Raw genomic sequence first — 72089 nt, forward strand, 5'->3', positions numbered from 1 at the left:
AGGAGCTGGAGAGGAGAGGGGACGTCTGGGGGGTTCGGGGGAGAGAGAGGGGTCGATCCACGGCATTAGCCGGGCGAGTGGAGTGGTGAGGCGGCGAGCAGGTGCGTGGCACCCATGCGGTGCTCGCCGTCGAGCACCTGCCTGCCTGCCTGGCCGGCAAGCAGCTCGCTGGCGCGGTGCTGGGCTAGGCCGGCAGGTGGGCCGGTTAGCGGGCGCCAGGTAAGTCTTTCTGTTATTTTCCTTTTTCTATTTTTCTGCAACTTTGTTGAATTTTTAAAAATACCTAGAAAGTTCCAAAATTCACCAAACTGCTCCTGGTTCAAAGTTGGAATAATTCCAACATGAAACATTTCAGTTTAGGAATATTTGAGCATTTGAAATATTTTATATAATTTTAAATGCCCAAGATCAAATACTTATCATTTAATCCAAAGACCCTAAGATGACCTAGAAAATTGTGCAACACTTTTGGCAGAGGTTCTGAACCAGGACAAAAATGATGGACATTTTAGAAGGGCATTTCAGGTTCATTGAAATTATTTTTAGTAAACCCTAGTTGTTTTCAGAGGGGGCTGGGGTTTCTGGCATCCCCATTTCAAGTTTCTGATGAAAGAGTAGACATGATGCAACACTCTAATGCATGAACTAGCTAGGGTGTGACAACTCACCCCCACTCAAAAGAATCTCGTCCCGAGATTTGGGTTCCTCCGGGAAAAAGGCGGGATACTCGAGTCGAAGACGATCCTCCCTTTCCCAAGTTGCTTCATTCTTAGAATGGTGCGACCATTGAACCTTGAGAAACTTGATATTATGACGTCGAGTGGTACGCTCAGCTTGATCGAGGATACGAACGGGGTACTCTTGATACGTGAGATTATCTTGGAGATCAAGCATTTCGTGGTCCACTCCACGGATAGGATCCGAGAAGCAACGCCTGAGTTGGGAAACGTGGAAGACATCATGGACTCTGGAGAGATGCGGAGGTAGTTCCAATTGGTAGGCAACTTCTCCTCGTTTTGCGAGAATGCGAAAGGGTCCAATGTAACGAGGAGCCAATTTGCCCTTGATACTGAAGCGATGGGTTCTCTTCAGAGGAGTAACCCGAAGGTAAGCCTTCTCGTCAACCTCAAAAGTCATAGCCTTATGTTTTCGGTCATATTGACTCTTTTGACGAGATTGGGCTGTTTTCAACTTTTCACGAACGATGCGAACTTGCTCTTCTGCTTCCTGAATCATATCCGGGCCAAAGAATTGTCTTTCCCCGGTTTCTGACCAGTTAAGAGGCGTTCGACACCTTCGTCCATAGAGAACTTCAAAAGGGGCTTTGCCCAAGCTGGATTGATAGCTGTTGTTATAAGCAAATTCGGCAAATGGAAGGCATTTCTCCCACTCCATTCCGAATGAGATAACAGAAGCTCGAAGCATGTCTTCTAGAATCTGGTTGACGCGTTCCACTTGACCACTTGATTGAGGGTGGAAAGCGGTACTAAAAGAAAGGCGGGTTCCCATAGCATTTTGGAAACTTTCCCAAAATCGAGAGGTGAAAAGACTTCCTCGATCCGAGTTAATTTCCAAAGGAACACCATGGAGAGACACTATTCGGGAGATGTATAAGTCTGCCAATTGACTAGCGGTTATACTCTCGCGAACAGGTAAGAAATGGGCCACTTTGGAAAGACGATCGACAACGACGAAGATAGCATTATTCCCTCTCTTGGTCCTGGGAAAACAGGTGATCAATTCCATAACGATTTTATCCCATTTCCATTCAGGAATAGCTAGGGGTTGAAGGGTGCCAGCAGGCTGTTGATGCTCTGCTTTTACACGACGGCAGACGTCGCAATTAGCAATATACTGAGCAATTTCTCTCTTCATCCTAGTCCACCAGAACCTCTGGCGTAGGTCCCGATACATCTTAGTACTACCGGGATGAATGGTGAGAGGAGATTCGTGAGCCTTCTTAAGGATCAATCACCTCAGGTTTCGCACCTTGGGGACCACTAGCCGATTCCCGAAGTATACAACTCCTTGATCATCGATAGAGAAACAATTCTCAACTCCTTTCTTGATGTTTCTATTGATGCGGGAAATTCCCGGATCTACTTTCTGTGCTTTGATGATCTGATCCGTAAGGGTAGGTTTCGCCACCAAGGTGGAAAGAAATCCTTGAGAAACAACGTGAAGGTTAAGCTTCCGAAATTCCTCATGGAGAAGCGGTTGACTTTGTTGTAACATCAGGTTGTTACAATAAGATTTACGACTTAGCGCATCAGCCATGACGTTGGCTTTCCCTGGGGTGTAAGTTATTCCTAAGTCAAAATCTGTGAACAACTCGACCCAACGTCTTTGCCTGAGATTTAAATCCGGTTGGGTGAATATATACTTCAGACTTTGGTGATCAGTGTAGATTTCGCAACGATTACCGAGAAGATAATGTCGCCATGTTTTGAGTGCATGGACTACAGCTGCAAGCTCTAGATCATGAGTGGGGTAGTTTTCCTCATGTGGGTGCAATTGCCGTGAAGCGTAAGCAATTACATGTCGATCTTGCATGAGAATGCAACCTAGTCCTTGTCGCGAGGCGTCGCAGTAGATAACAAAGTCCTTAGAGAAATCTGGTGGTACTAGTACGGGAGCAGAGGTTAAACGTCTTTTCAGTTCCTGGAAACTGTGCTCACATTGTGGAGTCCACTCAAACTTTTTATCTTTCTTCAGGAGTTCAGTTAAAGGTTTGGCAACTTTGGAGAAATTCTCAACAAAGCGACGGCAATAGCTCGCTAGGCCAAGGAAACTCCGAACTTGCTTGACCGATTCAGGTGGAGTCCAATTAAGGACGGCTTGAACTCGCTCGGGGTTAACAGAAATGCCTTTACCAGAAATTACATGTCCAAGATAGGTCACTTCTGACAACCAGAATTCACATTTAGAAAATTTGGCATAAAGGCGATGCTCTCGAAGTTTCTTCAACACTAGCCTTAGGTGTTCGGCATGTTCTTCCTCGTTCTTGGAGTAGATGAGTATATCATCGAGGTAAACCACGACGAATTTATCCAAATACTCCATGAAGATTGAGTTCAGCAACCGAGAGAAGGTGGCTGGAGCGTTGGTTAAACCGAAGGACATGACGGTGTACTCGTATTGGCCATAACGAGTAACAAAGGCCGTTTTTGGAATGTCCCCGTTCCTGATTTTGATTTGATGGTAGACCAACCTCAAATCCATTTTAGAGAAGACTGAGGATCCAGCGAGCTGATCATACAGGTCGTTGATCCTGAGGAGCGGATACTTGTTCTTAATTGTGACCAAGTTGACAGGTCGATAATCTACAACCATCCGGTCCGTACCATCCTTCTTCTTGACGAAGAGGACGGGGCAAGCCCAAGGAGATGAACTAGGTCGGATGAAACCCTTTTTCAAGGACTCATCGAGTTGTTTCTTAAGCTCGGCTAGTTCAAAAGGTGCCATCTTGTAGGGTCTTCTGGAAATCGGGACAGTTCCTGGAATGAGATCTATCACGAATTCGACATCTCTGTCAGGTGGAACACCTGGCAATTCCTCTGGGAAGACATCCGGAAAGTCACGGACTACCGGAACGTCCTCAAGGTCTGGCAAAGGGCTGGCGTTAAGAGAATATAACTGTCGCTTAGTTATTCGGGTCAAGATATTGACTATCTTCCCCGAAGGATGGGTGAGTTGAACAGTCCTAGGGAAGCAATCAATTTTGGCATGATGGGTTGACATCCAGTCCATACCCAAGATGATATTAATATCCGAAGATTTGAGGGCTATCAAAGATGCGAGAAAGACAAGTTTGTCGACTTGAATTTCATTTCCATGGCTTACTCTAGAAGTTTGCCATTTGGATCCCGGAGTTTGAATTACCATAGAGGTGGGCATCTCACAGAATGTGGTGTTATGCAGACGAGCATAGCTCTCGGATATAAATGAATGAGATGCTCCTGTATTGAAAAGAACAGATGCCGGGTGGCAATTAACAAGGAGCGTACCGAGAACGACGTTGGGATCCTCTTGAGCTTCCTCAGCAGAGATACAATTGACATGGCCACGTGTAGCGATGGCCGGCTTGGCGTGGAACACTTTCCCTGTCGGCTTGCCGCGGCCAATAGTTTTTGCTGTCTGGTTGGTGTTGGTTTGGGGACACTCGCGCATATAGTGGCCTGATTCCCCACACTTGAAACAAGTCACGGAACTGGTACGTGGAGGGGCATTGTTGGTTGGACCACCATAGGGCTTGGCTGGTGCATATGGCTGAGCTGGGTGAGGCGCCTGGAAGGATGGCCTCGGTGTGAACCTGGGTGGCAGGGCAGTGTTAGGCACCCACACGCGGCGCTTCTGAGGACCAGCACCGGATGAGGAACCCAAGTCACGGCCATGCTTGCGTGTTGCTTCATAATCAGTCTGACCAGTCTCAGCACTGATGGCTTTGTTAACAAGCTTCTGAAAAGATGTGCACTCATGCAGACGGGGGTCGCGGCGAAGCTCAGGACTAAGCCCCTTACGGAACCTTGCTTGCTTCTTGGCATCAGTAGAAACTTCCTAAGTTGCATATCGTGCGAGGTTACCGAACTCCCTGCTGTAAGCATCCATAGAGAGTCGACCTTGAGTGAAACTATAGAACTCCTCGCGTTTACGGTCCATGAGACCCTCCGGAATGTGATGTTCACGGAAAGCCTCGCTGAATTCAGCCCAAGTAGTGACATGGTCCGCTGGGCGCATAGCTCCATAATTTTCCCACCATAGACTGGCGGGGCCTTCAAGATGATATGTAGCAAAGGTGACCTTGTCAGCCTCAGCTACTAGCGCAGAATGCAGTTTGTGAGAAATACTGTGAAGCCAGTCATCAGCGTCGAGAGGCTCGACGGAGTGGTGGAACGTGGGTGGATGTAACTTGATGAAATCACTAAGTGACACCAAGTTAGTCCTCTGATGGTGTGCTGTGTTCTGTTCAATACGCTCCAACAAACGGTTGGTCTCCCGCTTGTTTCTCTCAGCCTCTAGCATAACTTCTGCCAGAGAGGGAGGGTGAGGCAGATTTGTTTCCCCAACTCTGCTGCCTTCGGCTGGGGGAGCAGGGTTGTTGCGGGTGTTGACCATCCTAGGAAAAACAAGACAATGGTTTAGTCCAAAATGGCAAGATTCCGACATAGAATGTAGAATGTAATGGACAACTCAGAATGCAAGATGATCATCCGTATGACATGGTAGATACAGAAACTACTTCTTTATTCCATCGTCATACACACCATACGAGGTTTAGTACAAGACCAACAAGTACTACTACGGTGAGAGGAGGATTACATCTCATCAGAGGCATCCCAAGCTCCTATACATTATTTTTTTTACACCCCCGGAATTACTACATGCTAAGTCATATTCCACAAGTCACGCAGGACGGTGGAAATACAACTATTACAATACCTAGTGGAACTACTACTATCTCAGTCATCTTCGTAGTAGTTCTCATAGAAGTCTCCTCCATAGCCTGGAAGTTCAACGTGAGCATCCGGAAACAAACGGTCCTGAGGAGTCTGTGGACCCAAAGGGCTAGGGTGAGGTCTTGGACCAACAAACGGTGGCCTGCGAGGACCACGAGGTGGGGTGATGCCTCCCACATCACGCCAATCCATCATGTCCGGCAGAGCAGACCTAACAGGATACAGATCTCTCATATCCATACATCCAGCTTGCACAGCCGGTGCAAACCGAATCAAGGTGGCCCAATGATCAGCGCGGGTGTTGCAAAGCTCCCTTCTCAAGGCCCGATTCTCTCGGTCCTTATCCTCGAGCAACTCAGCAGTGGTGTGAGTTAGTGAGTCCTCCTGACTGGGGTCAGCATAGATAGCCCGGAGATAACCGTGCGCTCCAGGAAGTGAAGCTGGCATATACCGAAAGTTGGTGTTGCGAAGCAGGCCACACCTGACTCGCATGATGGTCATCATAGAATAAGCCGCATCTTGCACAACCATCTCAATAGTAACACCGAGCCCATAGGAACAGTGAAGAGCCTCGGTAGAACCAGGATAAGAGGGAAATATCCGGACGGTGCAAAGATACTGGCTTTGGTTAAAATCTTGAAACTGCTCTTCGACCGTGTATTCGGGATACCAACAGTAACCCGTCTCGATCATCACTCGGACTAACATAGACGTATGACCGGTCACACCAATGCATCGGTTCAGGCGAACCACTTGATTTTGGTCGCGAGTGGCCATCTGAAAGCACAACCATAATGCAAAGGCATTAGAATTTCTAGCAAAATTTCGACAGCATAACGGCTGTAAATGCTCAAGAAGGGTTTGAGACATTTATCAAAAAATTGCATAGACACTCAACAATATCATATCAAGGTTCTGGGTTCAACTTATCAGCATAACAAGGTAGTAGAACTGAATTAGGCTTGTAGTCATCAAACCTATAAGGTACTACTGATTCGTAACACATGAACCTGATAGAGAGAGAAGATCCTAATCCTTAATCCCCGGTAGAAGAATGGACTGACTCAGATCAGAATGCCATGAGGTAAAGAAGTAAAAAGAGCCTTACGTACCATCCCACAATCAATTCCCCTACATATAACTAAAGCATTTCTAGACTCAACATCGACCAGTTTGGCTTGGAGAACCTACAGGCAGTCCGGCTCTGATGCCAACGCTGTCAGGACCCCGACTCAATGTCACATCGATCTAGCCTGTAACATCTCATATCACTTTGCGTCCTCACGCACGGTATTCCCACGGGTGTCGCCTTACCTTTGCCCGGGACCATTTGCGCCTTTTGGCTCACGTATATGATGATGTCGCTAGCATCCATATGATAAGGAGCCCGGGCTGACATGACTAGTCGTGAACCCAAAGTGGCACAGACTTATAGGGACAGGCATTCATGACCCAGCATCGAACGTGTCGGTCATCAGCAAGTGGGTCCGGGCTGTAGCACTGGGCTAGCAGGACTCCGGTAAACCGGGCTGTAGCGGGCTAACAGGGCTCCGGTACTCAATGCATGACATTTCCCCGAAGGGACAGACACAGGAACGAAGAAGGACACATGCCAGCCAGCCTAAGTGTTCCGGAGCAGTAGCAAGCTACCATGGCTCAATGGAAACACTAGGAGACATATCCCGGTAAGAGAGGCTACTAAAGATAAACAACTAGATAGTCAGATCCCACACATACCAAGCATTTCAATCATACACACAATATGCTCGATATGTGCAAATACAACAAGGCATCACAACATGACTCTACGACACAAGTACTTATTTAAAGGCTCAGAGAGCCATACATAACATACATACAAGTACGGGTCACACGACCCACATTCAAGTCATACAGTCATACAAACCAGCAGCGGAAGTAACTTGTCTGAGTACAGACTACTAGTAAAATAAAAGAGGCTTGGAAAGCCTAGCTATACTACGTGGACCTTCACAAACTCAGGATTACCACCCGGGCCTTAGTCTACTCGTCGATGTCAACGTCTACGAAGAACCCATCAGAAGGGGTTGCAGCGCCCTTTGTAAAATGTAAATTATAGCAACATGAGTACAAAGGTACCTAGCAAGACTTGCATCAGATCCTACATACATGCACATTATCAAGAAGGGTTGGTGGAGTTATTGCAGCAAGCCAGCTTTGACTCTTGGCTAAGCTATCCTACGAGACTCCAACTTGAAATGGTTTTGCGCACACGAGTCCACTACTCACCACTTCAATACACTACCGAGAATCCACCTCCATCTTCCTACGGAGGGGCCATCCTCGGCACTCACGCTTATCTTGAAGCTTTTAGTAGTATCCAGTTTACTTGTCTATGAACTATATAGGCAACCAAGTAGTCCTTCACCACGGACGCGGCTATTCGAATAGATGAGGTTAACCCTGCAGGGGTGTACTTCTTCATACACGCTCTCACCACTTACCGCCGTTTACACGACATGTACTCGGCAACCTTCAAGCGGAAGCCCAACGTGGGTGTCGGCCACGACCTACCCAACCACCTAAGTCTCCAATCCAGGTTTATCGCCTATCCAGGTTCCATCCGCAGGGAGTTCGGCCGAGGTTTCCCATACGGCCCCGAACGATGTGTACAGGGTTCCCGAGATACCTAATGAGTATCCGGTACACCATGCCACGTACCTACCACATCACAGCCCACCCCTACGGTCAGCGCTGTCCACGGCCTCCAGTAGGCTACAAACACCAGAAACTACTTGCAACTCCTGGACAGAGAACTAGGGTGAATAAGAAGCCGAGAGGGTCCATTGGTTTCGGGCCCAATGCATGGTAGTAGCTGATTCTTAAATCACACATACAGATCTCAGTGCTTAAGGTCGGCTTCAATGAGACAACCCACCATGTACTCCTACATGGCCTCTCATCGATACCTTTACCAAATCATGTTCACCACATCACTCTCAATACCGGCATGATCATTTCACTCTAGCCCATCACCCAGATGAACCAGACCTGACACGACTCTAAGCATAGCAGGCATAGCAAGGTAGGAACAACACATACATATGGCTCAATCAACTCCTACACATGCTAGTGGGTTTCATCTAGTTACTGTGGCAATGACAGGTCATGCAGAGGAAATGGGTTCAACTACCGTAGCACACAGCAGTTTGAAACGCGTTGTCTTAATGCAGTAAAAGAGAGCAAGAGCGAGAACATGGGATTGTATCGATATGATCAACTGGTTGGTTGCTTGCCTGATGGATCGATGCACTGATATAGCTCTTCGTTAGGGTAATCACGGTACTCCTCGGAGGCAGAACCTGCCGCAAAGAACACCGATACACAACCATCACCAAACAATGTGTGACAATATGATGCATGCATGAAACATGGCAATATGAGTGTGTTGGGCTAATGCAACTAAAACCAGATGGGTTTGAATCAATTTGAACCAAAGATTCAAATTTCGAACTCATAAATGGCCCTTTAAAGTGTTTTATCTTGTTCCGCACTAAACCTCAAGTTAGCTTGTTTAAACATGCATGAAACTAGTACAGATGGATAGATTGGATTTTTCTGATCATTTTTCATATATAATTTGTTTGATTTGGAGCTACGGTTGAATTTATATGAATTTTTGAAGTTTGAGTTATTTTCTGGAATTTATAAATCATTTTAGATTTATTTTTAATTCCAGAAAAGGTTTACTGCGTCAGCATGAGGTCATGCTGACCTCAGCAAGTCAATAGACCCAGTCCAGGTCAAACCTGACGCGTGGGTCCAGGGTGTCAGTGGCTAATTAACTAATTTAATTTAGTTTAAACTAATCTGGATAATTAGCAGAAGGGGGCCCCACCTGTCATTGACTCAACAGAGTCAACCGGTGCCCACCCGTGGTCAAAGTCAACACGGCTGCACCGGCGTTTAGCCGGCGGTGGAAGTGGTTTTGGCCGTTCCGGCCACCAAATGGGGCGCGGAAGGCATCTACGTGGAGCTGAGGACAAGCCGCGGCTCTTGGTGGAGTCAGTTGGGGTCGGGGTGGCCGGAGTTGGCGCCGGCGACGACCTAGGCGGCCACCGGAGTTCGGTTGGGGACGAACTCGAGGCTAGGGTGTGCGGTGAGGTGCGGGAAGTGCACGGTTGGACTCAACGCAACGTGGTGAGTGCGATGGACATCGAGAGGTGGCCGGAGGATGGCCGGGAGCACGTGGCGACGAGATCCACAGCGGTGCGTGCGGTTGATCTTCGTGCGGTGGCTACACGGCTCGGGGGCGAGAGAGGAAGGGTAGGAGGGGTAGCTAGGCTCACAGAGCACCCGTAGAGGCCACCGGCGAGGTCGGGGACGAGCTGATGCAGCGGCGACGGCGAAGGGGATCTCCGGCGATGGCGGTTCGGTCGAGGTCCGTGCGGTGGCTTCGGGGCATGCGAGCGCTCGGGGCTCGGCTTGCTCGAAGGAGAGGAGGGTGGCGGAGCTCCTGGACACGGTGGCGCGGCGTGGGGTTGACGGAGAGCGTGGCTACGGCGAGGGGGTGGCGGCGATGGCGTCGGCCATGGCTGGGGAGCGCGAGGGGGAGGAGCTGGAGAGGACAGGGGACGTCTGGGGGGTTCGGGGGAGAGAGAGGGGTCGATCCACGGCGTTAGCCGGGCGAGTGGAGCGGCGAGGCGGCGAGCAGGTGCGTGGCACCCATGCGGTGCTCGCCGTCGAGCACCTGCCAGTCTGCCTGGCCGGCAAGCAGCTCGCTGGCGCGGTGCTGGGCTGGGCCGGCAGGTGGGCCGGTTAGCGGGCGCCAGGTAAGTCTTTCTGTTATTTTCCTTTTTCTATTTTTCTGCAACTTTGTTGAATTTTTAAAAATACCTAGAAAGTTCCAAAATTCACCAAACTGCTCCTGGTTCAAAGTTGGAATAATTCCAACATGAAACATTTCAGTTTAGGAATATTTGAGCATTTGAAATATTTTATATAATTTTAAATGCCCAAGATCAAATACTTATCATTTAATCCAAAGACCCTAAGATGACATAGAAAATTGTGCAACACTTTTGGCAGAGGTTCTGAACCAGGACAAAAATGATGGACATTTTAGAAGGGCATTTCAGGTTCATTGAAATTATTTTTAGTAAACCCTAGTTGTTTTCAGAGGGGGCTGGGGTTTCTGGCATCCCCATTTCAAGTTTCTGATGAAAGAGTAGACATGATGCAACACTCTAATGCATGAACTAGCTAGGGTGTGACAACTCACCCCAACTCAAAAGAATCTCGTCCCGAGATTTGGGTTCCTCCGAGAAAAAGGCGGGATACTCGAGTCAAAGACGATCCTCCCTTTCCCAAGTTGCTTCATTCTCAGAATGGTGCGACCATTGAACCTTGAGAAACTTGATATTATGACGTCGAGTGGTACGCTCAGCTTGATTGAGGATACGAACGGGGTACTCTCGATACGTGAGATTATCTTGGAGATCAAGCGTTTCGTGGTCCACTCAACGGATAGGATCCAAGAAGCAACGCCTGAGTTGGGAAACGTGGAAGACATCATGGACTCTGGAGAGATGCGGAGGTAGTTCCAATTGGTAGGCAACTTCTCCTCGTTTTGCGAGAATGCGAAAGGGTCCAATGTAACGAGGAGCCAATTTGCCCTTGATACCGAAGCGATGGGTTCCCTTCAGAGGAGTAACCCGAAGGTAAGCCTTCTCGTCAACCTCAAAAGTCATAGCCTTATGTTTTCGGTCATATTGACTCTTTTGACGAGATTGGGCTGTTTTCAACTTTTCACGAACGATGCGAACTTGCTCTTCTGCTTCCTGAATCATATCCGGGCCAAAGAATTGTCTTTCCCCGGTTTCTGACCAGTTAAGAGGCGTTCGACACCTTCGTCCATATAGAACTTCAAAAGGGGCTTTGCCCAAGCTGGATTGATAGCTGTTGTTATAAGCAAATTCGGCAAATGGAAGGCATTTCTCCCACTCCATTCCGAATGAGATAACAGAAGCTCGAAGCATGTCTTCTAGAATCTGGTTGACGCGTTCCACTTGACCACTTGATTGAGGGTGGAAAGCGGTACTAAAAGAAAGGCGGGTTCCCATAGCATTTTGGAAACTTTCCCAAAATCGAGAGGTGAAAAGACTTCCTCGATCCGAGTTAATTTCCAAAGGAACACCATGGAGAGACACTATTCGGGAGATGTATAAGTCTGCCAATTGACTAGCGGTTATACTCTCGCGAACAGGTAAGAAATGGGCCACTTTGGAAAGACGATCGACAACGACGAAGATAGCATTATTCCCTCTCTTGGTCCTGGGAAAACCGGTGATGAAGTCCATAACGATTTTATCCCATTTCCATTCAGGAATAGCTAGGGGTTGAAGGGTGCCAGCAGGCCGTTGATGCTCTGCTTTTACACGACGGCAGACGTTGCAATTAGCAATATACTGAGCAATTTCTCTCTTCATCCTAGTCCACCAGAACCTCTGGCGTAGGTCCCGATACATCTTAGTACTACCGGGATGAATGGTGAGAGGAGATTCGTGAGCCTCCTTAAGGATCAATCGCCTCAGGTTTCGCACCTTGGGGACCACTAGCCGATTCCCGAAGTATACGACTCCTTGATCATCGATGGAGAAACAATTCTCAACTCCTTTCTTGATGTTTCTCTTGATGCGGGAAATTCCCGGATCTACTTTCTGTGCTTTGATGATCTGATCCGTAAGGGTAGGTTTCGCCACCAAGGTGGAAAGAAATCCTTGAGAAACAATGTGAAGGTTAAGCTTCCGAAATTCCTCATGGAGAAGCGGTTGACTTTGTTGTAACATCAGGTTGTTACAATAAGATTTACGACTTAGCGCATCAGCCATGACGTTGGCTTTCCCTGGGGTGTAAGTTATTCCTAAGTCGAAATCTGTGATCAACTCGACCCAACGTCTTTGCCTGAGATTTAAATCCGGTTGGGTGAATATATACTTCAGACTTTGGTGATCAGTGTAGATTTCGCAACGATTACCGAGAAGATAATGTCGCCATGTTTTGAGTGCATGGACTACAGCTGCAAGCTCTAGATCATGAGTGGGGTAGTTTTCCTCATGTGGGTGCAATTGCCGTGAAGCATAAGCAATTACGTGTCGATCTTGCATGAGAATGCAACCTAGTCCTTGTCGCGAGGCGTCGCAATAGATAACAAAGTCCTTAGAGAAATCTGGTGGTACCAGTACGGGAGCAGAGGTTAAACGTCTTTTCAGTTCCTGGAAATTGTGCTCACATTGTGGAGTCCACTTGAACTTTTTATCTTTCTTGAGGAGTTCAGTTAAAGGTTTGGCAACTTTGGAGAAATTCTCGACAAAGCGACGGCAATAGCTCGCTAGGCCAAGGAAACTCCGAACTTGCTTGACCGATTCAGGTGGAGTCCAATTAAGGACGGCTTGAACTCGCTCGGGGTTAACAGCAATGCCTTTACCAGAAATTACATGTCCAAGATAGGTCACTTCTGACAACCAGAATTCACATTTAGAAAATTTGGCATAAAGGCGATGCTCTCGAAGTTTCTTCAACACTAGCCTTAGGTGTTCGGCATGTTCTTCCTCATTCTTGGAGTAGATGAGTATATCATCGAGGTAAACCACGACGAATTTATCCAAATACTCCATGAAGATTGAGTTCAGCAACCGAGAGAAGGTGGCTGGAGCGTTGGTTAAACCGAAGGACATGACGGTGTACTCGTATTGGCCATAACGAGTAACAAAGGCCGTTTTCGGAATGTCCCCATTCCTGATTTTGATTTGATGGTAGCCCAACCTCAAATCCATTTTAGAGAAGACTGAGGATCCAGCGAGCTGATCATACAGGTCGTTGATCCTGAGGAGCGGATACTTGTTCTTAATTGTGACCAAGTTGACAGGTCGATAATCTACAACCATCCGGTCCGTACCATCCTTCTTCTTGATGAAGAGGACGGGGCAAGCCCAAGGAGATGAACTAGGTCGGATGAAACCCTTTTTCAAGGACTCATCGAGTTGTTTCTTAAGCTCGGCTAGTTCAAAAGGTGCCATCTTGTAGGGTCTTCTGGAAATTGGGACAGTTCCTGGAATGAGATCTATCACGAATTCGACATCTCTGTCAGGTGGAACACCTGGCAATTCCTCTGGGAAGACATCCGGAAAGTCACGGACTACCGGAACGTCCTCAAGGTCTGGCAAAGGGCTGGCGTTAAGAGAATATAACTGTCGCTTAGTTATTCGGGTCAAGATATTGACTATCTTCCCCGAAGGATGGGTGAGTTGAACAGTCCTAGGGAAGCAATCAATTTTGGCATGATGGGTTGACATCCAGTCCATACCCAAGATGATATTAATATCCGAAGATTTGAGGGCTATCAAAGATGCGAGAAAGACAAGTTTGTCGACTTGAATTTCATTTCCATGGCTTACTCTAGAAGTTTGCCATTTGGATCCCGGAGTTTGAATTACCATAGAGGTGGGCATCTCACAGAATGTGGTGTTATGCAGACGAGCATAGCTCTCGGATATAAATGAATGAGATGCTCCTGTATCGAAAAGAACAGATGCCGGGTGGCAATTAACAAGGAGCGTACCGAGAACGACGTTGGGATCCTCTTGAGCTTCCTCAGCAGAGATACAGTTGACATGGACACGTGTAGCGGTGGCCGGCTTGGCGTGGAACACTTTCCCTGTCGGCTTGCCGCGGCCAACAGTTTTTGCTGTCTGGTTGGTGTTGGTTTGGGGACACTCGCGCATATAGTGGCCTGATTCCCCACACTTGAAACAAGTCACGGAACTGGTACGTGGAGGGGCATTGTTGGTTGGACCACCATAGGGCTTGGCTGGTGCATATGGCTGAGCTGGGCGAGGCGCCTGGAAGGATGGCCTCGGTGTGAACCTGGGTGGCAGGGCAGTGTTAGGCACCCACACGCGGCGCTTCTGAGGACCAGCACCGGATGAGGAACCCAAGTCACGGCCATGCTTGCGTGTTGCTTCATAATCAGTCTGACCAGTCTCAGCACTGATGGCTTTGTTAACAAGCTTCTGAAAAGATGTGCACTCATGCAGACGGAGGTCGCGGCGAAGCTCAGGACTAAGCCCCTTACGGAACCTTGCTTGCTTCTTGGCATCAGTAGAAACTTCCTAAGTTGCATATCGTGCAAGGTTACCGAACTCCCTGCTGTAAGCATCCATAGAGAGTCGACCTTGAGTGAAACTACAGAACTCCTCATGTTTATGGTCCATGAGACCTTCCGGAATGTGATGTTCACGGAAAGCCTCGCTGAATTCAGCCCAAGTAGTGACATGGTCCGCTGGGCGCATAGCTCCATAATTTTCCCACCATAGACTGGCGGGGCCTTCAAGATGATATGCAGCAAAGGTGACCTTGTCAGCCTCAGCTACTAGCGCAGAACGCAGTTTGTGAGAAATACTGCGAAGCCAGTCATCAGCGTCGAGAGGCTCAACGGAGTGGTGGAACGTGGGTGGATGTAACTTGATGAAATCACTAAGTGACACCAAGTTAGTCCTCTGATGGTGTGATGTGTTCTATTCAATACGCTCCAACAAACGGTTGGTCTCCCGCTTGTTTCTCTCAGCCTCTAGCATAACTTCTGCCAGAGAGGGAGGGTGAGGCAGATTTGTTTCCCCAACTCTGCTGCCTTCGGCTGGGGGAGCAGGGTTGTTGCGGGTGTTGACCATCCTAGGAAAAACAAGACAATGGTTTAGTCCAAAATGGCAAGATTCCGACATAGAATGTAGAATGTAATGGACAACTCAGAATGCAAGATGATCATCCGTATGACATGGTAGATACAGAAACTACTTCTTTATTCCATCGTCATACACACCATACGAGGTTTAGTACAAGACCAACAAGTACTACTACGGTGAGAGGAGGATTACATCTCATCAGAGGCATCCCAAGCTCCTTTACGTTATTTTTTTTACACCCCCGGAATTACTACAGGCTAAGTCATATTCCACAAGTCACGCAGGACGGTGGAAATACAACTATTACAATACCTAGTGGAACTACTACTATCTCAGTCATCTCCGTAGTAGTTCTCATAGAAGTCTCCTCCATAGCCTGGAAGTTCAACGTGAGCATCCGGAAACAAACGGTCCTGAGGAGTCTGTGGACCCAAAGGGCTAGGGTGAGGTCTTGGACCAACAAACAGTGGCCTGCGAGGACCACGAGGTGGGGTGATGCCTCCCACATCACGCCAATCCATCATGTCCGGCAGAGCAGACCTAACAGGATACAGATCTCTCATATCCATACATCCAGCTTGCATAGTCGGTGCAAACCGAATCAAGGTGGCCCAATGATCAGCGCGGGTGTTGAAAAGCTCCATTCTCAAGGCCCGATTCTCTCGGTCCTTATCCTCGAGCAACTCAGCAGTGGTGCGAGTTAGTGAGTCCTCCTGACTGGGGTCAGCATAGATAGCCCGGAGATAACCGTGCGCTCCAGGAAGTGAAGCTGGCATATACCGAAAGTTGGTGTTGCGAAGCAGGCCAGACCTGACTCGCATGATGGTCATCATAGAATAAGCCGCATCTTGCACAACCATCTCAATAGTAACACCGAGCCCATAGGAACAGTGAAGAGCCTCGGTAGAACCAGGATAAGAGGGAAATATCCGGACGGTGCAAAGATACTAGCTTTGGTTAAAATCTCGAAACTGCTCTTCGACCGTGTATTCGGGATACCAACGGTAACCCGTCTCGATCATCACTCGGACTAACATAGACGTATGACCGGTCACACCAATGCATCGGTTCAGGCGAACCACTTGATTTTGGTCGCGAGTGGCCACCTGAAAGCACAACCATAATGCAAAGGCATTAGAATTTCTAGCAAAATTTTGACAGCATAACGGCTGTAAATGCTCAAGAAGGGTTTGAGACATTTATCAAAAAATTGCATAGACACTCAACAATATCATATCAAGGTTCTGGGTTCAACTTATCAGCATAACAAGGTAGTAGAACTGAACTAGGCTTGTAGTCATCAAACCTATAAGGTACTACTGATTCGTAACACGTGAACCTGATAGAGAGAGAAGATTCTAATCCTTAATCCCCGGTAGAAGAATGGACTGACTCAGATCAGAATGCCATGAGGTAAAGAAGTAAAAAGAGCCTTACGTACCATCCCACAATCAATTCCCCTACATATAACTAAAGCATTTCTAGACTCAACATCGACCAGTTTGGCTTGGAGAACCTACAGGCAGTCCGGCTCTGATGCCAACGCTGTCAGGACCCCGACTCAATGTCACATCGATCTAGCCTGTAACATCTCATATCACTTTGCGGCCTCACGCACGGTATTCCCACGGGTGTCGCCTTACCTTTGCCCGAGACCGTTTGCGCCTTTTGGCTCACGTATATGATGATGTCGCTAGCATCCATATGATAAGGAGCCCGGGCTGACATGACTAGTCGTGAACCCAAAGTGGCACAGACTTATAGGGACAGGCATTCATGACCCAGCATCGAACGTGTCGGTCATCAGCAAGTGGGTCCGGGCTGTAGCACTGGGCTAGCAGGACTCCGGTAAACCGGGCTGTAGCGGGCTAACAGGGCTCCGGTACTCAATGCATGACATTTCCCCGAAGGGACAGACACAGGAACGAAGAAGGACACATGCCGGTCAGCCTAAGTGTTCCGGAGCAGTAGCAAGCTACCATGGCTCAATGGAAACACTAGGAGACATTTCCCGGTAAGAGAGGCTACTAAAGATAAACAACTAGATAGTCAGATCCCACACATACCAAGCATTTCAATCATACACACAATATGCTCGATATGTGCAAATACAACAAGGCATCACAACATGACTCTACGACACAAGTACTTATTTAAAGGCTCAGAGAGCCATACATAACATACATACAAGTACGGGTCACACGACCCACATTCAAGTCATACAGTCATACAAACCAGCAGCGGAAGTAACTTGTCTGAGTACAGACTACTAGTAAAATAAAAGAGGCTTGGAAAGCCTAGCTATACTACGTGGACCTTCACAAACTCAGGATTACCACCTGGGCCTTAGTCTACTCGTCAATGTCAACGTCTACGAAGAACCCATCAGAAGGGGTTGCAGCGCCCTCTGTAAAATGTAAATTATAGCAACATGAGTACAAAGGTACCTAGCAAGACTTACATCAGATCCTACATACATGCACATTATCAAGAAGGGTTGGTGGAGTTATTGCAGCAAGCCAGCTTTGACTCTTGGCTAAGCTATCCTACGAGACTCCAACTTGAAATGGTTTTGCGCACACGAGTCCACTACTCACCACTTCAATACACTACCGAGAATCCACCTCCGTCTTCCTACGGAGGGGCCATCCTCGGCACTCACGCTTATCTTGAAGCTTTTAGTAGTATCCAGTTTACTTGTCTATGAACTGTATAGGCAACCAAGTAGTCCTTCACCACGGACGCGGCTATTCGAATAGATGAGGTTAACCCTGCAGGGGTGTACTTCTTCATACACGCTCTCACCACTTACCGCCGTTTACACGACATGTACTCGGCAACCTTCAAGCGGAAGCCCAACGTGGGTGTCGGCCACGACCTACCCAACCACCTAAGTCTCCAATCCAGGTTTATCGCCTATCCAGGTTCCATCCGCAGGGAGTCCGGCCGAGGTTTCCCATACGGCCCCGAACGATGTGTACAGGGTTCTGAGATACCTAACGAGTATCCGGTACACCGTGCCACGTACCTACCGCATCACAGCCCACCCCTACGGTCAGTGCTGTCCACGGCCTCCAGTAGGCTACAAACACCAGAAACTACTTGCAGCTCCTAGATAGAGAACTAGGGTGAATAAGAAGCCGAGAGGGTCCATTGGTTTCGGGCCTAATGCATGGTAGTAGCTGATTCTTAAATCACACATACAGATCTCAGTGCTTAAGGTCGGCTTCAATGAGACAACCCACCATGTACTCCTACATGGCCTCTCATCGATACCTTTACCAAATCATGTTCACCACATCACTCTCAATACCGGCATGATCATTTCACTCTAGCCCATCACCCAGATGAACCAGACCTGACACGACTCTAAGCATAGCAGGCATAGCAAGGTAGGAACAACACATACATATGGCTCAATCAACTCCTACACATGCTAGTGGGTTTCATCTAGTTACTGTGGCACTGACAGGTCATGCAGAGGAAATGGGTTCAACTACCGTAGCACACAGCAGTTTGAAACGCGTTGTCTTAATGCAGTAAAAGAGAGTAAGAGCGAGAACATGGGATTGTATCGATATGATCAACTGGTTGGTTGCTTGCCTGATGGATCGGTGCACTGATATATCTCTTCGTTAGGGTAATCACGGTACTCCTCGGAGGCAGAACCTGTCACAAAGAACACCGATACACAACCATCACCAAACAATGTGCGACAATATGATGCATGCATGAAACATGGCAATATGAGTGTGTTGGGCTAATGCAACTAAAACCAGATGGGTTTGAATCAATTTGAACCAAAGATTCAAATTTCGAACTCATAAATGGCCCTTTAAAGTGTTTTATCTTGTTCCGCACTAAACCTCAAGTTAGCTTGTTTAAACATGCATGAAACTAGTACAGATGGATAGATTGGATTTTTCTGATCATTTTTCATATATAATTTGTTTGATTTGGAGCTACGGTTGAATTTATATGAATTTTTGAAGTTTGAGTTATTTTCTGGAATTTATAAATCATTTTAGATTTATTTTTAATTCCAGAAAAGGTTTACTGCGTCAGCATGAGGTCATGCTGACCTCAGCAAGTCAACAGACCCGGTCCAGGTCAAACCTGACGCGTGGGTCCAGGGTGTCAGTGGCTAATTAACTAATTTAATTTAGTTTAAACTAATCTGGATAATTAGCAGAAGGGGGCCCCACCTGTCATTGACTCAACAGAGTCAACCGGGGCCCACCCGTGGTCAAAGTCAACACGGCTGCACCGGCATTTAGCCGGCGGCGGAAGTGGTTTTGGCCGTTCCGGCCACCAAATGGGGCGCGGAAGGCATCTACGTGGAGCTGAGGACGAGCCGCGGCTCTTGGTGGAGTCAGTTGGGGTCGGGGTGGCCGGAGTTGGCACCGGCGACGACCTAGGCAGCCACCGGAGTTCGGTTGGGGATGAACTCGAGGCTAGGGTGTGCGTGAGGTGCGGGAAGTGCACGGTTGGACTCAACGCAACGTGGTGAGTGCGATGGACACCGAGAGGTGGCCGGAGGATGGCCAGGAGCACGTCGGCGACGAGATCCACGGCGGTGCGTGCGGTTGATCTTCGTGCGGTGGCTACACGGCTCGGGGGCGAGAGAGGAAGGGTAGAAGGGGTAGCTAGGCTCACAGAGCACCCGTAGAGGCCACCGGCGAGGTCGGGGACGAGCTGATGCGGCGGCGACGGCGAAGGGGATCTCCGGCGATGGCGGTTCGGTCGAGGTCCGTGCGGTGGCTTCGGGGCATGCGAGCGCTCGGGGCTCGGCTTGCTCGAAGGAGAGGAGGGTGGCGGAGATCCTGGACACGGTGGCGCGGCGTGGGGTTGACGGAGAGCGTGGCTACGGCGAGGGGGTGGCGGCGATGGCGTCGGCCATGGCTGGAGAGCGCGAGGGGGAGGAGCTGGAGAGGAGAGGGGACGTCTGGGGGGTTCGGGGGAGAGAGAGGGGTCGATCCACGGCGTTAGCCGGGCGAGTGGAGCGGCGAGGCGGCGAGCAGGTGCGTGGCACCCATGCGGTGCTCGCCGTCGAGCACCTGCCTGCCTGCCTGGCCGGCAAGCAGCTCGCTGGCGCGGTGCTGGGCTGGGCCGGCAGGTGGGCCGGTTAGCGGGCGCCAGGTAAGTCTTTCTGTTATTTTCCTTTTTCTATTTTTCTGCAACTTTGTTGAATTTTTAAAAATACCTAGAAAGTTCCAAAATTCACCAAACTGCTCCTGGTTCAAAGTTGGAATAATTCCAACATGAAACATTTCAGTTTAGGAATATTTGAGCATTTGAAATATTTTATATAATTTTAAATGCCCAAGATCAAATACTTATCATTTAATCCAAAGACCCTAAGATGACCTAGAAAATTGTGCAACACTTTTGGCAGAGGTTCTGAACCAGGACAAAAATGATGGACATTTTAGAAGGGCATTTCAGGTTCATTGAAATTATTTTTAATAAACCCTAGTTGTTTTCAGAGGGGGCTGGGGTTTCTGGCATCCCCATTTCAAGTTTCTGATGAAAGAGTAGACATGATGCGACACTCTAATGCATGAACTAGCTAGGGTGTGACAGTAACTATTCACACGGATCATGCTGCTATTAAATATCTTATGGAAAAGAAAGATGCTAAACCTAGACTTATTAGATGGGTTCTCTTGCTACAAGAATTTGATTTACATATTATTGATAGAAAGGGAGCTGAGAACCCCGTTGTAGACAACTTGTCTAGGTTAGAAAATGTTCTTGATGACCCAATACCTATTGATGATAGCTTTCCTGATGAACAATTAAATGTTATAAATGCTTCTCACACTGCTCCATGGTATGCTGATTATGCTAATTACATTGTTGCTAAATTTATACCACCCAGATTTACATACCAGCAAAAGAAAAAGTTCTTCTATGATTTGAGACATTACTTTTGGGATGACCCACATCTTTATAAAGAAGGAGTAGATGGTGTTATTAGACGTTGTGTACCTGAGCATGAACAGGAACAGATCCTACGCAAGTGTCACTCCGAAGCTTATGGAGGACACCACGCTGGAGATAGAACTGCACATAAGGTATTGCAATCCGGTTTTTATTAGCCTACTCTCTTCAAGGATGCCCGTAAGTTTGTTGTATCTTGTGATGAATGTCAAAGAATTGGTAATATTAGTAGACATCAAGAAATGCCTATGAATTATTCACTTGTTATTAAACCATTTGATGTTTGGGGCTTTGATTATATGGGACCTTTTCCTGCCTCTAATGGATATACACATATTTTAGTTGCTGTTGATTACGTTACTAAGTGGGTAGAAGCTATTCCAACTAGTAGTGCTGATCATAACACCTCTATTAAGATGCTTAAAGAAGTTATTTTTCCGAGGTTTGGAGTCCCTAGATATTTAATGACTGATGGTGGTTCACATTTTATTCATGGTGCTTTCCGTAAAATGCTTGCTAAGTATGATGTTAATCATAGAATTGCATCTCCTTATCACCCACCGTCTAGTGGTCAAGTAGAATTGAGAAATAGAGAACTCAAATTAGTTTTGCAAAAGACTATTAATAGATCTAGAAAGAATTGGTCCAAGAAACTTGATGATGCATTATGGGCCTATAGAACTGCATATAAAAATCCTATGGGTATGTCTCCATATAAAATGGTTTATGGTAAAGCATGTCATTTACCTCTTGAGCCAGAACATAAGGCTTATTGGGCTATTAAAGAGCTCAATTATGATTTCAAACTTGCCGGTGAGAAAAGGTTATTTGACATTAGCTCACTTGATGAATGGAGAACCCAAGCCTATGAGAATGCCAAATTGTTTAAATAAAAGGTTAAAAGATGGCATGACAAAAGGATACAAAAGCGTGAGTTTAATGTAGGTGATTATGTATTGCTATACAACTCTCGTCTAAGATTTTTTGCAGGAAAACTTCTCTCTAAATGGGAAGGTCCTTGCGTTATCGAAGAGGTCTATCGTTCTGGTGCCATAAAAATCAACAACTTCAAAGGCACAAATCCGAAGGTGGTGAACGGTCAAAGAATTAAACATTATATCTCAAGTAATCCTATAAATTTGAAACCAATGTTATTGAAACCATAACCCCGGAGGAATACATAAGGGACACTTTCCGGAATGTTTCAGACTCCGAAAAGGAATAGGTATGTGATACGGTAAGTAACCGACTCCAAAACAGTTCTAATGGCAATTTTTCTCCATTTTGGAATATTTAGAAAAATAAGAAGCAGTCCGGGAAGGATACGAGGGCTCCATGAGGGTGGAGGGCGCGCCCTACCCCCTGGGCGCGCGCCCCTACCTCGTGGGCACCTCGTGTGCTCTCCGCACTCCGTTTTCTTGCATGTTACGTATTTTGGTCAGTAAAAATTCATTATATAATCTCCCAGAGGTTTTGACTCCCGTATCATGCAAATATCTCTTGTCTTTGTTCGAGATGTTTATCTGACAGATCTAGGTCGTCATGTCGTCCTCAAGTGCCCCCAAGGACAAGTTTTTCGAGAAGGTCATCAACCCCTACCTCGCGGAGGTGCTGCAACACCCTCAAACCATTGAGATGCGTGAGGGGTTGTTGCACATCCACGATGCCGAGGGACCAAGGAGGATAGGAAGTGTGGAAACAAGGCTCGAGGCAATGGAGCAACAAGTTTTCAGGTGCCAAGAGATGGTGGAGCGTGGACTTGACTCCAATCACATTATGATCACGGAGTTAACCAACAACCTCAAGCTGGATGCCAAGGACATTCGGGAGGCCATCTTCAAGCTTCACGAGAAAATCGAGCACCTCCAAGCCCACATCTATGACCTGCAAAACCAAAACTGTGAGTATGAGTATAGATCCAAGAGGATGAGTTTGGCTGCAGATTTGAGGATTCAGGAGACTCGGTCATCCTTCTATGATGGCAAGCCTATGCCTTGGAAGAAGGACGACAAGCCTACATCATCAACAACTCCACCCTCTCCACCAACAAAGAAGAATTGAGTATCTGGTATGGGCACTCCCCTTGGCAACTACCAAGCTTGGGGGAGTGCCCCGGTATCTTATCACCATCACTTTTATCTTTACCGTTTTTCTTAGTTCAATCCTTTTGATAATATCTTGATCTAGTAGAATAAAAGTTCTTAGTATGATCTAGTTGTGAGTTTTGCTTTATGATCCTTCTATGTAATCGAGTCAGTGAGCTATATAATAAAGATTAGTGTTGAGTCAAGGGCTTGATTATTTTGCCATAATCTTGAGTGAATAAAAGAAAAGAGAAAAGAATAAAAAGAAATAAAAGAGATCATATGGATCTTATGGAGAGTAATGAGCTCACATAGAAAGAGTATGATGAATAAAAGTTGTTGAGAGTTGACAAACATAGTTTTGGTCATCGTTGCAATTAATAGGAAGTAATAAAGAAAGAGAGGTCTTCACATATAAATATACTATCTTGGACATCTTTTATGATTGTGAGCACTCATTAAAATATAACATGCTAAAGAGTTGACGTTGGACAAGGAAGACAACGTAATGGGTTATGTTTTCTTACATCTGAGATAAATTATATTGTCATGGATCATCCAACATGATTGAGCTTGCCTTTCCCCCTCATGCTAGCCAAATTCTTTGTACCAAGTAGAGATACTACTTGTGCTTCCAAACACCCTTAAACCAGTTTTGCCATGAGAGTTCACCATACCTACCTATGGATTGAGTAAGATCCTCCAAGTAAGTTGTCATCGGTGCAAGCAATAAAAATTGCTCTCTAAATATGTATGACTTATTAGTGTGGGAGAAAATAAGCTTTATACGATCGTGTGATATGGAAGAAATAAAAGCGATAGACTGCATAATAAAGGTCCATATCAAAAGTGGCAATATAAAGTGACGTTCTTTCGCATTAAGATTTTGTGCATCCAACCATAAAAGCGCATGACAAGCTCTACTTCCCTCTGCGAAGGGCCTATCTTTTACTTTTATCTCCTACCTTGCATAAGAGTCATGGTGATCTTCACCCTTCCTTTTTAAATTTTATCTTTTGGCAAGCACAACATGTTGGAAAGATCCTGGTATATATGGCTAATTGGATGTGAGTTTCCATGAACTATTATTATTGACATTACCCTTGAGGTAAAACGTTGGGAGGCAAAACTATAAGCCCCTATCGTTCTCTGTGTCCGATTAAAACTTCATACCCATAAGTATTGCGTGAGTGTTAGCAATTGTGAAAGACTATATGATAGTTGAGTATGTGGACTTGCTGAAAAGCTCTTATATTGACTCTTTCCTATGTTATGATAAATTGCAATTGCCCCAATGACTGAGATTATAGTTTGTCAGTTTTCAATGAAGTTTATGATTCATACTTGAAATTGTGATTTAATTGTTACTCTAGCATAAGAGATCATATGACAAGAATTATATAAGTTGTTGTTCTAAGAATGATCATGATGCCCTCATGCCCATATTTTATTTTTATCGACACCTCTATCTCTAAACATGTGGACATATTTTTTGATTTCGGCTTTCGCTTGAGGACAAGCGAGGTCTAAGCTTGGGGGAGTTGATACGTCCATTTTGAATCATGCATTTATATTGATATTTATTGCATTATGGTCTGTTATTACACATTATGTCACAATACTTATGCCTATTCTCTCTTCTTTTACAAGGTTTACATAAAGAGGGAGAATGCCGGCAGCTGGGATTCTGGGTTGGAAAAGGAGCAAATATTAGAGACCTATTCTGCACAGCTCCAAAAGTCCCGAAACTTCATGGAAGTCATTTTCAGAATATATAAAAAAATACTCAGCGCAAGAAGTTCCGGAGGGGGGCCACACCCTGCCCACAAGGGTGGGGGCACGCCCTACCCCCCTGGGCACGCCCCCTGCCTCGTGGGCCCCTCGGTGGCCCTCCGATGCCCATCTTCTGCTATATGGAGTCTTTCGTTGAGGAAAAAAATCATAAGCAAGCTTTCGGGACGAGACTCCGCCGCCATGAGGCGGAACCAATCTAGGGCTCTGGCGGAGCTGTTCTGCCAGGGAAACTTCCCTCCGAGAGGGGGAAATCATCGCCATCATCATCACCAACGATCCTCTCAGGGAGGGGGTCAATCTCCATCAACATCTTCACCAGCACCATCTCCTCTCAAACCCTAGTTCATCTCTTGTATCCAATTCTTGTCTTTAAGTCCGGGATTGGTACATGTGGGTTGCTAGTAGTGTTAATTACTCCTTGTAGTTGATGCTAGTTGGTTTATTTGGTGGAAGATCATATGTTCAGATCCTATATTCATATTAATACCCCTCTGATTATGAACATGAATATGCTTTATGAGTAGTTACGTTTGTTCCTGAGGACATGGGAGAAGTCTTGCTATTAGTAGTCATGTGAATTTGGTATTCGTTCGATATTTTGATGAGATGTATGTTGTCTCTCCTCTAGTGGTGTTATGTGAACGTCGACTACATGACACTTCACCATTATTTGGGCCTAGAGGAAGGCATTGGGAAGTAATAAGTAGATGATGGGTTGCTAGAGTGACACAAGCTTAAACCCTAGTTTATGCGTTGCTTCGTAAGGGGCTGATTTGGATCCATATGTTCCATGCTATGGTTAGGTTTACCTTAATACTTTTATTGTAGTTATGGATGCTTGCAATAGAGGTTAATCATAAGTGGGATGCTTGTCCAAGTAAGGGCAGTACCCAAGCACCGGTCCACCCACATACCAAATTATCAAAGTACCGAACGCGAATCATATGAACGTGATGAAAACTAGCTTGACGATAATTCCCATGTGTCCTCAGGAGTGCTTTTCTCTATATAAGAATTTATCCAGGCTTGTCCTTTGCTACAAAAAGGATTGGGCCACCTTGCTGCATTTTATTTACTTTTGTTACTTGTTGCTCGTTACAAATTATCTTATCACAAAACTATCGGTCACCTATAATTTCAGTGCTTGCAGAGAATACCTTGCTGAAAACCGCTTATCATTTCCTTCTGCTCCTCATTGGGTTTGAAACTCTTACTTATCGAAAGGACTACGATAGATCCCTTATACTTGTGGGTCATCAGCACACCACCATGAAACATCAAACCGCTAGCCACCATGCCGCCCCCACGGCCATGGTTGCTAGCCGCCCGCACCTGAGCCGCGAGCTTAGCCCACGAGCACCGCAGCGCCCGCCACCCAGACCGTTGTCCAGGAAACAAGACACCTCATAGGTCCTTTCAAGTTGCGAGTGATGAACCAACCGGCTTGCTCCAACCGCCGACAAAGCTGCCGGTGACCAGAACAACCAGACCGATTAGGAAGCCACCAGGAAGAGGTGAAGCGGGAGCGTACGTCGTCAACGCTCGGCATCCCTGCCGGTGACGGGTGGCCTGACCGCATCGGAGCCACCTATCACACCCACCACCTCTTCCAAACGCCACCCCTGACGCCCAACCTCTGCTCCCAGTTGGATCTGCATCTGGCAAGGACCGACAACCCGCCCAGCCACACGAGGATTGCCGGACCGGTCGCAGCCAAAGCCAAAGACAACCAACGGGGCATCCACACAGGCCACCTGCGAACAAACAGACGCCAAACCTGACTCTAGCCGTCGCCGCAATGCCGGCCCGACCAAGTGTCGTGAGGCCACCACGTCGTAGCCCACGCCCATCGCAACGACCAATGATGGGCCACTGCCTCCACCTCACGCCCCTTTTTTAGCATCATAACTTTATTCATCAAATGATAGCCAGGTCGTTTACAAAAAGATGAAGAACAAAGTCAAGGATGTTTGCTTCCCAAACTTCAGACTTTTTCATGCTAATACAATGTTTTGCTAGAGCATCCGCTACTGAGTTCGCCTCTCTGCTACAATGATCAAAGGAAATATGAGCAAATTCCATTGTCATTAGGGAACACTCCGCTATAATAGGCACTGATGTTCCCATATATGCATTAGGGTCTGAAATTGCCTCCAACGCCCTTGTGCTATCAGATTCTATTACCATCTTTGTGCAGCCCAAGTTTAGCTAAATTCAGTCCACACCGGATAGCAATCATTTCTACTTCTATGTTAGGCACATGGGGTATCAGCTAAGAACCTATGCCTAAGAGCTGTCCTTGATCATTGTGTGTTATGACTCCACAAGAACCCGAGAGGTTATCCGCAAGAAAGGATGCATCAACATTTATTTTTACCACTCCCACTTCCGGTTTCTTCCATACCTGGTCACTCTTCCGAACAGCTTGGTTTGGAGTATTCGCTCGTACAAAATTAGTAGCTAGAACCTGGATTGACATCACCGCTTGTTCTGTCGACAGGACAGTTTCCCCCTTTGTATACAGTCTCCTCTGCCACCAGATGAACCACATGGCCACCAATATGAATTCGGGTGTAGGAATGTTATTCACCGTCGAGTGTACCTGGAACAGGGAGTCAATATTAACCGAGCCAGAGCGATCCTGAGTGACCACCTTGTCTATCTCGGTCGATAACCCCAGCTCTTTCCAGATAGCATATGCTCGAGAGTAAGTAAACAGGCAATGCTGGATATCCTCCATTCCGATATTACAGAGCGGGCATTGTGGAAGTAAAGGTATATGCCGACTGGCCAACACCCCATAACAAGGCAAAACTCCCTTCAAAACTTTCCATCCAAAGTGTTTAACTTTCCCCGGTAGCCGTAGCTTCCATAGATCTTTCCATACACCATTTTCATTAGCACTGCCTTGGCCGCTCCGGTTAAAGTGGCGTCCAAACTAGTTCTCAAATTCGATGTGATATCCCGAGCGCACTGAAAACGTTCCCGACCTTATATGGTGCCAAGCTACAAAGTCTTCCACTACTTCCACATTAAGAGGAATTTGCAGTATTCTATATACATCGACATGTGAAAATACATGCCGAATGAGGTCCTCATCCCAGTGACCCGTATGGGGGTCAATTATCTCCTCTACTCTTGTTAACGTTGATGCCACCTCTGGGTGTGATCAACTTCCTGGTTGCACTTGAGGGTATCCATGGATCATCCCACAAATTGATGTGTGAATCGGAGCCTACACGCCAGATACAACCCCTCTTAAAGGTTTGAATTCCCGTTACAATGCTTTGCCAAATAAACGAAGCTCATTTCTTTGGACCAGCTTTCAATATATCTCTATCGGGGTAATATTTTGCACTCAACACTCCTGCACACAATGAATCGGGGTTTTGGAGTAAACGCCAACACTGCTTTGCTAATATAGCAAAATTAAAGCTCCACCTCGCGCCCCTTGCTACACCAGCTGGAAGGATCCAGCCGCAGCAAGCACCGCACACCACCCACAGCCTCTACCTGCAGCCACCGTCACCGGCCCACGCCCCCGCCGCCGCCAACTGCCAGATCTACGGCCGCCACAGCCACAGGCACGCCCCCCACTTTGCAGCCAGCCATGCCGCCCAAAGCCCCGAGCGCCACCGCCCGAGAGGCCTCAGCTGCGCCACCACGTGGAGTCCCGACCCAGCGGCACCGGTCCGCACCGGTGCCCCTGTGCGAGGAGGTGAGAGGTCCCGCTGCTGCCGACGCCAGCTGGGCTTTGCCTAGCCGCGTCCCCTGGCGGCGGCGAGGAGGAGGAGGACCGGGAAGGGTGTTGCAGGCGGCGGCAGCTGGGGATCCTCCCCGTCGCCCACGGGCGCGACGAGGGAGGGAGAGGATCGACTTTGTATTGATTTTCTGCCTTCAGCTTGGTTTCAATGTAGTCCCGGTTTCTGCAAGACTGCAAGCATGCACTAGTATAGAACACAAATATAGATCACCGACGCGTCCAAGGAGAAACACTGTTTGCATCGCGCCCCTCATCGAGCAATGGCATGTTCGGGAGGGATCCCGGACATATCTGACCAGTTCATTTTTTGTATGGACATTTCAACTTTGTTTTGGTTTGTTTTTGAGAAATCTTTCCAGATTTTCTCATATCAATATTCCTCATTATTGAATGGGAGGATGAGAGGATGGGGTGACCCGTTGGCTGGGCAGCTGGGTAGTTGCCAGCCCATCCAAGTTCGAGTCCTGACTTGGATGCATGGTGCTCACGGAGTTTCTCCTATAAAAAAAGCAAACAAAGGTTATTCCTTGGGTTGGCCTCATTTTTTTCTTTATTGAATGGTAATTATATGTGACTTCGCTATTGCTGCCGTGATTTTTGTATACGTGCGTTGGTGGTGTTGGCTGTGTACATCCTAACTATACAGAGGCTAGATATGTGTTAATTGTGTTTATATACTTTTGATGCTTCACTTTGAGCGAGTAAAATTCACCCTCTATCGAAAAACGTCATTGACTAAAGGGGGAATAAGGTCATTAGGAGGTTCATCTAACCAAAAACTACAAATGGAGTGTTTAGCCATCTGCGTTAACTCGTGGGCTAAAGAATTTATTTCTCTCGGGAGTCGGGACGTTCTGGAAAGAACACCACCTGAGGGAAATCACACGAGAGGCGGTAACAATCATGAAAGATCGCCACCACCGTATAATCCTTCCATCTTTTCAATGACTTGTGTATTGTCTGAATTTATTTCAGTTCTGTTGCAACCAACAGTCATTGTGAGCTTGAGTCCGAAGCAGAGAGCATGTGCTTCAGTTGTCAAAGCGTCGCTGCACCAGTTGAATTTCTCATTTCCGACCACAATGAAACATCTCAGCACTAAGTCTCAGAATATAAGAACGTTTTTAACACTATGTTAATGTTAAAAACGTTCTATTTTGAGACGGAGGGAGTATCTCTCAAGACTGCCCCAACTGCTTCATTGAGTAGATCCTCATCAAAAGCACCATCTACATTAAGTTTCACATACCCCCTTCTCCGTTTGTCCCAACCCCCATGCTTAGCTTTCACCTTTTGCGAGAAAAAATATGAGTAGTTTGCATTCAGAACCAGATGGCCATTGCAATTTCTGTGCTGGCTCCTCTGAAAAACCAGCAATGACTGGCTCAAGAAAAAAAATCGGCTACTAATTTTTATGATATATTTGAAATAAATGCGAAATAAAAATATTCCCATTTTTTAAAAAATAATAAAATTTAAGAAGGAGAAAAACCATGAATTTAACAAACAAAAACAAAAAGCGGTAAAAAAACAGAGAGAAAACCGCAGAACCAGCAGAGAAATACACAAACGAAAAAAAGCAAATAAAACCGGTAGAACCCACCGAGCGAACCCAAAAAAACAAACAAACAAAAACGCTCCCCTTGGGCCGGCCAATGCAGTGAGCGTAGAAAAGGGCATCGGCCTAGATGATGGCAGGCTCGTAATTAGGCCCGTAGCCCCTTCGCCGTCAGGCACAGCACTGGTCGCCGGCTCGCCGCCGTCGCCCCACTTCCACTCCACACCAGGGCACCGCGCCACGGGCACCAGTCGGGGAAAAACCTTGCTCTGCTGCAGTGCTGCGCTGCCCCCAATCCGTTGTCCAGCTCCGGTTTCGAGGCGGAGGCCGAGGGGGAGGAGGCGGAGGCGCGGACAAGTCGCGGAACAGCGCCGAGAATTAGGTATGTCATGTGATTCCATTTATGTGTATTTCTCAGGCCCTCAGGCGCCAACTCGCGTACCATGGCATAATAACGTTGTGTTAGTCTCCGGAGATGCTCAGATGATTTGGTAGAACAAACAAATACTTTGATTTGAATCCACGGCCTAGCGAGACAGATTGGGGAATAAAAGGCGGAACTCTGTGTAAGCAGACCACTTGTCCTAGGATTTGTGTGGACTTTAATGTACGAGCACCGATTAATCTACCACCGAGTTCTCAGATGGAAGGGGATGCTACATGCCTGAAAACTATTACCCGTAGCAAACGACTAATATTGGAAACTGAAAATGATACACTTACTGAATTCCACTCTGCGAACGATCAATGACGATGCAGTTAATCAAATTACAAAACATTATCTAAGCCGATGCAACAATAACACAGTAGGCGTTTCCCTTTCACCGTCCAGATAAGAGGCTTGTCTCTGACATCCCATTGGTATAGCCAGACTGGAAGGAGCTCCCCTCGTTGCTTGCTCCTGAAATCATCAGCTGGAACTGCCTTGGAATTTCACTGTCCATGGAGTAGGTACGTCGAGGGGTCGCAGAAGCAGACTGCTTTTCACTTGAAACCGTCGGCAACAACCCTTTGAGCCTCGTGGCAACCACAGTCATGGTTGGCCTGTCGATGGCTGCGTTTTCCACACAGTTCATGGCAAGGTCCACCACGCTCTGCAGGGAACTGGCATCGTACTGATCTAGCAGCCTCTTATCTACAACATCATGAATGCTTCCCATAGCTATCTTTTGGCGCACCCAATTTGGTAGGTGGACAGTCTGAGGGTCCATTAATAGTGGGGGTTGTCCGGTGAAGATCTCCAAGAGCACGATGCCGAAGCTGTAAACGTCTGTCTTGACAGTGATTTGGTAAGATGCATGGTACTCGGGGTCGATGTACCCAGGAGTGCCAGCAGCAGCAGCAGTAGATATGTGCGTGCGAGCATCGTTAAAAGCCCGCGAAAGCCCAAAATCAGATATTATCCCCACCAGATTCTTGTCCAGAAGTATGTTGGGGGTCTTCACATCTCTGTGCACTATTGATGGGGTGCATAACTCATGTAGATACTCCAGTCCTGCAGTTTATTCAAACCCGTCCTTTGTCAACACACACATACATGACCTAGAAAAGAAGAAAACACACACACACATAGATACATGGCCTAAAGGCAAACACACAACTGAAATGCGGACCTTGTGCAGCATCAAGTGCAATATGGAGTCGTTGTTCCCAATTCAAACTATAGTCACCTCCTGCATCAGTACACACCAAATTAATGTGACTTCCATTTGATTTGCTCATGGTACTAGCATAAATACCAATTTCTGTAATTTTTGCACATATGTAAGCTAATACATGCACTTTGATCTTCAAGAGATAACTGCTTTTCCTTCTCTCTACCGGAGCATTTTTATGTACAAATCTAATCAACGAGTGAACCAAGTTATTGACATATTCTTTGAATACATACCTCTCTAGTTTTTGGTTTGTTGCTGGCTTTGAAATATGTACTTGTTTATAATTTGTGGCTATCATGCCATGTTTAGGACCTATGACTAAGAATGTAACTGTGGCAGCCCCAGTTGTTTACCTGATATTTATGATCATGCCATGACTATGACATTAAGAATATGCAGCTCTGCGAATGCAGCTATGGTGTCCGCAATTGTTAGTACAGTATCTATACAGAGTAAATTTGGTCTATCAACTCAACTATATTGAATAGCAACGTAACACTTTAGTCAATCAACTACACGTTTAACATGGAATTCAGTTTAACATGAAAATCCTGATTGCAGTACAATGTCAAAGCCAGATTAGCTTGGTTTTATAGTTTATATTTTTATATTAAGACTAGGTCATGTCAAATTAGTGATAATAATTAACTGCAAGCCTAAGTCAGCTATGCTTGATAGGAACACTAATAAAAGTTAAGGGAAAACCCACCTCTTAAAAGCTGTTGAAGATTTCCTCTGGGCATGAAATCATAAACGAGTGCTAGGCAATTCTTGTTTTGGCAATATCCTTGCAAAGTCACGAGATTCTTGTGATGAACTTTGGACAAGGTTTGCACCTGCAATAATTGATAGTTACCAAATATCCTAGACCTGAAGCCAGTTGCATTATTTTATCGAATATGGACTGTGGAAATGGTTTTGTATGTTTTGCAACCTTAATTTTGTCTTGAAGAAAGTAATGACGTGGCCTAGTTGGTTTCGTGTTATACCTCAGGGAGGAAGTCTGTTGACTCTGCTATTGATTTCTCCATAAGCACCTTGACAGCTACTTCATCGTCATTTTCCAGTGTGCCATGATAAACAGTACCAAAACCTCCTTTTCCAACGACTGATTGGAAGTCGTTTGTTATGTGCTTCAGCTCTGCGTACGTGAACCGTCTGATATCAATATGTAGTGGAGTTTCCTCTTCATACATAGAATCTTCATCATCTCCCGACTTCCCTGTAGAGTCAAGAAGTTGTTTTTTAGATGGAAGTTTAGGTACGAAGCTGCTGTCTTCTGTCTACCACCTATTGCATTGATGAAAGGGAAATTTAGAGCATAGAATTTTGTTTTACCTTTCCAGTATAACTTCCAGAGTATGCCCATCACTACTAGGAGGGATACCAGTACCACAGGAACTATCACTGCGATAAGCATGGTAGATGTGGTGTTTTTCTTCTTCTTTGAACAGTACGTATCTTTGACGTTTGAGCATACAGGATTGCCTTCTAATCTAGTGATACAATTAAATATCATGCGTAAAAAATAAGCTCAAAATATCTCAGCTTCTCTATAAAGCTATGATTAATTGATTATAACACACCTTTATGTTCTAACACAACTAACTTGCTAATAGTGCTTCTAAACATCTCTACCCTCCAAAAGAACAAACTACATGGTTTCTAAATCATGTGCAGTTACTAATAGGTCCTTATCTACCTCTCATTTTGAAAGCCCATAGATGACAAAAGTATTTATAGTCACTAGATGCTAGTACATGTAATTAAAGGCACATTTGGATCGATGAAATGCACAGGGAAGTGTGTCTCAAAAGATTTTTTTGTGGCACTCAGATTGGCCACCACAATTTGGTAAAAAATACCAAAAGTTTATGTATATGCCAAGTGGGGATGCTCTGGCATAGTGCTAGCAAAGTGTGGCACGCCACAAGCATGCCACTAACCAAACAGTGGCCAGAAAAAGGCAAATTCAGATGCGTTTTAACCAATGCACTCCCATATGTGCAAAGATGCTGCTAGACCTGGAATTGTTTTCTTTGATAACCAACTTTATGCTGAGCCTATTCCTTTTAGGTGTAGTTGTTTAGTTTTAAGATAAAAAATCTAGTAAGGAATTGTGCAATGGAGCATGGCAAAACCTTAAGTCCAGCGAACCGGCCTGAAATCTTTGAAGAATAGAATCAGGGATTGGTCCATCTAGCTTGTTATTTGACAAGTCACTGAAAAACAATAGTAAAAATCATTCATCTAAAATTTATACCATCAGCCACAAATGTAATCAGCACTACCATCAACCACAGATGTAATCAGCATGTAGACTTACAGAAATTTAAGTGACTTTAATTGATAGTCTGGAATAGCTCCCGTCAAATTGTTGTGTGATAAATCCCTATATATATATTTTTTTGTTATTAGGGTCACAAAAGATGTCAACATAATTTCATTGAGCCCATCAATATTATGTGGTGGGCACCACTTACAAGTTTTCAAGCGATGTCATGTTCATGAATGATATGGCAAATCCACCCCTCAGTCTGCTGGTAGACAGATTTCTGCAAAACCAACTCATTTTAATACAAGTCATCTTAATCTAGTGATAGCATCGAGCTAACATGGATTTTGAAGATTACATAAATATCCTTATGTGGTTCAGGTCTACACTAAATTACGTCTGCTTTCAGGTTTCAACTAAATTACATGTGTTTTCAAGATCTTAGCCAGTAAGTCACGTGACTGAGTTTCTTCCTAGGTGATATATGTATAAAAACATGAACATATCTGGAGCAACATGTAAACCAAAAGGAGCTTTTGCGGGAGGGTTAAATTGCTTGGGGTTGATGCAATGCACTTCAAAGGTTTAGAAGATTGAATTGGAATGTTTAGATATTTCAAAATGTATATGATATAAGTCCTGGTTATGCTCTTACACTGTGACAATCCTTGGATTCTGGTTGCTCTTAGAGTAGTCGCAAGTCAAACCTTCCCAGGAATACTCTCTCGGGGAGCATGGATCTCCATTCCAGTTTCTTTGTGCCAAATTGTAGTGCGTCTTGACTTCTTTTATATACTTGGCTACAACAGCAAAAGTCAATGGAAACAAATATGCACGGCATATAGTAGCTGTATAAGTTGGGTATGGGCGGCTTATATTATATGTTTTTAGAAGATGAAAAGATTAGCTTAAGAAGCTGCAATATTGTTGCATATATATATATATATATATATATATATATATATATATATATATATATATATATGATCTTATCATAGAACTGATAATTGTACTAATTCATTTATCATCTATGATCTTCCCATGGCACATTGGCATCAATTGACCTTAAGAAGATGGCTTACTCAGGAGTTGAATGTACAACTAAATCTGTTGGTTGATAAATTTAATCCTATTACTCTAGTAAAGATCGTGACAATGTCAACTGGAGTTTGTTAATCTTTAGGGGTCGAGATAGCGAGACCTCGGTCATTAGCATTGGAAACTGCAAGATGATCATGTGAATCTGTCATACATGGCAAATGTGCAATGCATGTGCAGTATGTAAATTAATCTTACCATCGCCAGAGTCAGTGGTGAGATTATCCATCCGGACGAGCGAGTACACCTCCAAAGCGTTGATGAGCGGCGGAAGTCTCGAGCTGCTCGTCTTGTTCAAGGTGAAGAATACATCGGCGTTTTGCAGGAAGTGCCCGATCTTGTACTTGCTGTCCATCTGGAATCGCAATGGGGAAAAGTCTGGAAACAGCAAACCTTCGGCGCTGTAGATGTCAAACCTCCTGCTCAGGCTGCTGTTGCTGATATCAGCAAAGTGAAAGATCGGGAGAAGCTGTAGGCTCTTGGTGTCTAGATTGGGACCCGCTGCCACGATGATGCTCGTGCTGGAGATGTTCATGTCTATGGTTGAAGCCTTCTGGAAGATGGTCGACGGCACATTGAAGGCACTGTCGCCGGGGAGTCTCTCCACTTTTTTGTCAGTGTCAAGGTTGATCCAGGCATAGGATGTGCGGGGCCAGCTCTCCCAGAACCGGTCATAATCGTCTGTTGGATATCTTTATGGCACAGAGACTAGGAGAATTAGATAAATAGCCAGCAGAGCACACTAATCTTTTGGTATTTTACTTAAAAAAGGCACTTGCTATGGGATTTAGCAATCCCAACTTCATACTCCATCCGATCCATATTAATTGTCGCCGATTTAGTTTTTCTTTTGGCAAAATAATCCCAGCTTCATATCACCTTGAGATTTAAATTTTGTTACGTGCAACTTACATGTAACTGCAGCATCTAGAAAACAAAGGACCAAACACTTTAAATGCGTTTAATCTAGCAAATTAAATTTAAGACCATTGTCAGGCATAAGTCAGATCTAATCTTAAACTATAATGGATGGCAGCCTCCTCTCACCTTGTGATAGGGTCGGTGACGTTGCCAAATCTGATCCGGTTAAAGTAGCTGATTGACACTGAAGTATTCACAAAAGGGTACATCGTATCTTGCAGTGGCCTCAGCTCCAACGAAGACACAAAGGGAGTCCCTGTACCAAAGTTTATCAGACAGACTGAAAGGTTGTTGCCCGGAGCAACGGTGAGCACTTCCTTCCATATTGTGCTTGATGGATCCGTATTTGTCAAGTTTACTGCCTCCCAGAAATTGACACCGATATGGAGCCCAAACCGAAACAAAGACCCGCCCATAGTCCTGTTCAACCTATCGTAGTTGCCGTAAGTAAACATGGCCCTCAATAGATACTTCTGACCTATGGTGGATGGCAGTGTATAGCAATTCCTTGAGCCGTCAGGGAAGCTTCTCAGGGTCTTTTGTTGCTCATTCCCCGCACCAGCCATGAACTCTTTCAAAATTTCGTTGCTCAATCCGCCGTCGACCAATTCACCATCAAAACGGTACGGTATTTTTAGAGTGCTGTCGATGTAGGCGCTACTGTTTGTGAATCCACAATCGATGTTTACGAACCCTGCATAATGGAGAGTATGTATCAGTTTTACGTGCTTCGAGTTTAAGATCTACTGAGACTCTGACAGCATCTCTAGCACATCCCTAGTAATTTAATTCTCCGTCCTATTCCCATCCTTTAATTCCCTATTTATTAGGAATTAAACTTTTGTCCATCAAATCCATCTCCCAAAACTTATTTTTCAATATAATTTTTGCACACAAATTCATTTGAAACATAAATTTAAACTAGTTCATTGCATATTAATCAACGCCACCACATTAAGATCAAACCTAGCATATTTAAACATACCAATACCGACTACCATACCATTACATCGACATTGAACTAGGTAAAACATCGACATAAACCGGATAGAACTAGATACTACACAGATAAAGACAAGCTCCATTCCTCGTTGTCCTCGGAGAACTCCTTCTCAGGGGAGATGGGGATCACCCCCTCCCTGCCCCGTCGGAGGGGCCGCCCTTGGGGACATCATAAGAGCATTACCTATTTGAGTACCTATAGTTTTGTGCCGTTAATTTGAATGTAGAAGTACCTGATATGTCATGTGCTTTTGCACGTACAGCTTACTAGTATCGAGAAAAATGGGCTAGAGGCAAAAGTTTTTGAGAGCTGTTTTCTTTTTCTTTTAACTAAAGGAAATGAGGGATGGGCTAGATGGGTGTTAATTCCCTAAACCAAAATGTTCTGTCCATATATAACTTTCAGAAATGCTCTAAGCAATGATCATGACATGTTTGACTAGGCATGCGGTAGCTACTAATTTGTTGATTTCTGAGGTTTTCAGTAAAGTGAGATTTCTTAAGTTGCACGCTGAAGTAAACTGAACTGTGGGTGCAGATGGAGCAGAGCTTAGAAAGGTGCTGGATCTGGAAGGGGAAAAGCTCAGAGGATATGACATGAATTACCATCGGTAGTAGACTGGCCATGTACTTGAATCGTCGTGACCAGGATGAGAAGCAGCGCAAGGATCCATGTCAGCTTTGTACTTGCTGAGCAACTGAAGTTGATCACCATGGTACTCTGTCTTCGGTTCTTGCAATGTTGGTAAGCAATCATGCAAATTAAGAAGCTTGGTATCTGCAACAAATGACTTGTGTACGCAGTTATATGGCCGAGAAAACCAAGTACAGTAACACAATTTAGTAGTATGCGGATTGACTTGACTTGACTTGGCCTCGGCGCTCAATTAACAATGTGGATGAAACAAAACGTTCTAATCATCAGTAGATGGCCTTTTCATGTAGCAAATGTAACTTGCATTTCACCTAAAATCGGAAAATGCAACTTGCCAACTTGCCATGGAGTTTAGTTTGACTAGCTCGGTTCTAACCTACTACTGCCCGTCAGCGTGATAACGAGGTCCCAGCCCAGGATTGGTGCATTTTGGCGAGGAACCATGCAGGTAGCTCGCCCTTACAGCGACGCCCGCTGACATTTCTCTGAAGTCTGAACCGGTCTTCTGTGGTAAATTCAGCGAGGGTAACAAAGTGTATATCTATGGTTACAAGACAAAAGTAAGAGGACAAGTTGCAAGACCAGTTCGACGATGTTGCGCCAAACCCAGCGTGACCTAACTAGGCTGACATAAAATGAGCAAGATCACGTATGTCTCCCCTCCGGTTCTGAAATATCATCTGGAATGTTTTACCCATGAATTTCCATGAGCATGCGGTTGGGCAATGCATGTCAAATTCTGGAAAACGAAGTAGAATTCATCTTCAGCTTGGTTTCAGCTTGGTTTCAATATTTGTTTTGGGTGCTTTCCCCTGCTTCTGCAAGCATCTACTAGAGCACTACTCCTAAAAGTTACTAGGTTTTACGCAGTTTTAATTTAGAGATTGTGGTGGAATCAGCAATGCTACATCTATAGGGGTTTTACATGAGTTTTACAGGCTAGGCTGAGGTGGGGTGTGTTGATTGGTTGTTAAGATGAAGCGGGCCCCACACTGAAAATGGGGGAGATATTAGTGAGAGGGATAAGGTTAGTCCGTTAATTCTTGTAAAAATTTCCCGTACGTCTAGCATTTTTGGTGATAGAATAGACTTTTGTCGTTTGTCGGTAACCTTTACACATTTAGAGATTGCTCGTGAGCGCGTCTTCGCACTGGCGATTGGCCCATGCAATCGCATGCGCGAGCCCGAGGATGCAGTGCACTTCCAATGTTTCCTGGGGCGATAGATCGCCGATGTGTCCCGTGGATGCTCAAGTAGGAGAAACCCTGTTTACATGGCGCATCACGTAAATGTGAGACCAGCAGCCGGCGAGCAAAGCTCTGGTAGCCTCGCTCTACTAATACACACGATCTTCCCTAAAAAAACTAATGCGCACGAACCTCTCAAAGAAAATAAAATACTAATACACTCAGAGCTAGGAACCTTATTGTTTGTCCTTTGTATGTGCCCTTTTACAAAGCGGATCAAAGGAAACTACGCAACAAAGCTAAAGCGCCAGCAATGTACTGACATACATGCCACTTGCCAGACCAGTTTGACGATGATACGCTCGTGATAACCAACTCAACTAGGGTGATACGTTTGTTGGCGGTTTCTTTAATAAAAATCAATGAGGAGGCTTGCTGTTTCAAAAAAAAAAAACTTGGCGGACTAATCATGGGACTTTGATTGCCCATTTTTTATTTAAAAGATGGACAAAGTGCTTGCACACGAAAGGAAGTGGTAAGATCAGCGTGACTTTAATAACGATCACCGACAGGTCAACAGATCCACCGTCAGATATGGCGTAGCGCACGACCGTCCGCTCTTGTCGGATCTCGGCCGCTCGATACTCGGATCTCGGCCGACTGGGGCGAGCAAAAATAAAATAGGAGGGGGTTCCGCCTCACGGGTGCCCGTGGCCCGTGTGGCCGCGTGGGGCGTCGCCGGGCTTCTTGCGGCTGCGCCCACGCTGTAACTTGACAGGCCGGTAAGGTTTTCTCAAAAAAAAAGGCCCACCCCTTCGCCCTCAGGCACGGCGGGGGTCGCCGCCCACTTCGACTCCACGCCAGGGCGCCGCCGCACGCCCATCCATCGGGCAGCACCGGAGCTGCTCTACCGCAGTGATGTGCTGCCCCCAATCTCTCGTACAGCTCGGGTTTGGAGGCGGAGGCCAAGGGGGAGGAGGCGCAGGCGCTGTAGCTCGCGGACAAGTCGAGGAACTGCCCCACGGCGCGAGCGGCGAGACTAAGGTATGTCATGTGCCATTTCTGCTCAGGTCCTCAGGCTCCAACTTGTGTGCCATCGCATGTAGTGCTGTGTTAGTCGACAAACTCCGTGGATGCTCGGATGATTTGGTAGAACAAACAAGTACTTTAGATTTGAATCCACATGCTTGCAAGAGAGAATGGGGAATAAAAGGCGGAATCCTTAGGCGGCAGACTACTTGTCTTAGGATTGCTGTGGTTTTGATGTACGGGCACTAATTAATGGGCCACCAAGTTCTCAAATGGAAGGGGACGCTTCATGCTTGAACACTATTACCGGTAGAAACTAGCAATATTAACACTATTACCCGTACAAACGAGCAATATTAGAATCTGAAAATGACACAATTACTAAATTTCAGTTTACGGACGATCAATGGCAGCGCAGTTAAGCAAATTACCAAACATTATCTAAGAGGACCCGGCATCTCGCTTTCACCGTCCAGAAAAGAGGCTCGTTTGTGAAATCCCATTGGTATAGCCAGACTGGAAGGATATCCCCTCGTTTCTTGCTCTTGAAATCATCAGCCGGAACTGCCTTGGAATTTCAGTATCCATGGAGTCTGTATGTCGAGGGGCCCCAGAAACAGCTGGCAACCACACTTTGAGCCTTGAAGCAACCTCGGTCATGGTCGGCCTGTTGATGGCTGCGTTTTCGAGGCAGTTCATGGCCAGGTCCACTACACTCTGCAGGGAACTGGCATCGTACAGATCCAGCAGTTTCTTGTCTACAACATCGTGAATGCTGCCGTTAGCTATCTTTTGCCGCACCCAATTTGGTAGGTGGACAGTTTGAGGGTCCATAACTACTGGGGATTGGCCGGTGATGATCTCCAAGAGCACGATACCAAAGCTGTAAACATCTGTTTTGACGGTGACTTGGAAACTTGCATGGTATTCAGGATCGAGGTAACCAAGAGTGCCAGCAGCAGCAGTAGATATGTGTGTGTGAGCATCATTAAAAGCCCGTGAAAGCCCAAAATCAGATATCACCCCCACCAGATTATTGTCCAGAAGGATGTTTGGGGTCTTCACATCTCTGTGCACTATTGATGGGGTGCATAACTCATGTAAATACTCGAGGCCTGTTGTTTATCAAAACTCGTACTTTGTCAACACACACATACGTCACCTCAAAAGAAAGAAAACTCACACATACGTACATACATGGCCTAAAGGCAAACATGCAACTGAAGTACGGACCTTGTGCAGCATCAAGTGCAATATGAAGTCGTTGTTCCCAATTCAAACTATACTCATCTCCTGCATCAATACATACGAAATTAATGCAAGTGCCATTTGGTATGTGCATAATAGCATAAATACCAGTTTTCCTAATACTTGCACATATTATTTTAGATCGACTCTATGCACATATTTAAGCTGACAAATGATGGATAAACACACAATGATTAACCATATCATCATTGGCGTATTAAGATCTAAGTCCTGCATAAACAGGCACTTTGATCTTCCAGAGGTCACTGCTTTTCTGTTGTGAACCTTGATCCACAACGTGATAAATAACTATCGTGTTGAAGATAGCCAGACAGCATTGCTGCAAGGGATTGGGTAGGCATAGGTTTAGATGAGAGAATAATTCTTGCTTCCTTCCCAAACCTTTCATGACATGCACATATATAATACCTCCTAACTTGACAGTTGACACCCATGGTGTTGCACTCTAACTAGGAAACCCTCTCATACGAGAATCTCATTTCGTGCTTTCCTAATCCTTACTGTTCCGAATTAGGCTTCCTAATTCTACCTGTAACTCATCTTCCCCAGTTTAAGTTGTCTCCTTCCTGAACTCTTCCCTAGCCAACTCCTTCCTTGAATCTTATTGGGGTCTCTTTCCTGTAAAGAACTCACCGACCCTTGCTGGCCGGCTGGCCAGTTGCAACACATCTGATTCTGCTTTGGGGCATGCACTAATGTCCATAACATTTTCATTTGCTTTACCAGAGCATTTTTTTATATACAAATCCTGAAATCCAGTTAACAATAGAACAAAGCTATTGAAGCATTCTTTGAATACATATCTCTCTAGTTGCTTTGTTTCTTACTGGCTTTTCAAAGATGTGCATGTTTATATTTTGTGACTATCATGCCATGCTTTTGAAAAAGAATTTTACTGTGGTAGCCCAAATTTGTTACGGAATATCTATGACCATGCCATGGTTAGGACTTTATGCAGTTCTAGGATGCAGCTATGGTTGTCTCACTTGTTAGTTGAATATCTTTACAGAGTAAATTATGTCTACAAACTCAACTGTATCGACTAGCAGCACAATAACAGTTTAGGCAATCAACTATACCTTTAACAAGGAGAGCCAGTTTTGAAAATCCTGATTGCAGTACCATGTCAAAGCCAGAATAGTTTGATCTTAGACTTTCCTTTTTGTACATACAACTAGGTCCTGCCGGATTTTATTTTTATGGATGCACAATATATTGATAAAATTTGACAAATAGGTGATTCCCAAGTTAGTCATCCGGGTCCCTGTGTAACTGTTGGTTTCTCACGAAGTAAAACTCTGAACTTGCTTTTCAGATTGAGCAGTTTTTAGTTTTGATCGAATGATTTTATTTTATTGAATTAAAGTACAAATACAACTAGTGATAATAACAAACTGAAAGTTGGATTGGTTGTACCTAAGTCAACTATGCTTGACATATACATTAGGAGAAGTTAAGAGAGAAACCTCCTCTTAAAAGCTGTTGAAGATTTCCTCTGGGCATAAAATCATAAACGAGTGCTAGGCACTTCTTGTTCTGGCAATATCCTTGCAAAGTCACAAGGTTCTTGTGATGAACTTTGGACAAGGTTTGCACCTGCAGCAACGGATATAAGTATCAGATATCCTAGAACTAAAGCCAATTGCATCATTATGTGATATGGACTCTGTAAAGGGTTTTGGACGTCTTGCGGACTTATTATTACTTTCTATTGAAGAAAGCATTGGTTCGACCTAGTTTGTTTTGTGATATACCTCTGGGAGGAAGTCTTTTGACTCTGCTATTGATGTCTCCATGAGCACCTTCACAGCTACCTCATCACCATTTTCCAGCGTGCCATGATAAACAATACCGAAACCTCCCTTTCCAATGATTGATTGGAAGTCGTTTGTTATGAGCTTCAGCTCTGTGTACGTGAACCGTCTGATATCAATATGTAGTGGAGTTTCCTCTTCATACATGGCATAATCCTCATGGTCTTCTGACTTCCCTGCCGAGTCAAGAAGTTTTGCTTTACATGAAAGTTTAGATACGAAGCTGCTCTCTAATATGTACCACCCATTGCATCGATTAAGGGAATTTTAGAGCATAGATTTTTGTTTACCTTTCCAGCATAACTTCCAGAGTATGCACATCACTACTAGGAGGGATACCAGTACCACAGGAACTATCACTGCGATGAGTATGATATGTATGGTGTTCTTCTTATTTGAGCAGTATGTATCTTTGACTTTTGAGCATAGGGGATTGCCTTCTAATCTAGTGGCACAGTTACACAACATATAGAAAAGAGCAGTTCATAAGACCTTAGCTGCAACAGTTATATAAATATTATGATTAGAGGATGAGTCTGTTTCTAACACAACTAGCCAGCTAAACATCTGTGCACTCTAAAAAGAACAACTTTACGGTTTCTCATCTAGACACTCTAAAGGAACAAACTTCATGGTTTGTATATCATGTGCAATTACTAACGTCCTTATCTACCTCTCTTGTTGAAAGCCGATAGATAACAAAACATTTATATTTGATAGATGTAAGTTGTGTAATTGAGCGCGTGTTTGCATCAATGCAATTCCCTACAGAAGTGTGGCTAAGTCAATTTCTCTAAGAGTTCATGTGTATGGCAAGTGGGGCTAGGCGCTTGGAAAGTGTGGCGTGCCACAAATATATCATTAACCAAACAGTGCCAAGAGAAAGCCAAACCTTTGTAACTCTAGTTTGGCTAAGTGTGGGTATGAACCAAATGTTTAGCCAATGTATTATATTGTATGTTCAAAGACTATTGCCAAACCTTAATTTTCTCCAATGATAACCAATTGTTGAGCCTATTTCTTTTTGGCATAGCTACCAAAGCCTTTCAGTCCCAAACAAGTTGGCGTAGGCTAGAGTTGAAACCCCTAACAACATCTCTAATAGATGCCCAAAAATTTACATTTGGGCCAATTTTTTGTTTTGTTTTGTGGGATTAAGGACCAGCTAGCAGATCCCTCAAACCAAAATCCCTAAAAAAAGCTTTTCATCCCCCAAAACGCAGCCACCCCGACTTAATTTAGGGCATGTACAACGATGCTATCTTAGGAGTGCCATGTAGGATAAATGATGAGGTGGAGGAGAGATAACTCGTAAGAAAAGGCTTGTCTTCTCTTATTTAAGAGAAGACAAGAGATGATCTCTTAGCACAATATGTCTCGCCTCATTTTTAGGAATAACTACTTATTGAAGATAAGGCTAAGACATGACCCATTGTAGACGTCTTTTTTTGTCATCTCTAAATTACATGCAAGACTTAAGATAAGACTATCTTATCAATCATTGTACATGCCCTTAGTCCAATGCCGCAACTTCTCAGTAAAAACAGTCGGCTGCCATACCTTTCTCTCAGCTCCGACCCGCTGCCCCCGTTGCCGTTGTTCAACCCCTTTTGCAGGAACCGTTGCGCGCGACCATCCTGCCGCCCTCTCCTACACTTTCTCCTTGTTCGCCGGTGCCAGAATCAGCCTTTTCACTGCCGAAGAACCTGCCTTCCTATCGCTTCGCCCGGTGGTCACTGAGGTCTATTTCATCGGGAATCGAACCGGCCGACCTTGGAGACGACGTAGGAAGGTCCAATGCAGCTCCTAGACGACCAGCGGCGCTAGAACTAGCGAAGAAGACCGCCCCACCACCCCGCATCCCTGGGGTGGAGGTTCGTCGCCTCAACGCCCGAGGATCGCCTCTGCAGACTGCTAGGCAGCGTCGCTAGTGTCCTCCACCATCGTTTGGCCTTAGCCCGAGCTCCATCATCGGACATCGTGTCTCTGCTCCCGTCCACCAACAAGGTATTTGTCAAAATGCCTCTATGTTTTTTTTTCTTGTTTTCATCAAAGAAAGGTCTCGAATTGTGTAGAAAGAAGAAGATGGTGACTTTGATTTGGCGGTGGCCGCCGTGGTGTCTATGGAGGAGGATTTCCCGCGGCTGAGGCTCAGTTCTCGGTTTGATCGGAGGATGTTTCTTTGAGATAGAATCATTGGTCATGATGGTTTAGTGAGGGATTAATTTGTGCCGAATGCAGTATATGCTTCCTATTTTCTGCATAGATTCCGAATGCACCGAGATCTTTTCAACACCATTGCAAAAGGGAGAAACATGATCCTTCGTTTAAGCCAAGAAGGAATGCAACTTGCTGCAAGTGCAATTCGATTGTTGAAGATTACCGCAACCATGTGAGTCCTTGCTTATGGATGCCCGACCGATGCCATTGATTACTATGTTCGCATTGGGGAAGATCTCATCCTAGATTGTGTGAGACGATTTTGTGATGTTGTGATCGAAATCTATGGACCAGAGTACTTGAGGGTTTGTAAGGGCATATTTATCCCTTAGTAGTTTTGGTGATTGATGACAATGCTTTTGCGAACTAATCGTGTGCATTGAGCATTTCAGATATATCATGTCTAGGCACAAGACGATTTGGTGCCCCTCGAAGACTATTGAAGACGGCGTTTCTCTACGTTTCTTTTTGGTGGTTTGAGTCGTAGGAAAGCCGTACTATTAAGAGGGGGTCTGCGTTGGAAAGGTTTGGGTGGAATCAACACGTACACGTCTGTTCCTTGTTGCACCACTTTTCCGTTGGCCCTTTGAAGCATCCTCCGTTTCTCCGTGGCTCTGCAAAATGAAGGACTCCTAGTGTTGCTGAACTGGGGCATGCGGTAGTACTCCTCTCTGGAGCGGTAGTACCGCAGGCCCTTGCGGTAGTACGGGCCTCTGGCGCGGTAGTACCGCAGGTGCTCACGGTAGTACCGCTTCTTAGGAGCGGCAGTACCATAGCCTCAGGCCAGGCTCAACGGCTCGAGTGGCTGTAGGGGCGGATGTAATTTTTTACATCCGCGCCCTACACGGTAGTACTGTGCCATGGGCGCGGTAGTACCGCGAGCTCTGGGCAAGCACAACAACATGAGCGGAAGTAGGGGCGGATGTAATTTTTTACATCCGCGCCGTACGCGGTAGTACCGCTCCGGGCTTGCGGTAGTACCGTGTTGGATTTTTTCATGGATCGGAACTCAGCAGAAGTAGTCACAGATGTATTTTTATATGTCCGTGCCTTCCCAGTCTAGACCAATCCTGCCTTGCGGTAGTATCGCAAGGGGGAGCGGTAGTACCGCGCCAGCAGTTCTACCGCCCTTGGCTTCCTTGCCTCAGGTCTGGCCTAGCTTGTGCCGTGGCAGTAGTAGTACCGCAGGGCCTTGCGGTAGTACCGTGGGCTCGTGCGGTAGTGCCGCTCGTCGCGGGCTGAGTAAGTGGATAACGGTTGGATTTGCTCTTTCACTATAAAAGGGGAGTCTTCTTCTCCGAGTTGACTACCTCTTCCACCCCCAAGCTCCATTGTTGCTCTAAGCTCCATTTTCGCCCGATCTCTCTCCCTAACCAATCAAACTTGTTGATCTCCTAGGGATTGGTTGAGAAGGCCTAGATCTACACATCTACCAAGAGATATTTGATTCCCCCCACTAATCCCTCGCGGATCTTGTTACTCTTGGGTGTTTGAGCACCCTAGACGGTTGAGGTCATCGTGGAGCTATACTCCATTGTGGTGAAGCTTCATGGTGTTGTTGGGAGCCTCCAATTAAGTTGTGGAGATTGCCCCAACCTTGTTTGTAAAGGTTCGGTCGCCGCCTTCAAGGGCACCAATAGTGGAATCACGACATCTCGCATTGTGTGAGGGCGTGAGGAGAATACGGTGGCCCTAGTGGCTTCTTGGGGAGCATTGTGCCTCCACACCGCTCTAACGAAGACGTACTTCCTCTCAACGGAAGGAACTTCGGTAACACATCCTCGTCTTCACCGACTCCACTCTTGGTTATCTCATCCCTTTACTCGTGCAAGCTTATCTTGGGTTACATTCCTTGCTTGCTTGTTTACTTAGCGTTGTTGCATCATATAGGTTGCTCACCTAGTTGCATATCTAGACAGCCTACTTTGATGCAAAGTTTAAATTGGTAAAGAATAGCTAAAAACTGTTAGTTGCCTATTCACCCCCCCTCTAGTCAACTATATCGATCCTTTCAGGGTTCCCAATGATGAAGATACCGAGAGGCTCATGGCGGAAAGTGAAGAGAGAGGTCGGCCCGATGTTCTTGGATCTGTAGGACATGGAAGAATTGCCTTGTGGCATGGCAAGGTCAGTAGAGAGGGCATTGCCATGATCCAACCATCATTCTTGAGGCATTTGCATCACATGATCTTTGGATTTGACATGCATACTCCAGGATGCCTGGCTCTCATAATGATCTCAGTGTCCTCTCTTGATATCCTCTTTTTACAAGGCTTGTTGCCGGTGACAATCCACCTTGCAACTATGTTGTCAATGGCAATGAGTACAACATGGGATACTACCTAGCCGACGAGATCTATCCTCTACAAGCCACATTTGTGAAGACAATCCACCGTCCTAAAGGCAATAAGAAATCTCACTTTGCAACTATGCAAGAATCTCCTAGAAAGGATGTTGAGAGAGCTTTTGGTGTGCTTCAACGACTCTTTGTGATTGTCTGTGCCCCTGCTGAGTATATCCGAACCCGGAGATCTTATGGAAGATCATGACAACATGATCATTGAGTATGAGATGACCCGTAGGACTTTCGGTATCTCTTCAATGGACACCTGGTGGAGCCAGAATGTAACCCAAACAAGATTGAAGCCTTCCTCCAAGCACACCGAAATACGATAACCGTCAAGCTCAGAACTGACTTCAAGAAGATCTTATTGAGCATGATTGGCGCCTTCATAGCACCGATTCTTGTGCTTTTACAATGTTTATTTGGATTCTTAATTCATTTGGACCGTCTGTTGTGTTTTGAATTTGCACGGTTATGTTTGAGAACATCAAATTTGCTATGTATTTGAATTGTATGTACTTGAATTCTTAAGTATTGAACTAATATGTTGTGATAAAGTTTGGAAATGGTTGGATGAATTAGCAAAACAATATTTTTAAGGGATTAAGTTTTAGGGGACCTGCTAGCTGAGGAAATGTTTAATCCCTTAATTTTTTTGACTTCTTGGGATAGGGAGAGGGTTTGAGGGATTAAGTTTAGGGCATCTGCTGGAGATGCTCTAAGATCTCAAAACCGTCATGGTTTTGGCACGTGGATAGATAACTTAAATGCACCCATTTCGATGGCTAGTTCTTTGGTGATACTCTAGTCCTTCAGGTCTCTCTTTACCGACTCCTCCCATATTAAATTTGGTCTACCCCCGACCTCTCTTAACATTATCAGCATGTTTTATCCTTCCGCTATGCACCGCATTGGGGCTTATGGAGTCCTATGTTGTATATGCCCAACCATCTCATATGATGTTGGACATGTCTCTTCAACTGGTGCTACCCCAACTCTATCACGCATATCATCATTCCGGACCCGATCCTTTCTTGTGTGGCCACATATCCATCTTAGCATGCGCATCTCTGCTACACCTAACTGTTGGACACGTCGCCTTTTGGTCTCGGAACAGGCTTTTGCCCCGCTTTATAAATAAAGCAACAACTGAAAAAGTACATGGCCGAACGATACAAGATGGTGAGGTAGCCCTCTTACAAAGCTGATCCTGAGATAACCGGCACACGTAGAACGCACGCGACTATGCTACCCTAAACGAGCACCGAAAGAACTAAACACCCCCATGCTATGACCTAGCACACCTAAGCTCCACGACAACGCCCTCAAGAGGGAGAACGGCGCAAACCGTCGCCGTTGCCGAGTACACACTGGACAAAGGTCTTCACCCGGAGCCCTGACACAGGGAGAAGAACCACAACGACGCCTTTAAGAGGAGTGCAACACCCTCGGGTGTCGCCGCCGTCGGCGCCAAGGCACGGAGCTTTCGCTCAGCAACCTACCCATGCCACCACAAGGCCGCCAGGAGGAGCGCGACGATGTCAGATCCCCAGATCCGAATCAGGACGCCTTTTAGTTGGCCAGCCTTTTGAGTTTCATCTCCACAAGAGTGGCTGCGTTTTGAAGTTGGCTTGCCAAGCTTATCACAACCCTCCTTCTTTACCTGGGCTTGGGACCGACTATGTTTGTTTGGTCTATTTTTTCTTCTTATATTTAGTATGGAATTTGTAACATTCTTTTTTTTAAAGAATTGTGTGGCAGAGAATGACAAACCTTAAGTCAAGCAGGCCGGCCTGAAAACCTTGAAGAACAGAATCAGGGATCGGCCCATTAAGCTGGTTATTTGACAAGTTGCTGTAAAATAATTGTTAAAATCATTATTCAAAATTAATATCATCAACCAAAGAGTTAATCATCACAGAACTTACAGGACTCTGAGTGACCCTAGGTAGTCTGGAATAGCTCCTGTCAAATTGTTGTGTGATAAATCCCTATATATATATTTCGCATAGGGTCACACAGATGGCAAACATAGTCTCATTTAGCCCATCAATATTATGCGGTAGGCACTACTTACAAGTTTATCAGTGATGACATGTTCATGAATGATATGGCTAATCCACCTTTCAGTCCACTGGTAGACAGATTTCTGCAGAAACAACTCATTTTAATAGAAGCCATGAATTTAATGATAGCATCGAGCTAACATGCATTTTAAGCTCCATTTTAAAGACTATTCAAGTATCTTTCTGTGGCTCAGGTTTACACCAAGCTACCTGTGTTTTCAAGGTCTTAGAGACTTAGACTGTGACTGAGTCTCTTACTATTTATAAAAACACGCGGTACTCTTCAAAGTTTAAAAGATTGAACTGCAATGTTTAGATTTCAAAATGTATATGGTAAAGTCCTGGTTTTGTTCTTAGTTCTTAGTTCTTACACTGCAATTATTCTTGGATTCTGATTGCTCTTAGGGTAGCTGCAAATCAAACCTTCCCAGGAATACTCTCCTGGGGAGCATGGATCTCCATTCCAGTTTATTTGTGCCAAATTGTAGTGCTTCTTCACTTCTTTGATGTAACTGACTACAATAGCAAAAGGTCAATGGAAACAAATTGGAACGGAATAGAAAAGTTGTATATGTTGGGTATGGGGGCTTATATGTTTTAAAAGAGGCTTAAACTGTAACGTAAGAGGTTACCAAAATATTCCGTATGCAAGCATTATGTTTTTGTAGAACTGAATATGCACTGATTCATTTCTCTAATCTTGGTGGCCTACTCAGGAATCGACTGTATTGCTAAATCAGTTGGTTAAACTTGTTCTCTCTCTTTTTTTTTTTAAACTTGTTCTATCTTACTTTGGTGAAGAGCGTGACAATGTCAAGTGGTGTCAGGGATCTCAGAGGTCTAGATAGGCAATAACATTTGTTTTAAAGCAGGGAGCCAGAGGTCTTTGAGCAGTTTAGCCTACTGAATAAACTGCATGATGCTAATTGGAATCTGATCCTTAGTTTGCCCTGTTGTATCTTTTGTATCTTGTGTTTCTTGTTTGTTTGTTTTCAACTAGGTCTGTATAGCTCTTTTATTTTCTTTCCGAACTATGCTTTGTACCATTTATTTGACAACTAATAAAAATACACAACAGAGTCCTGTTGTTTCCCCCCAAAAATAATATTTGGAATGTGCCACAGGCATGGCAAATGTGTAATGCACACACAGTATAGTACATTATATCTTACTGTCATTGGAGTCAGTCGTGAGGTTATCCATCCGAACTAGAGAGTACAGCTCGAACGCATTGATGAGCGGTGGGAGCACCGAGTTGTTGGTCTTGTTCAGAAGGAAGGAGGCTGCGGGGTTATGCAAGAAGCGCCCATTCTGGTGCATGCTGTCCACCTGGGATCGCGAAGGTGAGAAGTCTGGGAACAACAATTCGTCGCCGCTGTAGATGTTGAAGGACCTATTCGGATTGTTGTCAACGACCTCGGCAAAGTGGAAGATCGGGAGAAGCTGCAGGTTCGTTGGGTCCAGGTTGGGACCTGCTGCCACGCGAACGCTGTAAAAGGTGTTGTTCGTGTCTACGGTCGTGGCGTTCTGGAGGATGGCTTGCGGTACCTGGAAGGCGTCATTGCCTGGGAGCCTCTTCACTTCATTGCTAGTGTTGAGGGTGATCCAGGGGTAGGCCTTGTAAGTGGAAAACCAAGCCTCCCAGAACCGGTCGTACGGGTCCAATGGATATCTGCATCCCACACAAAGACATTAGTTTTTATTAGAAGTGATTGCAAGGATTCAGGAAACACAAAGACCAAATTTAAACCGTTGTACCACTCAAATAAATAAATAAATAAACCATTGTCAGGCATAATTAAGATCAAATCCAAATTATTATGGATCTCAGTCTTGTCTCACCTTGTGATATATTCAGTGGCATTACCAAATCTGAACCGTTTAAAGTAGCTGATTGACACCGAAGAATTCACAAAAGGGTACATCACATCTTGCAGTGGCCTCAGCTCCAACGAAGACACGAACGGTGTCCCTGTACCGAAGTTTATCAGACAGACCGACAGGTTGTTGCCAGGAGCAACGGTGAGCACCTCCTTCCATATTGTGTTTGATGGATCTGAATTTGTCAAGTTCACCGCCTCCCAGAAATTGACACCGATATGGAGCCCAAACCGAAAAAGCGACCCGCTCATAGTACTGTTCAACCCATCATAGTCGCCGTAAGTAAACAAGGCCCTCACCAGAAACTTCTTACCAGTGGCGGATGGCAGCGTGTAGCAATTCCTTGAGCTCTGAGGGAAGCTTCTCAAGGTTTTTTGTTGCTCATTCGTGGCATCAGCCATGAACTCCGTTGAAATCTTGTGGCTCAATCCACCATCGACAAATCCATGATCAGAATGGTACTGTATTCCTGTTGTGCTGTCGTTGTAGGTGCGTCTGTTTCCGCAATCGATGCTTATGAACCCTGCACAAGGAGAATTTATATCAGTTTCATGTGTTTCAAGTTTAAGATCTACACCAAGATCATGGATGGTGTGACTAGATATTCAGTAGATAATACTCCTAGTATGTTATCGCTAAGGCTTCAGTAAAGTGGGAAGTGTTTCTTAAATTGCACTCCAAAGTAAACTAAAGAATGCAGTGGGGCACATCACCCGAAGTAGACTGGCCATAGACTCGGGTCATCATGAACAGCAAGGCCAAGATCCCCGTCAGTTTTCTACTTGCTGAGCAACTGAAGCTGATCACCATGGTACTCTTGGGTTCTTGCAATGTTTGCAAGCGATCATGCAAAAAGTAAGCGTTTATGTTTCTCTGCTACAAATGTATTGTGTACGCACTTCTGTTCATGATTCTGTACGTAGTTATATAGCAGAGAAACACAACTTAGTATTTGGATTGACTTGGCCTCGGCGCTGGATTAACAATGTGGATGAAACAAAACGTTCTGTTCATCAGTAGGTAGCCTTTTCATCATGTAAGAAATGCAACTTGCATCTCACCTAAAAACTGAAAATGCAACTGGCCAAGTTGTCATGGAGTTTAGTTTGACTGGATCTGCGCTAACGTACTGCCCATCAGCGTCATAACGAAGTCCCAGCTCAAGATTGATGCATTTTTTCTTGGCGAATACGCATAGCATGCGTATCATCCATTTAAAGAAGAGGACGGCGAGATGCCGGTTACGAGATTGGTTCATTTTTGGCGAACCATGCACGCGGCTTGCTCCTACAGCGATGAACCAGTCTACTGTGGTAAATTCAACGAGAGTAACAAAGTGTATATCAGTAGATCAGTAGTTTTAAGACAAAAAGAAGAGGGCAACTTGCAAGACCAGTTCGTCGACGTTGGCCAAACCCAGCGAGACCTAACTCCGCTGACGTAAGAGTGAGCGGCAGCACGCATGCCGGCATGCGTCCCCTCAAGCTGTGAAATCTCAATTGGTTGTTTTACCCGTGAATTTTCCATCAGCATGCGGTTGGGCAATGCATGTCGGATTCTGATGTTTCCTGGGGAGGACGCAGCGCACTTCCAGTGTTTTGTGGACCAGCAGGCCCCGCGAGCAAAGCTCTGGTAGCATCTTGCAAAGCGTTGTTTCAAAAAGAAAAAAACCTCTTGCAAAGCGGATCAAAGAAAACTACAGAACAAAGCTAAAGCACCAACAATGTACAAGACATACGTACATGCCAGTTTACAGACCGATGAGCGGAACTCAAGCTGCAGGTGGAGGTGGGACTAAGTGGGACTAATTATCCCATCCCACTTAAGTAGCATTAGTGGACTCTCATTGGATTTGAAAAATATTAAGTGGGCTAGCCCTATTAGCCCATTGGGACCCCACCATAACCCACTATTTACTTGAGCCTTGAGTTTGTCTCAAAAAAAAAATCTTGAGCCTTGAGTGCCCAGCCGAGAGTGGATAGAGCAAGCCGCACGAGTGCACAAATTCCAGGCGGCGGCGGTGCTCCACTTCGCCGCCGCACCTTCTTGGCTACTCCTCGCACCACCACCTCACACCTTGCCCCTCCTCTGACTCAGACGTTCTCCCTCTTTGCCTTGCTCCGCCGTCCCCATCAAGAATCACCGGTCCCTTCTCTCCAACTCGGGAGGCGCCGCAGCGTAGCAGAGGTACTCCGAGCGCCGCTGCTGATGGACGCCGTCGCCACATCCCATCCTCTTTCGCCTCGCACTCAGGTCCTTTCGGTCTCCACTGCCTCGCATCTTCTACCCCGGTCGGACGCGACCCCTAGGTCATCGGCTGCAGGTAGTCCATCAGATTCATTCAGGCTCGATTCATGTTTCTCTTTCTGTTAAGAGTCAAGACTCAGATGCTGATGGATTGCTCATGTATTCAGATGTTTGTTTTCCTTCCAAGTTCAGAGTCAAGATTTACTAAAATTAACTTTCCCCCCTTCTGTTTCTATTAGAGATGTACTGATTCATGAAGAGAAAATTTGTAGTCTGTAACTGGCAATTTGTGATAATACAGCAGGTTCTTTCCTTCTTAGTCCATGTTTTTAGTTGCAAATGCATTTGTTAAGTGGGATCCCACTTAGTCCCACATAATTTATGTTAGTTTTGGTGGGGTGCCCACTTTTTTAACACCAAACCGTATTGGGACTAGGTGGATTGTGGTGGGACTCCCACCTACAGTCCCACTTGCAGCCTGAAGCGAAAGCATAGGAGTGGCGGAACCACAACCAGAGGCTTCGAAGAAGCTGATCCAAAGCAAACTTGCGTCACGTACAGAAAAGCATGGGGTTTCATGACAGAGGCCCCCACCGAACTACCGCCGAAGAGAGCCCACTGCCCTCTTGCTCTGGACCGTGGAGTGGGAACCATGTGGGTGTAGTTTTGACCAGAAAGCTTACGACGAGGACCCGTGTCGAGGATAGGGGACAAACAAAACCACCAAGCGATGGTGCCAAAGAAGCATCGGGTCAAGATCCAAGCCTTACCCCCTGCCCTGCGTCGCTCCCCCGCGGGCGACCCAAACCTAGCCGCCAGAACCTACCCCCACCCGCTCCCTCTCCCCCCGCCGCCGCCGGCGGGCGCCGCCGGGCAAAGCCCGCGCGGTGCCGGTGGCGGCGGGATCTCCTTCGCCCTTGGCTGGAGCGGGGGCCGCGGGGGGCCTCTTCTTCGCTCAAGACGGCGGATCCCGGAGGCCGGCGTGTCGGATGGCGCTGCTGGCGGTGGTGGCGTGGGGCAGCGCAGCCGCTGGCCGGTGGAGGCGCGTCGTCGTGGCGGAGCGCGCGTGCCGGTGACGGCGCGGCGTTTCTCTCGTGGCGGGACTCGTCTTGGCCAGATCTGCTGCTGCTGGTGGAGTAGGATGGCGGCGGATGCGCGACATGGAGTCTGGCAGGGCAGCGAGCTTGGACAGAGCTGGCAGCAGTGTGGCGGTGTGCTTGGGCGGTGGCGGCGTCATCTGGAGGCAGCGTAGCAAACCCACGGCCAGGCTGGTGGTGGCGGCGCTGCAATGGCTCGGCCAAGATGGAGTCTTGGCGAGCAGCGAGTGGCCGGCCTCCTCTGCGCGGTGTGGTGAGTGGCGGGGCTCTCTTGGTGGCGCGGCTTGGTTCTTCGCGGAGGAGCGGGTCCGTCTGTCGCAAGGCCAGCCTTTGGAGTGGGTGTAGGCAGTTGCGGACGGTCATGGACCCTGCAGGAGGTGGGGGTGGCTGCAGTCTCTTGTTCAGGCTGGGAGTTGGTGCGGTGGCCGGGTTCTTCTTGGTCATGCATCCGGTCGTCAGTCCTCAGCTTTGTGGCTACTTCGACTTAGAGTTGCGGTGGCGGCGGTGCGAGGCAAATTGGACGGTGTAGCCCATTTCCAGGAGGCGTGGTGATGTGCGTTTGCGCGGATGAAAATCCTGCTCGGCTTATGCCAGGCCGGCGGCGATGGCACCTGTGGGTGTCATTTCCTTCTTGAAGGCGTCGCCGAGGTGTGTGCGCCGTGCCCCTCGCTCACTTGGAGTTGGTGGCTGTCTCCGGGCGAAAGCCTCGATTCGATGTTGGATCGGCACATTGGCAGCATCCTCGATGTCGTATCTCTGTTGGGAGCTTTGTGTGTGGAGATATGGTTGGGTCCTTATTGCTCTCCTCCGGTGTTCGCCGCTGTCCTCTATTGATTCTTTGCGGCGCTATGTACGCTCATCGTTGGTGTTTTCAAGTAGGTGCTTCTCTTAGATCGAAGCAAGTCCCGCCTTCCACTTGCCACTTCCTCTTAGGCGCTCAGAGTGGATGGTGCGTCGACAAGTGATGTTCCATGGAAAGTGGTGGTCTTCGGAGGTGTCCGGCGTCGGTCGACACGCAGTGTGTGTCAGCTGAAGATAGGCTCTTCTGTGTTGTAGCTTGCTTTGCGGTGTTGTCCGCTTGTAATCTTGGTCGTGTGTGGTGTGGTGTGTGCTACGCTCGTTGTTCGCAACGAGTGGTAGCTTCTTGTAATTTCATTTCTGCCTCTATAAAGCTATGATACGTCTAGGCGTACTCTCGAAAAAAAAGATCCAAGCCTTCCCAGAAGAACACCATCACTGCGCTATTAGGACCTGGGTGCTCCCACATCTCGCTCGCGAGGGGTGAACTGGCAGGAAGGGGAGGGGAGGACCACGACGGTGCCCCCAGGAGGGACGCGGCACCTGCAGGCGTTGCTGACGCATGCACCAAAGTGTTGAGCTTTTGCTCGGTACATCCCACTTGCCTTGCCGAGAAATTTGGTCACTGAGCCCCCGCCACAAGGGAAGGCCCGCCATGACGGGATCCGGGACACCTAATCTAGACCTAGGCACAATCACCACAAACGGCAAACCTCACCAGGAGTAACCACCACCGCTTCCCTCACCATCCACTTAGTCAAGGGGAGCATCCAACACCACTGCCATGTAGCTCGTCGGAGAGGTAATAGTGCAACCCACCTTCTATGTCTACCTCCCCGGTATCCAAGAGCCCGAGCCACTGCATTACCCCCAGCCCTCAATGTTCACAACTATTGCAAGATACCGCCAGCCACCGATTATCGAAGATAGGACATCAGTTGTCAGAAAGGGGACGGGAAGTGACTCCCCCACCCCCCATTGATCAACCACCTGACCACGACTAGATCTAAAGACCGACCCACGTCGGTGACTTCGCTTGGCCCGGTTTATGCAGGGGAGGTCATTGCATCTCACACCGATCGCAGCCCCATGGCTCACAGCCAAACCAGTGAGAGGGTCATTCCTCACCGACGACCAAGAGATCATAGGGTCGGATCTGGGCTGAGGGAGACAAATGAGGTGGCCGATGACCTTGACCGATGTGAAGGGGAATGTGCTACGCAACAACAAAATATCATGCATGAACATGTGTAGGAATGATACGTCCATTTTGCATCATGCTTTTATATCGATATTTATTGCATTATGGGCTGTTATTACACATTATATCACAATACTTATGCATATTCTCTCTTATTTTATAAGGTTTACATGAAGAGGGAGAACGTCGGCAGCTGAAATTCTGGACTGGAAAAGGAGCAAATATTAGAGACCTATTCTGCACAACTCCAAAAGTCATGAAACTTCACGGAGCATGTTTTTGGAATATATAAAAAATATTGGGCGAAGAAAGTATCAAAGCGGGGCCACCAGCCAGCCACAAGGGTGGAGGGCGCGCCCCTCGACCTTGTGGGCCCCCTGGCAGGCCTTCGGTGCCCATCTTTGACTATATGGTGTGTTTTGACCTGGAAAAAAATAGAAGAAAGCTTTCGGGACAAAGCGCCGCCTTCTCAAGGCGGAACCTTGGCAGAACCAATCTAGGGCTCCGGCGGAGCTGTTCTACCGGGGAAACATTCCTCCGGGAGGGGGAAATCGTCGCCATCGTCATCACCATCGATCCTCTCATCGAGAGGGCTAATTTCCATCACCATCTTGATACGTCTCCAACGTATCTATAATTTATGAAGTATTCATGCCAATATATTATCATTCTTGAATGTTTTACAATCATTTTATAACAACTTTATATCATTTTTTGGGATTAACCTATTGACCCAGTGCTCAGTGCCAGTTGCTGTTTTTTGCTTGTTTTTACATCACAGAAAATCAATATCAAACAGAGTTCAAACATCGTGAATTTTTTTGTGGATTTTTATGAGCCAGAAGACTCCTGATGGGCTAGAGCAGCACCTTGGGGGTGCCCCGAGGGGGGCACAACCCACCAGGGCGCGCCAGGGTCCCCTAGCGCGCCCAGGTGGGTTGTGCCCATCTCGGTGGCCTCCCGTATCCCTTCTTTGCACTATAAATTCCCAAATATTTCGAAACCCCTCGGGGTTAACCTAGATCAGTGTTCCGTCGCCGCAGGGCTCTGTAGCCACCGAAAACCAATCTAGACCCGTTCCGGCACCCTGCTGGAGGGGGGAATCATCTCCGGTGGCCATCTTCATCATCCCGGCGGCCACCACGATGAGGAGGCAGTAGTCCACCCTCGGGGCTGAGGGTTTGTACCAGTAGCTATGTGTTTAATCTCTCTCTCTCTCTCTCTCTCGTGTTCTCGAGATGCCACGATCTTGATGTATCGCGGACTTTGTTAATATAGTCGGATCATATGGTGTTTTTCCCTCTCTATCTTGTTAAGATGAATTGAGTTTTTCCCTTTAAGATCTCGTTGTCATCGGATTGAATACTTTTATGGATTTGAGAACACTTGATATATGTCTTGCAACTAAATACTCGTGGTGACAATGGGGTATCGTATTGATTCACTTGATATATGTTTTGGCACTCAACTTGCGGATTCCCGCTATGACATTGGGGTAATCTATGCATAGGGGTTGATTCTCCGGTAGAAATCTTGGGGCACTCTTTGTAGTTCTTTGTGTGGATTGAGTATTATGAATATGAATATACTTTGGTGTTATTCTAGTACGAACTCTAGGATAGATCGAACGGAAACAATAGCTTTGTGTTATTTTAGTATGAACTTTTGAATAGATCAATCGGAAAGAATAACTTTGAGGTGGCTTCGTACCCTACAAACAATTCCTATCTTTTGTTCTCCGCTAATAGGAACTCGGGAGTGATTATTTGTTACACTTTGAGGGATAATCATATGATCCAACTATGTTAGCACTGTTGAGAGATTGCACTAGCGAAAGTACGGACCCTAGGCCTTGTTTTTAAGCATTGCAACACCATTTTTGTGTCCGTTTACTATTTGCTACCTTGTTGTTTTTATTTATTCAGGTTATAAAAATACATTTCTATCATCCATATTACACTTTTATCACCATCTCTTCGCCGAACTAGTGCACCTATACAATTTGTCATTGCATTGGGTGTGTTTGGGACACAAGAGATTTCTTGTATTTGGTTGCAGGGTCGTTTGAGAGAGACCATCTTCATCCTACACCTCTCACGGGTTGATAAATCTTAGGTCATCCACTTGAGGAAAAAATGCTACTATCCTACAAAACTCTGCGCTTGGAGGCCCAACACGTGTCTACAAGAATAAAGTTGCATAGTAGATATCAAGCTCTTTTCTGGCGCCATTGCCGGGGAGGTGAATGAATGAAGGTATATCTTTAGATCTTGCAATTGAATCTTTTAGTTTCTTGTTTTATCACTAGTTTGGTTTATAAAAAGAAAACTACAAAAAAATGGAATTGAGGTTGCATCATATTATTCATCTTTATAATGTATTTCGTGAAAATGATGGAAATGAAAATTATGCTCAATTGATAGAAGAGGAATTCAATAGAATGGTTGGTATAAATGATGAGCATCATTGCAATGTTGTTAGTATGAATTCTTTGAATATCCATGATGCTAATGATATGCAAAGCCATAAGCTTGAGGATGCTATATTTGATGAATATGATATTTTTAGTCCTCCAATCTATGACGAGAAAATATATTATGATGATTGCACACCTCCTATTTATGATGATTATATTGATGAAAGTGGATTCAGAGATGTCATGACTTTATTTGATGATGAATCCACTATTTTGGAAGAGGTTGCAATTGATTATGAGAACAAAGTTGCTATTCATGATGATGGTGATGACATGTATGCTACAAAGAATAATGATAACTATGAAACTTGTCATCATGATTTTAATTTTCAATCTCATGATAATTATTTTGTTGAGTTTGCTCCCACCACTATTGATGAGAACAAGTTTGTTTATGTGGAGAGTAATAAAAAATTTATGCTTGTGTATCATGAAATGAATGCTTTATGTGATAGTTATATTGTTAAATTCATTCATGATGCTACAGAAAATTATTATGAGGGAGGAACTTATACTTGTAGTAATTGCAATAATATCAAGTTTCCCCTCTATGTGTTGAAAGTCTTGAAGTTTTGCTTGTTTTGCCTTCTTATGCTAGTTAATTCTTGTTCCCATAAATTGTTTAATCACAAAATGCCCATCCATAGGAAGTGGGTTAGACTTAAATGTGCTTGCCATATGCTTCATGATGCTCCTTTTGTGTTTCAATTCTTATATTTTATGCGAGCATCATTAAAATCATCATGCCTAGCTTAAAAGGCATTAAAGAAAAACGCTTGTTGGGAGACAACCCAACACTTTTATCTACTGTTGTTGTGTGTTCACATGATTAGGCTACTGTAGTAATCTTGTTTTATAGCTTTTGTTTCAATAAAGTGCCAAGTAAAGCCTTTGGGATCATGTTGGGTGATAGTTGCTTTGATCTTGCTGAAAAACAGAAACTTTTGTGCTCAGGAAAATAATTCTTATTTTTAAAAGAAGAGTGTTATTGAGTTGATTTTTTTGCAGAAGATTAATATACAAATTTCTCATGTGGTCTTAAATTTTCATAATTTTTGGAGTAGTAGAAGTATGGTTTGAATACAGATTACTATAGACTGTTCTGTTTTTGACACATTCTGTTTTCAATGCATAGTTTGCTTGTCTTCTAGTTTCTATGGCTTATATTGCTCAATATAAATTGTGGAAATGATATGCTACAATAGGCTTTGTGTGAGAACAATTATGAATCTTGTCTTTGACAGTACCAAAAGTGAAATGGTTTGCTCTTTATCATACTAACCTATCTCACAAAGTTCTGTTAAGTTTTGTGTGATTGACGTTTTTGAGTTTTGGGCGAAACATCGATATGAGGAGAATAAGGAGTGACAAGACACTAAGCTTGGGGGTGCCTAAGGAAGATCCAAGCAACTAAGCTTGGGGGATGCCTCGGAAGGCATCCCCTCTTTCGTCTCCAACATTATCGGTAACCTTACTTGGATCTATGTTTTCATTCATCACATGATATGTGTTTTGCTTGGAGCGTCAATTTATTTTGTTAGTATTTGCTTGCTGTTATTTAGAATAATGTTTTGCATCTTTTATTTCAATAAAAATATCAAGTATAGCCCTTGACATGCTTATTTTGCAAGTATACATGTTGCTGTTTGAAAACAGAAAGTTTACCGCTGTTGCAAAAATTCCCCAGAAAAGTCAGTATGTGATAAAATGTTGAAACTTTTTGCACAATGAGCTGTGATAATTTTCTACAGTGTGTTAAATTTTTATATTGTTTGGAGTTGAATAAGTATTGATACTTTTGCATTCTTTACAGACTATACTGTTTTGGTAGATTGCTGTTATGTTTGCATTGTTTGCATATGTTTGCTTGTTTAATGATTCTATTTGAGAATAGAAGTATTAAATATGCAGAGACATTTAGTATGCAATGTTGAATAATAATTTTAGTGGTTTGCTACAGTAGAGAATGATAAGGTTTTTGCATTGGTTTATACTAACTTATCTCATGAGTTCTTGTTGAGTTTTGTGTGGATGAAGTTTTTGAGATTTAGGAAAACCGTGATATAAGAGGAATTAAGGAGACACAAACTCTCAAGCCTGGGGATGCCCAAGGCATCCCAAGATAATATTTCAATAAGTCTCAAGCATCTAAGCTTGGGGATGCCTCGGTAGGCATCCCACCTTTCTTCTTCAACAATTATCGGTTAGTATCGGTTGAGCCTAAGTTTTTGCTTCTTCACATGAGTTGTGCTATTCTTAGAATGTCATTTTATTTTTATTTTGCTTGTTGTTTTAATAAGATACTTAGATCTGAAAGTTTTTAAATAAAATAGAGTCCTCAAATAGTTGCCAGGGAGTCTAAGTAAGCGACATTCACATGCCGTCAACGAAGCTCTTTTCTATGTCATTTACTCTTGTGCTTCACTTATATCCTATGAGTAAATTGTTGGATAAATTGAACGTCATGGAGTTGAAATCATATCATGCCTAGTGGTAGCTTCACATTGGGTTTAGAAAGTGAAATCTTTTGAGGCTTGACAATCACAATATTGGTCATACAAGCAATTCACGAATAATTAGTATAAGGAAGAGAACTTTCACATATAAATACACTATCATGGAAATCTTTTGTGATTGTGAGCCCCCATCAAAATATTATATGCCAAAATTGTTGACGTTGGACAAGGAAGACAACATAATGGTTTATGTTTGTTCATATTCACATATAAGTTATATTGTCATAGATCCTTCAACATGTGGTGCTTGCACCCATCTTTGCTAGCCAAAAAATCCGCACCAAGTAGAGATACTACTTGTGCATCCAAAAACCCTTAAACCCAAATCTTATTTTCAAGAGTCCACCATACCTACCTAAGGATTAAGCAAGATCGTTCAAGTAAGTTGTCATCGGTGCAATAAGGCAATAAAATTGCTTCTAAAAGTGTAAGATCATTTAGTGTAAGAGAAAATTGAGCGTTGTACGAACTTGTGATGGCAAAGCAATAAAAGCGACGGACTGCATAATAAAGGTTGCTATCATAAGGGGCAATATAACGTGACATTCTCTTGCACTAAGGGGTCGAGCATACAAACAAATAAGCGCATGACAACCTATGCTTCCCTCGGCGAAGGGCCTATCTTTTACTTTTATGTATTTACTTTTATGCAAAGAGTCAAAGTTTTTCTCTCCATTCCTTTTTATTTTTCTCTTTTGGCAAGCATCATGTGGCGAGAAAAGATCTAGGCACATATGTCCAGTTGAATATGGGTGGCATGAGTTATTATTGTCGACATCACCCTTGAGGTGAATACGTTGGGAGGCAAAACAATAAGCCCCTATCTTTCTATGTGTCCGGTTGAAACGTTTTGCTCATGTGTACAAGGTGAGTGTTAGAAATCATAAAAGACTATATGATGGTTGAGTATGTGGATCTCTTACTTAAATTCTGTTGAATAAGTTGAATTGCAATTGCTTGGTGACTAAGAACATAGGTTGTTGGGTTTCAAAAGAATTCATTGTTTGAACCTTAACATGTGAATTGGTTGCCACTATAACACGAGCAGTTTCATAAAAAAGAATTGTTGTTATGATGCTAGGAAAAGTGATTGAAATTATCATTGATCAAACTTGTGCACTTTGCTAGCATTCACACTTCATAAATTATTTCTTTTATCATTTACCTACTCGAGGACGAGTAGGAATTAAGCTTGGGGATGTTGATACGTCTTCAACGTATCTATAATTTATGAAGTATTCATGCCAATATATTATCATTCTTAGATGTTTTACAATCATTTTATAGCAACTTTCATTTTTTGGGACTAACCTATTGACCCAGTGCCTAGAGCCAGTTGCTGTTTTTTGCTTGTTTTTTACATCGCAGAAAATCAATATCAAATGGTGTCCAAACATCGTGAAAACTTTTGTGGATTTTTTATGGGTTAGAAGACTCCCGATGGGCCAGAGCAGCACCTGGGGGTGCCCCGAGGGGGCACAACCCACCAGGGCGCGCCAGGGGGCCCTAGCGCGCCCAAGTGGGTTGTGCCGACCTCGGTGGCCTCCCGTACCCCTTCTTTGCACTATAAATTCCCAAATTTTCCGAAACCCCTTGGGGTTAACCTAGATCAGAAGTTCCACCGCCGCAGGGCTCTGTAGCCATAGAAAACCAATCTAGACCCGTTCCAGCACCCTGCCGGAGGGGGGAATCATCTTCGGTGGCCATCTTCATCATCTCGGCAGCCACCATGATGAGGAGGGAGTAGTCCACCCTCGGGGCTGAGAGTTTGTACCAGTAGCTATGTGTTTACTCTCTCTCTCTCTCTCTCTCTCTCTCTCTCTCTCTCTCTCTCTCTCTTTCTCTCTCTCTCTCGTGTTCTTGAGATGTCATGATCTTGATGTATCGCGGGCTTTGTTAATATAGTCAGATCATATGGTGTTTTCCCCTCTCTATCTTGTTGAGATGAACTGAGTTTTTCCCTTTGAGATCTCGTTGTCATCGGATTGAATACTTTTATGGATTTGAGAACACTTGATATATGTCTTGCAATTGAATACTCGTGGTGACAATGGGGTATCGTATTGATTCACTTGATATATGTTTTGGCACTCAACTTGTGGATTCCTGCGGTGAAACTGGGGTAATCTATGCATAGGGGTTGATGCACGCACTACAAAAAAATACACTTTCGTGATGATATGTGTTTGTCACAGTAGGTCACGTTTTCTGTCATGCATGTACATCCATGATAGAATCAAGATAGTCATACTTGTGCTGTCGTAGAAGTGTTCCATGACATTACCAAAATTATCATCACGGAAGTGTCCACTTCCATGACGATAAATCACGCGTCACAGAAGTGCTTTCATCAAGGGTGACCGACACGTGGCATCCACCATAACGGAACGCCGTTAAGCTATCGGATCCGGTTTTGGATCCGATAACCCGTTAATAGCCCCGACCAATGGGAATTTTCCATGTGTAAAATCATCATTGGCTGGAGGAAACACGTGTCGGCTCACCGTTGGGACAGATGTCATCCACTCATTGGACCCAAAGCACCTATGATACGCCGACACGTGGCACGGCCCAACAAAGGCCCATTCCTGTGAAAAGGCTGGCCCGTTTGACTTGGTGATAAGGTGGCGGGCCGACCCACGGCAAGCCTGTTAATGGCCTGTTCGCATATAGCCCATTTACAGCCCGCTATCCTAGGGCCCGTTTACGGCCTATCCGAATTAGGCCCAATAGCGTCATCTGGGCCGTCCAATATAATTCCAGCCCGTTTTAACTTCCGGCCCATGTATGGCACATGATGTCTTTCGGCCCATATGAGGCCCTTAGTAACCCTCGGCCCCTTAACGGCCCATGGTAAAATTGGCCCGTAATGAACAATGTATCACTTTATACAAATTAACAGCCCATTATTCCGTTGGGCCGTTTCCAGCCCATGATATCTTTCGGCCTTCTCAGGGCCCATTTATTCTTGGGCTCATTTCCAGCATTCGGTTACTTACGTCCCGTTACTGTCATTTTCTGCTTGTGGGCCAAATTCAGCCTGTGGTTACAGTCGGCCCGTTTGTGGCCCGTTAATACGTTGGGCCGTTTTCATGTCGAAAAAAACCCGTTGGGCTGTTTTCATAGAGTTATCAAATACGGCCAATAAACGTCCCGTTATTGTCCATGAATAATACGGGCCATGATTGGCGAAATGACGATACGCCCCGTAGAAGGCCCATGGATCCTATGGCCCGTAAAGGCCCATGGATCGTACGACCCGTAGAAGGCCCATGGATCCTACGGCCCGTATAGAAGGCCAATGGATCCTGTGTCCCGTTGAAGGCCCATGGATCATACAGCCCGCAGGAGGCCCATGGTTACAATAGTCCATGTGTTGCCATGATTATTTTGGCCTAGTTTCCAAAAATAGGTTATTGTGGCCACTAGAAAAACACAGAAAAAGAACTGCAGTGACTACAAGCAAACAACTAAACAAGACAATAAGGAAATAAATAAGCAAGCAATTAACGCTAGCCTATTGCTGCTATTACACATATTACATCCACTGGGCATCAAAGTTCGCCACCAGTGCAAATATAGGGAACAAAGCAGCATATTACATACACTGGCCATCAAAATTGGCCACCAGTGCAAATAAACGCGGCAGCAAAACAAGAGCATAACTGAAACACCTTCAGAAGAGCTCAAGAAACGTGGTATCCACCATGCTGGCAATAAGCTTAGCAAGCTTATTAGCTTTGTCCTGTTTGGCGCTAAAATCCTCCAACGCTTGCTATTGCACCAGAAAGTATGCATCTGAATGCTCCAGGGACTCCCACAATCCTTCCACTTCTTGTCGTAGCACAGCTGATCGATGTCTTTCAGCTTGTAGTTGAGACTCAAGAAACCGAACTGATTCAGACAGTGAGTTTGAATAGCTTGTGCAAGCGGCAGTGGCCAGTAACTCCAACACTAAATCAAGACAGGACTTTGGGGTTGTCTCACTGTCTTCGAGATAGTCTTCCTTAGCTGTTTTATCAGCTTTGTTGGAGACCAACAAGGATGTGTCACAATCTTGAACCTTATCTGCATTACTTCCTTTACCATTGCTTAATAAGGCACTCTTCCCCAATATTCTGTCAGCATTCTAAAAGAAGAAACAAGCAGACACATAACAGTTTAGCATGTACTAGTATATGAAACTCATTTCGGTGAACCAGTTCATTAGTAAGGTGGACAGGATTAAACTACCAAGTCTTCTATCGCCAAATACTAGTACATAATAAAAGCATCAAACAAACATATATCTATGTCCTATGGTCACTGCATTGTCTTGCCAAATCAAAATAGAGACACGGTTCAAATCATATCAGTTCAAGACAAAGCAGTAGTGAAAGAATACAAAGCGTGGGAAACTACACGACACAACAAGATTTCAGATGGATACCACGGGTCTACATGTACAACAACACTATTGGCTTTGTTGTGATGCTAGTAATGTGCATGATATGAGAAGTCAATTGTATACACAATTGAAATTGAAATCAACAGAGCTATTGAGAAGAGCAAGCCTGTTAAAGAAACATGCGTGAGCATACCTGCTGTGCCATTGAAGTTTTGATTGGATCCTTCAATTTAAAAATAAGTTTGTATGAGTAAATACAGTGATACAAGAGCAAAGCAGTATGCACGATAGCAATCATAGTTAAAAAAGACACGCCTAAGCGAGCGCTTAAGCACGCCTAGGCTCTAGGCGTTGGCGAAACGCATTGCGCATAACTATGCTTAATCTGTGCATAACTACGTATAAGCATGCGCTTTGGTCAGTAAAGCGCAAGGCGGTAGCAAAACTGACAATTAATGCCTAGCGCTTTTTTGAACTATGATAGCAATGGAATCTTAAATTAGAACAACTGTTCTTCAGGTTTAGGTACTTGTTCTACATGAACAGAGTACAGTAAGACGCAAGAATATAGTACTTAAAATAGAAAATGAGCTCATAGACCTTAACACATTCTTGGTTCGGGACCAGTACAGAACAAGGCGTTCCCAGTCATCGTCCAGTAAATATGTCTCAGGAGAACGTAAGGGAATTTGAGGAGTTTCTTTGCCGGTGAAGTACGTTTTCTTCAGGTAATTCTGATACTGCCACCAAGCATTCTCGAAGATAGCAGAGGTATTAGCACAGGTTACCTCATCCCGAGTTTCCAAATCGGTCCTTCTCTATAGAGAAAAATGGGAAAATTTGCTGTTTATAACCATCATGGAGGTAGGATGTATGGGACAAAGCAAAGTAATTGCCATGAATATCATTACTTACACATAACTCCTGGACAAACACCTGCAACTGGCATTTCCTTCATCTCGGTATAATATTTCCAAGATGGGAAGATACGCACATATGATTTACCAACATCAAATGCGATAGATGCTAAACTACGACTAGCTGGTTGTGCTTCCTCCACAGGAATAGGCGTACTAACTGGTGGAGTTGGGGTTCGTTGTGGTAGTACTGGCCCTTTGGGCACTGGAGCTGCCTTACTAACTGCTCTTGTTTGGGAGCTCTGTGGTGGAGATGGTGTTGTGTCAACAGGAACTGGGTTACTATTTGCTGGGGTTGGGGTTAGATTGGGTGAAGCTGGTCCTCTGTCCATCGCAGTAGGGGTACAATCTGCGAGAGTTTGGGTTATGTGTGGTAGGGCTGGTTATCGTGCATGTACAACCGGGGTGCTATCTCCACCAAGAGGTAGCACGGTTTTATTTGAAGACCGTGTTTTTAGTCCGCTAGATGCTGGCATCACCTGCTCCAATTCAAATGGCTGATAAACAGGAAACATAGTTGAATGTATAGACATTGTAGGAGAGACAGATGCAATAGATAGTGTGGAAAAAAGAGGGCATGAAATAGTTGACATGTATATTGTTTAACTAAAACGGATAGCATGACATAATTTCACATATATGATGTCTATCTAAACTGGACAGCATAGCATAACATAATTCAAAGATATGATGAATAACTAAACAGGATCGCATAACCTAATTCACCTACATGTTATCTAAGTAATCAAGATCGCATCATTTAATTCACATATGTGATTTAAACAAAGGGCATTAGATATGATGTCTGAACTAGGAACATGGTGTCGAATATTGTGTATATGATGTCTAATCTATGCAATGCAAGACACCATATGCATGATATAAGCAGTATAACCGTGCCAAGTTAGAGCATACACCTCGGTGGGGGAATAGGACTGGTCATCTGTCTCTGAATCCATCTCTGAGGAGCTATCGGGACCCAACAAGAGATCTACTTCGATAGGTAGCACTGTCTGTGCTGAAGGCCTTGTTTTTACTCTAGATTTTTCAATCTCCCACCCAAATGGCTGATTCATGGGAAGAGTAGTTTAATGTACAAACATTGTCGACAAATGGAAATGTAATGAAGAAAAGGATGGGCAAGATATCATTCAAATATATGATGCCTGGTTAAACAGGATGGCATTGCACATTTCACGTATATTATGGTTGTCTAAAAGACATGAGACTGCACAATTCCCATATATGATATAGAAACTAAACAGGTAGCATTACAGAACATGTCTAAACTAAGCAGATGACATATGATGTCAAAAGTAGGCACTGCAAGGCAACATATGCATGATATGACTAACATCATCATGCCAAGGTAGAGCAAACACCTTGGGGGATAAATAGGAGTGGTCAGCGGCGTCTGAATCTGCCTCAGAACAGATATCTTCCTCTGGATTACAATCTGGAGAGGGGTGGGTAGGGTTTGCCATTGAACCCACCATGGAGCGATGTCTGCATGACATTGTATTGCCACGCAAAACTCTTCTCTTTTTCTCTACATGTTCAGCATGACTGTGTACAATATCTGACATGCGTATGAAAAAAATATGGTGAGATTATGTAAGGAGAGCATGCATAAATTTAGAGTGATGGTAACAACTAGTGGATGGATCCAAAAATAATGATAGTAGGCTGATGATTGCTTTAATTTAATAAAAAGACAGATGATGATTGCTTTACTATTTGTTTCCCACCCAAGATGAACCACATAGGCATACCCTAGGTGAGCCATATATTAGACAGAGATACTATTCATTGCTTCATCAATATGTGCCCCACAACTAATTTAGAACTCAAGTTTGAACATTAATTTGGACCTGACTTGGAGTCCAAGAGGTGAACAGGACGATAAAGTAGCAGGTAATTTTAAGCAATGCATAACATAAGCAGAAACAAAAGAGTGCGACCTCTCTTGTGGACTCGTGTACTCCTCAGGTTCATCTGTTGAGTCGATGATGGTGATGCGTTGCGGTGGGTGCCGATGGCAGGGAAGGAGATCTGAGGCGGTGAAAGACAGTCAGGAGTCGTGATGTCTGGTTTGGTGGATGTTTTTGTCAATGGAGCAACTCAGTTGAGTTGGACGACGTCGCGACAGGAGCAGGACAAACCACTCAAAGTTCCCTTCGACACCTACCTGTAACTGAAGTAATTCTGTAAGGGCTCATTTGGCTTGCATGATTCTAAAAACGCAGGGATAAGAAAAACACCGGAATATGATAGGAATGCACATGGTAAACAGAGCATTTGTAAACACATGATTTCTGTCAACTTGAGTGTTTGGTTTACAGGAATTGGAAGAGCAGAGGAATGCAAAGAAACATGGCCAAAATAAAGTGAAACCATATGAAAGCATGTATAGTTAGAATGTTATTCTACCACTAATGCACTTGGTCTTGTTTTCATGCATAGGATTTTGAAAAGTAGGTCCAGGTGGATGTTTTGCTTCATTCCTTTCAACAAAATGCATGAATAATTGAATAGTAGAGTGCCATTGGAAAATTCCCTATTGCTATGTTTTTCCGTTGAACCAAAATAGCCCTAATGGATCGACATGAATGTATAGTAATAAGTGATGCAACAAGTGTACAACCTCTTTGCCGTAGCCGTGTCGACCTCATCATCATTGGGTTGGTAGCTGAAGCAGTTGAGGCAGAGGTGGCTGTCGGAGGTGTGGAGGAAGATCTGAGGAATCTGTAGACGGCGTCCATGTCACTGCTCTGTTGTGATGGATCGTTCTATTGTTGGAGCAGCCCCGGTGAGCCGTAAGACGTCAAGGCTGAAGCAGCACAAGACAAAAATCGTCAATCTTAGGTCGGATTCTAATAGCATCTCCAATAGATGATGTAAAATAGATGTAAAATTTACATCACCAAAAACCACCTGACTACAACAGATGAGGTAAAAACTGTTGACTCTGAACTTAACTGTCAAAACTGAAATTTACTGTGGAATCTGAATGTTAATGTCGAAACTGAACGCAATGGTAGCAGAGAGGCACTTGACATGTAGTTTAGGGAGGGCCTGCAGTTCATCTTCAACCTGCACCCCCCTGAGCCGCCAGCCAGCACCGGCCGAACCGCCGGCCCCAGCGCCGCCTCGCCGCCCCGAAACAACTCCCCACTGCTGGTCCGCCGCCGCCCAGGTCAGCCCTATAGGCCCCCGCCTTCACCCTGAACCCTAAGATAGATAGTGGGGTACCTCTCCGGCGAGCCCCCGTCCCCGCTGCGGGTGGTTCTTCCTTTACTCCGGCGAGCACCCCCACTCCCTGAAAATTGACTGACCCAAAAGTCGATTCAGTTGACTGAAGTGTAGCTAAATCGGAGCAGAGCAGCAACACGAGCGAGGGGGAGAGCAGCAGCAGCAGCGCGAGCGAGCGAGAGCCGGAGCAGCATGAGCTAGGTGAGCGAGCGATCGAGCGAGAGACGGAGCAGCAGCAGCAACGCGAGTGAGTGAGCGAGCGAGAGCCAGAGCAGCAGCAGCAGATCCGGCTGGTATGGACGCCACCGCCGAAGGGGCCTCGCACTAGGGGAGAGCCGCCGTGGAGATGTCACCCGCGGCGCCGGCTTCAAGGTAGCCGCTCCATGGGGGTGCGGGATGGAGCACCGTCGGCCCCGGGAGGTCGAGCTAAGGAGAAGTGCGATGCGATGAGTGTACAACCTCTTTGGTGGCGCCGAGTAGGCCTCGGCTTCGTCCGAGGAGTCGGTGAGGATGCTGCGGTTCCGGTGGAGCAGGTTACGGCAGCGATGTGGGGATGGAGCAGCCACGATAGACAAGGCGATCGTTGGAGCAGCTCCTTGGAGGTGGAGGACGGGGCGGCTGAACTGGCGGGACGACAAGATGGATGATGGATCCTCGTCCGGGGAGGTGGACGAGGTACGTCGAGCTGTTGCGGTGGACGACGTCGTCGGGGAAGAGGCTCCGGCTGGGCAGCGATGAGGTGGCAGACGGAGGAGGGTGGGGTTTGGCGGCTAGAGAAGAGAGGTTATGGCGGCCTGGGATTTCGAATGGCAAAAAGGAGGCAATGGGAGGGGGTGAACCATGACTTAGGGATGCACTTGTCCAAAATGTAGGGTGTGTTACAAAATTACCCCGCACCGATTTGAACTAGCGGCCCTTTCGGCTCAGGGTTAGAAGGGGGATTTCACGTGTCGGGATTTGGCGGCTGGAGGGAGTTCTCGCGCGCGTTGTAATTTCGGGATAGCAAGGCGCGTGTTGTGAAGGCGCCTGTTTTGGGAGCACGATATTTGAATTTTTAGGATATAACAAGGCGCGGGTTGAATTTTAGGGACAAGCCTAACGTGTAATATTGTACTTGTATGTACCAAATCAATTCGCACTTCCCTCAACCAAAAAGAAAACAAAAAAATAAAACTATTCACACCACACAAAGAGAGAGTCTTGCCCCGTTTTACTATAAAATATTGCTACTTAAAGCTACTCATACCAACAATTTAGTGCAATTAAATGCTATTCCGTAGTATGAATTCATTTTATGTCCAATTAAATTTTTCTACTTGCTATATAATGCATGTAACCTACTCATATCAACATTTTAGTGCATTCCAAATGTCTATACTACCGCTGCAATTCGAACTGAATTTGAATTCGTTTCTCTATTTCAATAACAATCTACAATCATGATTGTTGCCAACTTCAACCA

General features: G+C 45.3%; 2 protein-coding genes across 2 annotated transcripts; both read right to left on the reverse strand.

Annotated features, from left to right (window-relative positions):
- Nucleotides 1–30801: 30801 nt before the first annotated feature.
- LOC123056999 (senescence-induced receptor-like serine/threonine-protein kinase) lies at nt 30802–37986 on the reverse strand. The gene is made up of 12 exons (XM_044480186.1): nt 37878–37986; nt 36396–36963; nt 35547–36040; nt 34906–35050; nt 34459–34530; nt 34302–34367; nt 34117–34197; nt 33305–33471; nt 32965–33197; nt 32685–32811; nt 31931–31990; nt 30802–31812 (listed from the first exon to the last, which is right to left on the reverse strand). The coding sequence occupies exons 1-12, from the start codon at nt 37984–37986 to the stop codon at nt 31139–31141; spliced, it is 2796 nt and encodes a 931-aa protein (XP_044336121.1). The 3' UTR covers nt 30802–31138.
- A 2612-nt stretch (nt 37987–40598) lies between these two features.
- On the reverse strand, nt 40599–52918 carry LOC123062370 (senescence-induced receptor-like serine/threonine-protein kinase). The gene is made up of 12 exons (XM_044485852.1): nt 52450–52918; nt 51698–52259; nt 51028–51527; nt 50227–50371; nt 49867–49938; nt 49718–49780; nt 49563–49643; nt 43516–43670; nt 43166–43401; nt 42878–43007; nt 41376–41435; nt 40599–41257 (listed from the first exon to the last, which is right to left on the reverse strand). The coding sequence occupies exons 1-12, from the start codon at nt 52544–52546 to the stop codon at nt 40608–40610; spliced, it is 2751 nt and encodes a 916-aa protein (XP_044341787.1). The 5' UTR covers nt 52547–52918; the 3' UTR covers nt 40599–40607.
- Between the last annotated feature and the right edge of the window lie 19171 nt (nt 52919–72089).

This window comes from Triticum aestivum, chromosome 3A, assembly GCF_018294505.1.
Source record: "Triticum aestivum cultivar Chinese Spring chromosome 3A, IWGSC CS RefSeq v2.1, whole genome shotgun sequence".
NCBI lineage: Eukaryota > Viridiplantae > Streptophyta > Magnoliopsida > Poales > Poaceae > Triticum > Triticum aestivum.

Coding starts and splice junctions, on each gene's coding strand:
- LOC123056999 (XM_044480186.1), bottom strand. CDS start 37,986: ATGGTGATCAACTTCAGTTGCTCAGCAAGTACAAAGCTGACATGGATC. Junction 34,531..34,905: donor AATCCAAGGATTGTCACAGT/GTAAGAGCATAA, acceptor TTGGTTTTGCAG/AAATCTGTCTACCAGCAGAC. Junction 34,198..34,301: donor TTAAAGTCACTTAAATTTCT/GTAAGTCTACAT, acceptor ATTGTTTTTCAG/TGACTTGTCAAATAACAAGC.
- LOC123062370 (XM_044485852.1), bottom strand. CDS start 52,546: ATGGTGATCAGCTTCAGTTGCTCAGCAAGTAGAAAACTGACGGGGATC. Junction 51,528..51,697: donor GCCACTGAATATATCACAAG/GTGAGACAAGAC, acceptor TGTGGGATGCAG/ATATCCATTGGACCCGTACG. Junction 43,402..43,515: donor CTGGAAGTTATGCTGGAAAG/GTAAACAAAAAT, acceptor TTGACTCGGCAG/GGAAGTCAGAAGACCATGAG.